Source organism: Pleurodeles waltl, chromosome 12 (assembly GCF_031143425.1).
Source record: "Pleurodeles waltl isolate 20211129_DDA chromosome 12, aPleWal1.hap1.20221129, whole genome shotgun sequence".
In the NCBI taxonomy this organism is placed as follows: Eukaryota; Metazoa; Chordata; class Amphibia; order Caudata; family Salamandridae; genus Pleurodeles; species Pleurodeles waltl.
This window is the reverse complement of record NC_090451.1, coordinates 105853180-105924497: the sequence shown is the minus strand read 5'-3', so window position 1 is coordinate 105924497 and position 71318 is coordinate 105853180. Positions and strand designations below refer to the sequence as shown.

Genomic DNA, 71318 nt, shown 5'->3' with positions numbered 1-71318 from the left:
TGACAGAGATACACTTGAGCAGTACCCAAGGAGGTAGAAGAGCCAGGGGTTCAGAAGAGGAAACCATGACATCTCTGGCCAATAAGGACCCACAAGAATAAAGTTCCCTCCCCCCTGCTGAGACTTGAAGAGAACCATCTGGATCAATAAAAAGTGGGGGAATGTATAAAGGAGACTTCTCAGCCACTTTATCACCAATACGTCCACTACCTAGGCTCCTTCTCCGGAAGCCTGGATCAGAATCGACAAAGATGAGCATTGTCCTTGTTTGAAAAGAGATCCAGAAAGGGTTTCACAAACTCTCGGCATATCTCTCAAAACAACGACCTGGATAACGTCAACTCCAGCAAATTTGGAAACCTCCAGCTGTCTGCCATCACATTGTCGGTGCCCTTGATGTGTACTGCCGACGTGTGCAACAGGTTGATCTCTGCCCAATAACCCAATTGTTCTGCTATTGCATTGAGGGATTTTGAATGCATGCTTCACTGTTGGTTAATGTAAAAGACAGCTACCTTATTCTCTGTCTTTACTAGCACATTTTTTTGAGACAGATGATGATGGGTAAACTTCAAAGCCCTGTAGATTACCATCAACTCCATCTATTTCCATGACCTCCGACTCTCTAGGAAAGACCACTTGAATCGACAGGATCAGTCCAACACAGTAGGTCTCCAGCCAGGTTTGCTGGCATCTGTTGCGAGGATTCAGGAGCATCCAGGAATATTAGTGTCCACTTAGACCAGTGGTCTTCAAACTCTTTAATGCCGCATCCACCCAATGGGAAAAAAAAAACATTGGTGCCTCCCCTCTGAATTGTCCACAATTCTTCTATTAAATTGACACTGTTTAAATATGTCTAGACCTATTTAAACATTGCAGTTAAGTTCTGTTACTGTTTTAAAAATGCAATCAAATACATGACCCCAAATATACTATTCTGGTCAGGCCTGCCCTACTAACCAATTGCAGCGTCATGCTCTGCTGAGTAAACTGATCTCACGACAGTGAGGAATGCACAGGCCGGGTGGTGCCCGGCGCACAAAAGCGCGCCTTCTTGTGTTGTACGTCTCTTATCGCAAATGCAAACTCAGATTTCCTGCACTGTGGTCGGCAGGAGAGACATGGGAAGGCGCAGTAGGGAAGGCTTGAGGAACGAACCATTGGCTATGTTTTGTTGTTACTTTGTTGACATGAGCTCAAGTAATTTGAAGCAGAAGGAACGGCCAGACCTAAAAAAAAACTCTCTTACCTCCAACGCCGAATAACCACTATAATTATAATATCTCAAAAGCAGCTGGCCTTGTAAACTTAATGACCAAGCAAGCCGATGCATTTTGGGTTTTGTTGTAAAAGAATAAAAATACTATCCATCCTTTCCTTTTTTTCCGGCAACAAGCGATGTTACAAAGATATCACAGCACACAGTTAGATTGAGTGAAAGAAGAAGCACTGAGGCTGGCGTGCAGCACTCCACAGCTCTTGTTATTGTAATCCAGACAGGGGGCGGAAGGAGAAAAGTATGAAGGAATTGCGATAGTGAGACCAACTCTTCTATCTATCTGCATTACATTGAAAAAGGATATCTTTAGTACTCATGGCCGGTTAGCTCAGTTGGTTAGAGCGTGGTGCTAATAACGCCAAGGTCGCGGGTTCGATTCCCGTACGGACCAGGTTCCATTTTTTCTCTCAACTAAACTCTTTTTTTCTCATTTAATCAAGCTCTTATAAATCCATACACTCTGTTGCTCCAGTATACGTTCACTTTCCATTAGTCCTTCTTTTGCCACTGCTGACCAAAGCTCAAGCCGGCAGCGCCAGTAGAACAACACAAGTGCAAGGGATTGTCTCTCCAAGATGGAGACACTGCCTCAGACTATGTCTCGTGAGAGGTGGAGGGAGACCAAGAGCTGATTATTAGATGCGTGGGGATAAGAGGAACATAACTCAGGTGAACAGATTCTGGATAGTGATGCTATAGCTAGGATCAGCAACGTTACAGGGGAAAGGATAGGAAAATAATTAGGTGACAGAAGTATAGAAGTGGCTACAAGGGGGTGTGTCTCTTAAGAGGGCCGAAAGATACACTGAAGGCGAAGGTGAAGTGAAAGAAGAAAGACAGATCAAAGGAAGTCGACAGTGATTGAGAGAAAACTCACAAAGGCAAATTGAGCAAAAGACAAGGCCTGGGGAGTTAGACTACTTCAATGCAAATTTAAGCCGCAGATGAGCATGACAACTGACCCTTGTACAGTGGTGCTGAAACAATTTTCAGTGTGGGGTGCTGCCATCAAAGGGCTTCTGAAAATCCAGGAATTATACAAAGAACTAGTCCTGCGGAATGAGCCACGCACATTCAGAAAGAGTGGTGATGCGTTGGTTACTTATTGGTAATCTTCATTAGCCTTAGTCCATTGCGTCCTTGTGACAGTCATTACAAAGTAAGGTGATGTCACCTTTCAACAGGAAGAAATAACAGGAGGATCCTTAAATGCTAGCCCCATGCACCCAACCTGGGTGCCAAGCCCTTGCCAAAGGACTGATGGGAAGGTGGGTAGGATGTAATGTTTGTGACAAAGACAAGATGGACTAAGGGTAATGCAGAGTTCAAAACATTGGTACTCAAATGCAAAACAGAAAAATTATTAAGCCATAATGCTTGACAAATGTATGCTCTGAGGACCAAGTAGCCACCCTAGGAATTTCCTAGATTGTTACTCACTGGAATTCAACCCAGGAGGTGGCCATTCCTCTCGTAGACCATCCCTGAACTGGAAGATATTCTAAAAAGCCTTGCAAAGCCAGTAAAATTGACAACTTAATCCACCTACTCAGAGTCATAAAAGTCACCTTCTTGTCTTTTCCAGGCTGTCCAAAAGTCACAAACAAGGAGTCGGTTTTCCTGAACTGCAGAGGCCTGGTGACATAAATGAAAAGAGCTCTTTAAACATCAAGTGTATTCAGAAAATGTTCCTCCGGAGAGGAAGGAGAGGGAATGAAAGAAGGAAGAATTATTTCCTAAGATCTATCAAAAATAGACTTAACCTTTGCAGCAAAGGTAAGGCTAGGCCTTAAAGTTACCCCATCTTCCAAAGTATCAAATGAAGAGAGGACAGCATTTTAAGGCTCCCAGCTCCCCAATTGTTCTCAGCAAGGTGATAGGAAATAGGAAAATAACTTTATAGGAAACAATCTTTATGTCTACAGTATACAGATCCTCATAGGGATAAAATTGTAAAGCCTATAAAAGAGTAGGAAGATTCTGAGTTGGAGAAAAGGGATTTTTCAACTGGTCTTACAATTGACAAAAGATCAGAACAGTCTAGACACCAAAGATTGTAACATCTTCGAAGGTACAGAAAAGTCCCTAAAAACCTTGATCGCAAAGCAATGAGCTTTCAGAGTGGAAAGAGATTCAAGTGAAACCCATTCAGGAGAAAATGCAAAATAGCAGACAAGCTACAGGTAGGTGCCAAAAGATCATGAGCAGAACATCACGTCTCAAAAGACTTCCAGTTCTTTGAGTAAGACTTCGAAGCAGAAGGCCTGCTGGAGTGCTTAATTAACTCCACTAAGGAAGAGGAAAGACCCTTTGCTAGCAGTCCAGACTTCTCAACCTCCAAAGCGATAGAGTTAGTTGGAGCAAGAAGGTCAGGGACGACGTTCTGAGAGAGACACACTTGAGCAGTACCCAATGAGGTAGAAGAGCCAGGGTTCAGAAGAGGAAACCATGACATCTCTGGCCAATAAAGGCCCACAAGAATAAAGTTCCCTCACCCCTGCTGAGACTTGAAGAGAACCATCTGGATCAATAAAAAGTGGGGGAATGTATAAAGGAGACTTCTCAGCCACTTTATCACCAATACGTCCACTACCTAGGCTCCTTGTTCCGGAAGCCTGGATCAGAATCGACAAAGATGAGCATTGTCCTTGTTTGAAAAGAGATCCAGAAAGGGTTTCACAAACTCTTGGCATATCTCTCAAAACAACGACCTGGATAACGTCAACTCCAGCAAATTTGGAAACCTCCAGCTGTCTGCCATCACATTGTCGGTGCCCTTGATGTGTACTGCCGACGTGTGCAACAGGTTGATCTCTGCCCAATAACCCAATTGTTCTGCTATTGCATTGAGGGATTTTGAATGCATGCTTCACTGTTGGTTAATGTAAAAGACAGCTACCTTATTCTCTGTCTTTACTGGCACATTTGTTTGAGACAGATGATGATGGGTAAACTTCAAAGCCCTGTAGATTACCATCAACTCCATCTATTTCCATGACCTCCGACTCTCTAGGAAAGACCACTTGAATCGAGAGGATCAGTCCAACACAGTAGCTCTCCAGCCAGGTTTGCTGGCATCTGTTGCGAGGATTCAGGAGCATCCAGGTATATTAGTGTCCACTTAGACCAGTGGTCTTCAAACTCTTTAATGCCGCATCCACCCAATGGGAAAAAAAAACATTGGTGCCTCCCCTCTGAATTGTCCACAATTCTTCTATTAAATTGACACTGTTTAAATATGTCTAGACCTATTTAAACATTGCAGTTAAGTTCTGTTACTGTTTTAAAAATGCAATCAAATACATGACCCCAAATATACTATTCTGGTCAGGCCTGCCCTACTAACCAATTGCAGCGTCATGCTCTGCTGAGTAAACTGATCTCACGACAGTGAGGAATGCACAGGCCGGGTGGTGCCCGGCGCACGAAAGCGCGCCTTCTTGTGTTGTACGTCTCTTCGCGCAAATGCAAACTCAGATTTCCTGCACTGTGGTCAGCAGGAGAGACATGGGAAGGCGCAGTAGGAAAGGCTTGAGCAACGAACCGTTGGCTATGTTTTGTTGTTACTTTGTTGACAAGAGCTCAAGTAATTTGAAGCAGAAGCAACGGCCAGACCTAAAAAAAACTCTCTTTCCTCCAACGCCGAATAACTACTATAATTATAATATCTCAAAAGCAGCAGGCCTTGTAAACTTAATGAGCAAGCAAGCCGATGCATTTTGGGTTTTGTTGTAAAAGAATAAAAATACTATCCATCCTTTCCTTTTTTTCCGGCAACAAGCGATGTTACAAAGATATCACAGCACACAGTGAGATTGAGTGAAAGAAGAGGCACTGAGGCTGGCGTGCAGCACTCCACAGCTCTTTTTATTGTAATCCAGACAGGGGGCGGAAGGAGAAAAGTATGAAGTAATTGCGATAGTAAGACCAACTCTTCTATCTATCTGCATTTCATGGAAAAAGGATATCTGTAGTACTCATGGCCGGTTAGCTCAGTTGGTTAGAGTGTGGTGCTAATAATGCCAATGTCAAGGGTTCGATCTCGTACAGACCAGGTTGCATTTTTTCTCTCAACTAAACTCTTTTTTTCTCATTTAATCAAGCTCTTATAAATCCATACACTCTGTTGCTCCAGTATACGTTCACTTTCCATTAGTCCTTCTTTTGCCACTGCTGACCAAAGCTCAAGCCGGCAGCGCCAGTAGAACAACACAAGTGCAAGGGATTGTCTCTCCAAGATGGAGACACTGCCTCAGACTATGTCTCGTGAGAGGTGGAGGGAGACCAAGAGCTGATTATTAGATGCGTGGGGATAAGAGGAACATAACTCAGGTGAACAGATTCTGGATAGTGATGCTATAGCTAGGATCAGCAACGTTACAGGGGAAAGGATAGGAAAATAATTAGGTGACAGAAGTATAGAAGTGGCTACAAGGGGGTGTGTCTCTTAAGAGGGCCGAAAGATACACTGAAGGCGAAGGTGAAGTGAAAGAAGAAAGAAAGATCAAAGGAAGTCGACAGTGATTGAGAGAAAACTCACAAAGGCAAATTGAGCAAAAGACAAGGCCTGGGGAGTTAGACTACTTCAATGCAAATTTAAGCCGCAGATGAGCATGACAACTGACCCTTGTACAGTGGTGCTGAAACAATTTTCAGTGTGGGGTGCTGCCATCAAAGGGCTTCTGAAAATCCAGGAATTATACAAAGAACTAGTCCTGCGGAATGAGCCACGCACATTCAGAAAGAGTGGTGATGCGTTGGTTACTTATTGGTAATCTTCATTAGCCTTAGTCCATTGCGTCCTTGTGACAGTCATTACAAAGTAAGGTGATGTCACCTTCCAACAGGAAGAAATAACAGGAGGATCCTTAAATGCTAGCCCCATGCACCCAACCTGGGTGCCAAGCCCTTGCCAAAGGACTGATGGGAAGGTGGGAAGGATGTAATGTTTGTGACAAAGACAAGATGGACTAAGGGTAATGCAGAGTTCAAAACATTGGTACTCAAATGCAAAACAGAAAAATTATTAAGCCATAATGCTTGACAAATGTATGCTCTGAGGACCAAGTAGCCACCCTAGGAATTTCCTAGATTGTTACTCACTGGAATTCAACCCAGGAGGTGGCCATTCCTCTCGTAGACCATCCCTGAACTGGAAGATATTCTTAAAAGCCTTGCAAAGCCAGAAAAATTGACAACTTAATCAACCTACTCAGAGTCATAAAAGTCACCTTCTTGTCTTTTCCAGGCTGTCCAAAAGTCACAAACAAGGAGTCGGTTTTCCTGAACTGCAGAGGCCTGGTGACATAAATGAAAAGAGCTCTTTAAACATCAAGTGTATTCAGAAAATGTTCCTCCGGAGAGGAAGGAGAGGGAATGAAAGAAGGAAGAATTATTTCCTAAGATCTATCAAAAATAGACTTAACCTTTGCAGCAAAGGTAAGGCTTGGCCTTAAAGTTACCCCATCTTCCAAAGTATCAAATGAAGAGAGGACAGCATTTTAAGGCTCCCAGCTCCCCAATTGTTCTCAGCAAGGTGATAGGAAATAGGAAAATAACTTTATAGGAAATAATCTTTATGTCTACAGTATCCAGATCCTCAAAGAGATAAAATTTCAAAGCCTATAAAAGAGTAGGAAGATTCTGAGTTGGAGAAAAGGGATTTTTCAACTGGTCTTACAATTGACAAAAGATCAGAACAGTGTAGACACCAAAGATTGTAACATCTTCGAAGGTACAGAAAAGTCCCTAAAAACCTTTATCGCAAAGCAATGAGCTTTCAGAGTGGAAAGAGATTCAAGTGAAACCCATTCAGAAGAAAATGCAAAATAGCAGACAAACTACAGGTAAGTGCCAAAAGATCATGAGCAGAACATCACGTCTCAAAAGACTTCCAGTTCTTTGAGTAAGACTTCGAAGTAAAAGGCCTGCTGGAGTGCTGAATTAACTCTACTAAGGAAGAGGAAAGACCCTTTGCTAGCAGTCCAGACTTCTCAACCTCCAAAGCGATAGAGTGAGTTGGAGCAAGAAGGTCAGGGACGACGTTCTGAGAGAGACACACTTGAGCAGTACCCAATGAGGTAGAAGAGCCAGGGTTCAGAAGAGGAAACCATGACATCTCTTGCCAATAAGGGCCCACAAGAATAAAGTTCCCTCGCCCCTGCTGAGACTTGAAGAGAACCATCTGGATCAATAAATAGTGGGGGAATGTATAAAGGAGACTTCTCAGCCACTTTATCACCAATACGTCCACTACTTAGGCTCCTTGTTCCGGAAGCCTGGATCAGAATCGACAAAGATGAGCATTGTCCTTGTTTGAAAAGAGATCCAGAAAGGGTTTCACAAACTCTCGGCATATCTCTCAAAACAACGACCTGGATAACGTCAACTCCAGCAAATTTGGAAACCTCCAGCTGTCTGCCATCACATTGTCGGTGCCCTTGATGTGTACTGCCGACGTGTGCAACAGGTTGATCTCTGCCCAATAACCCAATTGTTCTGCTATTGCATTGAGGGATTTTGAATGCATGCTTCACTGTTGGTTAATGTAAAAGACAGCTACCTTATTCTCTGTCTTTACTAGCACATTTTTTTGAGACAGATGATGATGGGAAAACTTCAAAGCCCTGAAGATTACCATCAACTCCATCTATTTCCATGACCTCCGACTCTCTAGGAAAGACCACTTGAATCGAGAGGATCAGTCCAACACAGTAGCTCTCCAGCCAGGTTTGCTGGCATCTGTTGCGAGGATTCAGGAGCATCCAGGTGTATTAGTGTCCACTTAGACCAGTGGTCTTCAAACTCTTTAATGCCGCATCCACCCAATGGGAAAAAAAAACATTGGTGCCTCCCCTCTGAATTGTCCACAATTCTTCTATTAAATTGACACTGTTTAAATATGTCTAGACCTATTTAAACATTGCAGTTAAGTTCTGTTACTGTTTTAAAAATGCAATCAAATACATGACCCCAAATATACTATTCTGGTCAGGCCTGCCCTACTAACCAATTGCAGCGTCATGCTCTGCTGAGTAAACTGATCTCACGACAGTGAGGAATGCACAGGCCGGGTGGTGCCCGGCGCACGAAAGCGCGCCTTCTTGTGTTGTACGTCTCTTCGCGCAAATGCAAACTCAGATTTCCTGCACTGTGGTCAGCAGGAGAGACATGGGAAGGCGCAGTAGGAAAGGCTTGAGCAACGAACCGTTGGCTATGTTTTGTTGTTACTTTGTTGACAAGAGCTCAAGTAATTTGAAGCAGAAGCAACGGCCAGACCTAAAAAAAACTCTCTTACCTCCAACGCCGAATAACTACTATAATTATAATATCTCAAAAGCAGCAGGCCTTGTAAACTTAATGAGCAAGCAAGCCGATGCATTTTGGGTTTTGTTGTAAAAGAATAAAAATACTATCCATCCTTTCCTTTTTTTCCGGCAACAAGCGATGTTACAAAGATATCACAGCACACAGTGAGATTGAGTGAAAGAAGAGGCACTGAGGCTGGCGTGCAGCACTCCACAGCTCTTTTTATTGTAATCCAGACAGGGGGCGGAAGGAGAAAAGTATGAAGGAATTGCGATAGTAAGACCAACTCTTCTATCTATCTGCATTTCATGGAAAAAGGATATCTGTAGTACTCATGGCTGGTTAGCTCAGTTGGTTAGAGTGTGGTGCTAATAATGCCAATGTCACGGGTTCGATCTCGTACAGACCAGGTTGCATTTTTTCTCTCAACTAAACTCTTTTTTTCTCATTTAATCAAGCTCTTATAAATCCATACACTCTGTTGCTCCAGTATACGTTCACTTTCCATTAGTCCTTCTTTTGCCACTGCTGACCAAAGCTCAAGCCGGCAGCGCCAGTAGAACAACACAAGTGCAAGGGATTGTCTCTCCAAGATGGAGACACTGCCTCAGACTATGTCTCGTGAGAGGTGGAGGGAGACCAAGAGCTGATTATTAGATGCGTGGGGATAAGAGGAACATAACTCAGGTGAACAGATTCTGGATAGTGATGCTATAGCTAGGATCAGCAACGTTACAGGGCAAAGGATAGGAAAATAATTAGGTGACAGAAGTATAGAAGTGGCTACAAGGGGGTGTGTCTCTTAAGAGGGCCGAAAGATATACTGAAGGCGAAGGTGAAGTGAAAGAAGAAAGAAAGATCAAAGGAAGTCGACAGTGATTGAGAGAAAACTCACAAAGGCAAATTGAGTAAAAGACAAGGCCTGGGGAGTTAGACTACTTCAATGCAAATTTAAGCCGCAGATGAGCATGACAACTGACCCTTGTACAGTGGTGCTGAAACAATTTTCAGTGTGGGGTGCTGCCATCAAAGGGCTTCTGAAAATCCAGGAATTATACAAAGAACTAGTCCTGCGGAATGAGCCATGCACATTCAGAAAGAGTGGTGATGCGTTGGTTACTTATTGGTAATCTTCATTAGCCTTAGTCCATTGCGTCCTTGTGACAGTCATTACAAAGTAAGGTGATGTCACCTTCCAACAGGAAGAAATAACAGGAGGATCCTTAAATGCTAGCCCCATGCACCCAACCTGGGTGCCAAGCCCTTGCCAAAGGACTGATGGGAAGGTGGGCAGGATGTAATGTTTGTGACAAAGACAAGATGGACTAAGGGTAATGCAGAGTTCAAAACATTGGTACTCAAATGCAAAACAGAAAAATTATTAAGCCATAATGCTTGACAAATGTATGCTCTGAGGACCAAGTAGCCACCCTAGGAATTTCCTAGATTGTTACTCACTGGAATTCAACCCAGGAGGTGGCCATTCCTCTTGTAGACCATCCCTGAACTGGAAGATATTCTTAAAAGCCTTGCAAAGCCAGAAAAATTGACAACTTAATCCACCTACTCAGAGTCATAAAAGTCACCTTCTTGTCTTTTCCAGGCTGTCCAAAAGTCACAAACAAGGAGTCGGTTTTCCTGAACTGCAGAGGCCTGGTGACATAAATGAAAAGAGCTCTTTAAACATCAAGTGTATTCAGAAAATGTTCCTCCGGAGAGGAAGGAGAGGGAATGAAAGAAGGAAGAATTATTTCCTAAGATCTATCAAAAATAGACTTAACCTTTGCAGCAAAGGTAAGGCTTGGCCTTAAAGTTACCCCATCTTCCAAAGTATCAAATGAAGAGAGGACAGCATTTTAAGGCTCCCAGCTCCCCAATTGTTCTCAGCAAGGTGATAGGAAATAGGAAAATAACTTTATAGGAAATAATCTTTATGTCTACAGTATCCAGATCCTCAAAGAGATAAAATTTCAAAGCCTATAAAAGAGTAGGAAGATTCTGAGTTGGAGAAAAGGGATTTTTCAACTGGTCTTACAATTGACAAAAGATCAGAACAGTGTAGACACCAAAGATTGTAACATCTTCGAAGGTACAGAAAAGTCCCTAAAAACCTTTATCGCAAAGCAATGAGCTTTCAGAGTGGAAAGAGATTCAAGTGAAACCCATTCAGAAGAAAATGCAAAATAGCAGACAAACTCCAGGTAGGTGCCAAAAGATCATGAGCAGAACATCACGTCTCAAAAGACTTCCAGTTCTTTGAGTAAGACTTCGAAGTAAAAGGCCTGCTGGAGTGCTGAATTAACTCTACTAAGGAAGAGGAAAGACCCTTTGCTAGCAGTCCAGACTTCTCAACCTCCAAAGCGATAGAGTGAGTTGGAGCAAGAAGGTCAGGGACGACGTTCTGAGAGAGACACACTTGAGCAGTACCCAATGAGGAAGAAGAGCCAGGGTTCAGAAGAGGAAACCATGACATCTCTGGTCAATAAGGGCCCACAAGAATAAAGTTCCCTCGCCCCTGCTGAGACTTGAAGAGAACCATCTGGATCAATAAATAGTGGGGGAATGTATAAAGGAGACTTCTCAGCCACTTTATCACCAATACGTCCACTACTTAGGCTCCTTGTTCCGGAAGCCTGGATCAGAATCGACAAAGATGAGCATTGTCCTTGTTTGAAAAGAGATCCAGAAAGGGTTTCACAAACTCTCGGCATATCTCTCAAAACAACGACCTGGATAACGTCAACTCCAGCAAATTTGGAAACCTCCAGCTGTCTGCCATCACATTGTCGGTGCCCTTGATGTGTACTGCCGACGTGTGCAACAGGTTGATCTCTGCCCAATAACCCAATTGTTCTGCTATTGCATTGAGGGATTTTGAATGCATGCTTCACTGTTGGTTAATGTAAAAGACAGCTACCTTATTCTCTGTCTTTACTAGCACATTTTTTTGAGACAGATGATGATGGGAAAACTTCAAAGCCCTGAAGATTACCATCAACTCCATCTATTTCCATGACCTCCGACTCTCTAGGAAAGACCACTTGAATCGACAGGATCAGTGCAACACAGTAGCTCTCCAGCCAGGTTTGCTGGCATCTGTTGCGAGGAATTCAGGAGCATCCAGGTGTATTAGTGTCCACTTAGACCAGTGGTCTTCAAACTCTTTAATGCCGCATCCACCCAATGGGAAAAAAAAACATTGGTGCCTCCCCTCTGAATTGTCCACAATTCTTCTATTAAATTGACAATGTTTAAATATGTCTAGACCTATTTAAACATTGCAGTTAAGTTCTGTTACTGTTTTAAAAATGCAATCAAATACATGACCCCAAATATACTATTCTGGTCAGGCCTGTCCTACTAACCAATTGCAGCGTCATGCTCTGCTGAGTAAACTGATCTCACGACAGTGAGGAATGCACAGGCCGGGTGGTGCCCGGCGCACGAAAGCGCGCCTTCTTGTGTTGTACGTCTCTTCGCGCAAATGCAAACTCAGATTTCCTGCACTGTGGTCGGCAGGAGAGACATGGGAAGGTGCAGTAGGGAAGGCTTGAGCAACGAACCGTTGGCTATGTTTTGTTGTTACTTTGTTGACATGAGCTCAAGTAATTTGAAGCAGAAGAAACGGCCAGACCTAAAAAAAACTCTCTTACCTCCAACGCCGAATAACCACTACAATTATAATATCTCAAAAGCAGCTGGCCTTGTAAACTTAATGAGCAAGCAAGCCGATGCATTTTGGGTTTTGTTGTAAAAGAATAAAAATACTATCCATCCTTTCCTTTTTTTCCGGCAACAAGCGATGTTACAAAGATATCACAGCACACAGTGAGATTGAGTGAAAGAAGAGGCACTGAGGCTGGCGTGCAGCACTCCACAGCTCTTGTTATTGTAATCCAGACAGGGGGCGGAAGGAGAAAAGTATGAAGGAATTGCGATTGTGAGACCAACTCTTCTATCTATCTGCATTTCATGGAAAAAGGAGATCTATAGCACTCATGGGAGGTTACCTCAGTTAGTTAGAGCGTGGTGCTAATAATGCCAAGGTCGCGGGTTCGATCCCCGTACGGGCCAAGTTGCATTTTTTCTCTCAACTAAACTCTTTTTTTCTCATTTAATCAAGCTCTTATAAATCCATACACTCTGTTGCTCCAGTATACGTTCACTTTCCATTAGTCCTTCTTTTGCCACTGCTGACCAAAGCTCAAGCCGGCAGCGCCAGTAGAACAACACAAGTGCAAGGGATTGTCTCTCCAAGATGGAGACACTGCCTCAGACTGTGTCTCGTGAGAGGTGGAGGGAGACCAAGAGCTGATTATTAGATGCGTGGGGATAAGAGGAACATAACTCAGGTGAACAGATTCTGGATAGTGATGCTATAGCTAGGATCAGCAACGTTACAGGGCAAAGGATAGGAAAATAATTAGGTCACAGAAGTATAGAAGTGGCTACAAGGGGGTGTGTCTCTTAAGAGGGCCAAAAGATACACTGAAGGCGAAGGTGAAGTGAAAGAAGAAAGAAAGATCAAAGGAAGTCGACAGTGATTGAGAGAAAACTCACAAAGGCAAATTGAGCAAAAGACAAGGCCTGGGGAGTTAGACTACTTCAATGAAAATTTACGCCGCAGATGAGCATGACAACTGACCCTTGTACAGTGGTGCTGAAACAATTTTCAGTGTGGGGGTGCTGCCATCAAAGGGCTTCTGAAAATCCAGGAATTATACAAAGAACTAGTCCTGCGGAATGAGCCACGCACATTCAGAAAGAGTGGTGATGCGTTGGTTACTTATTGGTAATCTTCATTAGCCTTAGTCCATTGCGTCCTTGTGACAGTCATTACATAGTAAGGTTATGTCACCTTCCAACAGGAAGAAAGAACAGGAGGATCCTTAAATGCTAGCCCCATGCACCCAACCTGGGTGCCAAGCCCTTGCCAAAGGACTGATGGGAAGGTGGGCAGGATGTAATGTTTGTGACAAAGACAAGATGGACTAAGGGTAATGCAGAGTTCAAAACATTCGTACTCAAATGCAAAACAGAAAAATTATTAAGCCATAATGCTTGACAAATGTATGCTCTGAGGACCAAGTAGCCACCCTAGGAATTTCCTAGATTGTTACTCACTGGAATTCAACCCAGGAGGTGGCCATTCCTCTCGTAGACCATCCCTGAACTGGAAGATATTCTAAAAAGCCTTGCAAAGCCAGAAAAATTGACAACTTAATCCACCTACTCAGAGTCATAAAAGTCACCTTCTTGTCTTTTCCAGGCTGTCCAAAAGTCACAAACAAGGATTCGGTTTTCCTGAACTGCAGAGGCCTGGTGACATAAATGAAAAGAGCTCTTTAAACATCAAGTGTATTCAGAAAATGTTCCTCCGGAGAGGAAGGAGAGGGAATGAAAGAAGGAAGAATTATTTCCTAAGATCTATCAAAAATAGACTTAACCTTTGCAGCAAAGGTAAGGCTAGGCCTTAAAGTTACCCCATCTTCCAAAGTATCAAATGAAGAGAGGACAGCATTTTAAGGCTCCCAGCTCCCCAATTGTTCTCAGCAAGGTGATAGGAAATAGGAAAATAACTTTATAGGAAACAATCTTTATGTCTACAGTATCCAGATCCTCAAAGAGATAAAATTGCAAAGCCTATAAAAGAGTAGGAAGATTCTGAGTTGGAGAAAAGGGATTTTTCAACTGGTCTTACAATTGACAAAAGATCAGAACAGTCTAGACACCAAATACTGTAACATCGACGAAGGTACAGAAAAGTCCCTAAAAACCTTTATCGCAAAGCAATGAGCTTTCAGAGTGGAAAGAGATTCAAGTGAAACCCATTCAGAAGAAAATGCAAAATAGCAGACAAACTACAGGTAGGTGCCAAAAGATCATGAGCAGAACATCACGTCTCAAAAGACTTCCAGTTCTTTGAGTAAGACTTCAAAGTAGAAGGCCTGCTGGAGTGCTGAATTAACTCCACTAAGGAAGAGGAAAGACCCTTTGCTAGCAGTCCAGACTTCTCAACCTCCAAAGCGATAGAGTGAGTTGGAGCAAGAAGGTCAGGGACGACGTTCTGAGAGAGACACACTTGAGCAGTACCCAATGAGGTAGAAGAGCCAGGGTTCAGAAGAGGAAACCATGACATCTCTGGCCAATAAGGGCCCACAAGAATAAAGTTCCCTCGCCCCTGCTGAGACTTGAAGAGAACCATCTGGATCAATAAAAAGTGGGGGAATGTATAAAGGAGACTTCTCAGCCACTTTATCACCAATACGTCCACTACCTAGGCTCCTTGTTCCGGAAGACTGGATCAGAATCGACAAAGATGAGCATTGTCCTTGTTTGAAAAGAGATCCAGAAAGAGTTTCACAAACTCTCGGCATATCTCTCAAAACAACGACCTGGATAACCTCAACTCCAGCAAATTTGGAAACCTCCAGCTGTCTGCCATCACATTGTCGGTGCCCTTGATGTGTACTGCCGACGTGTGCAACAGGTTGATCTCTGCCCAATAACCCAATTGTTCTGCTATTGCATTGAGGGATTTTGAATGCATGCTTCACTGTTGGTTAATGTAAAAGACAGCTACCTTATTCTCTGTCTTTACTAGCACATTTTTTTGAGACAGATGATGATGGGAAAACTTCAAAGCCCTGAAGATTACCATCAACTCCATCTATTTCCATGACCTCCGACTCTCTAGGAAAGACCACTTGAATCGACAGGATCAGTGCAACACAGTAGCTCTCCAGCCAGGTTTGCTGGCATCTGTTGCGAGGAATTCAGGAGCATCCATTTGCATTAGTGTCCACTTAGACCAGTGGTCTTCAAACTCTTTAATGCCGCATCCACCCAATGGGAAATAAAAACATTGGGGCCTCCCCTCTGAATTGTCCACAATTCTTCTATTAAATTGACACTGTTTAAATATGTCTAGACCTATTTAAACATTGCAGTTAAGTTCTGTTACTGTTTTAAAAATGCAATCAAATACATGACCCCAAATATACTATTCTGGTCAGGCCTGCCCTACTAACCAATTGCAGCGTCATGCTCTGCTGAGTAAACTGATCTCACGACAGTGAGGAATGCACAGGCCGGGTGGTGCCCGGCGCTCGAAAGCGCGCCTTCTTGTGTTGTACGTCTCTTCGCGCAAATGCAAACTCAGATTTCCTGCACTGTGGTCGGCAGGAGAGACATGGGAAGGCGCAGTAGGGAAGGCTTGAGCAAAGAACCGTTGGCTATGTTTTGTTGTTACTTTGTTGACATGAGCTCAAGTAATTTGAAGCAGAAGGAACGGCCAGACCTAAAAAAAACTCTCTTACCTCCAACGCCGAATAACCACTGTAATTATAATATCTCAAAAGCAGCTGGCCTTGTAAACTTAATGAGCAAGCAAGAGGATGCATTTTGGGTTTTGTTGTAAAAGAATAAAAATACTATCCCTCCTTTCCTTTTTTTCCGGCAACAAGCGATGTTACAAAGATATCACAGCACACAGTTTGATTGAGTGAAAGAAGAGGCACTGAGGCTGGCGTGCAGCACTCCACAGCTCTTGTTATTGTAATCCAGACAGGGGGCGGAAGGAGAAAAGTATGAAGGAATTGCGATAGTAAGACCAACTCTTCTATCTATCTGCATTTCATGGAAAAAGGATATCTGTAGTACTCATGGCTGGTTAGCTCAGTTGGTTAGAGTGTGGTGCTAATAACGCCAAGGTAGCGGGTTCGATCCCCGTACAGGCCAGGTTGCATTTTTTCCCTCAACTAAACTCTTTTTTTCTCATTTAATCAAGCTCTTATAAATCCATACACTCTGTTGCTCCAGTATACGTTCACTTTCCATTAGTCCTTCTTTTGCCACTACTGACCAAAGCTCAAGCCGGCAGCGCCAGTAGAACAACACAAGTACAAGGGATTGTCTCTCCAAGATGGAGACACTGCCTCAGACTATGTCTCGTGAGAGGTGGAGGGAGACCAAGAGCTGATTATTAGATGCGTGGGGATAAGAGGAACATAACTCAGGTGAACAGATTCTGGATAGTGATGCTATAGCTAGGATCAGCAACGTTACAGGGGAAAGGATAGGAAAATAATTAGGTGACAGAAGTATAGAAGTGGCTACAAGGGGGTGTGTCTCTTAAGAGGGCCGAAAGATACACTGAAGGCGAAGGTGAAGTAAAAGAAGAAAGAAAGTTCAAAGGAAGTCGACAGTGATTGAGAGAAAACTCACAAAGGCAAATTGAGCAAAAGACAAGGCCTGGGGAGTTAGACTACTTCAATGCAAATTTACGCCGCATATGAGCATGACAACTGACCCTTGTACAGTGGTGCTGAAACAATTTTCAGTGTGGGGGTGCTGCCATCAAAGGGCTTCTGAAAATCCAGGAATTATACAAAGAACAAGTCCTGCGGAATGAGCCACGCACATTCAGAAAGAGTGGTGATGCGTTGGTTACTTATTGGTAATCTTCATTAGCCTTAGTCCATTGCGTCCTTGTGACAGTCATTACAAAGTAAGGTGATGTCACCTTCCAACAGGAAGAAAGAACAGGAGGATCCTTAAATGCTAGCCCCATGCACCCAACCTGGGTGCCAAGCCCTTGCCAAAGGACTGATGGGAAGGTGGGCAGGATGTAATGTTTGTGACAAAGACAAGATGGACTAAGGGTAATGCAGAGTTCAAAACATTGGTACTCTAATGCAAAACAGAAAAATTATTAAGCCCTAATGGTTCACAAATGAATGATCTGAGGACAAAGTAGCCACCCTAGGAATTTCCTAGATTGTTACTCACTGGAATTCAACCCAGGAGGTGGCCATTCCTCTCGTAGACCAACCCTGAACTGGAAGATATTCTAAAAAGCCTTGCAAAGCCAGAAAAATTGACAACTTAATCCACCTACTCAGAGTCATAAAAGTCACCTTCTTGTCTTTTCCAGGCTGTCCAAAAGTCACAAACAAGGAGTCGGTTTTCCTGAACTGCAGAGGCCTGGTGACATAAATGAAAAGAGCTCTTTAAACATCAAGTGTATTCAGAAAATGTTCCTCCGGAGAGGAAGGAGAGGGAATGAAAGAAGGAAGAATTATTTGATAAGATCTATCAAAAATAGACTTAACCTTTGCAGCAAAGGTAAGGCTAGGCCTTAAAGTTACCCCATCTTCCAAAGTATCAAATGAAGAGAGGACAGCATTTTAAGGCTCCCAGCTCCCCAATTGTTCTCAGCAAGGTGATAGGAAATAGGAAAATAACTTTATAGGAAACAATCTTTATGTCTACAGTATCCAGATCCTCAGAGAGATAAAATTGTAAAGCCTATAAATGAGTAGGAAGATTCTGAGTTGGAGAAAAGGGATTTTTCAACTGGTCTTACAATTGACAAAAGATTAGAACAGTCTAGACACAAAAGATTGTAACATCTTCGAAGGTACAGAAAAGTCCCTAAAAACCTTTATCGCAAAGCAATGAGCTTTCAGAGTGGAAAGAGATTCAAGTGAAACCCATTCAGAAGAAAATGCAAAATAGCAGACAAACTACAGGTAGGTGCCAAAAGATCATGAGCAGAACATCACGTCTCAAAAGACTTCCAGTTCTTTGAGTAAGACTTCGAAGTAGAAGGCCTGCTGGAGTGCTGAATTAACTCCACTAAGGAAGAGGAAAGACCCTTTGCTAGCAGTCCAGACTTCTCAACCTCCAAAGCGATAGAGTGAGTTGGAGCAAGAAGGTCAGGGACGACGTTCTGAGAGAGACACACTTGAGCAGTACCCAAGGAGGTAGAAGAGCCAGGGGTTCAGAAGAGGAAACCATGACATCTCTGGCCAATAAGGGCCCAGAAGAATAAAGTTCCCTCACCCCTGCTGAGACTTGAAGAGAACCATCTGGATCAATAAAAAGTGGGGGAATGTATAAAGGAGACTTCTCAGCCACTTTATCACCAATACGTCCACTACCTAGGCTCCTTGTTCCGGAAGCCTGGATCAGAATCGACAAAGATGAGCATTGTCCTTGTTTGAAAAGAGATCCAGAAAGGGTTTCACAAACTCTCGGCATATCTCTCAAAACAACGACCTGGATAACGTCAACTCCAGCAAATTTGGAAACCTCCAGCTGTCTGCCATCACATTGTCGGTGCCCTTGATGTGTACTGCCGACGTGTGCAACAGGTTGATCTCTGCCCAATAACCCAATTGTTCAGCTATTGCATTGAGGGATTTTGAATGCATGCTTCACTGTTGGTTAATGTAAAAGACAGCTACCTTATTCTCTGTCTTTACTAGCACATTTTTTTGTGACAGATGATGATGGGAAAACTTCAAAGCCCTGAAGATTACCATCAACTCCATCTATTTCCATGACCTCCGACTCTCTAGGAAAGACCACTTGAATCAACAGGATCAGTCCAACACAGTAGCTCTACAGCAAGGTTTGCTGGCATCTGTTGCGAGGAATTCAGGAGCATCCAGGTGTATTAGTGTCCACTTAGATCAGTGGTCTTCAAACTCTTTAATGCCGCATCCACCCAATGGGAAAAAAAACATTGGTGCCTCCCCTCTGAATTGTCCACAATTCTTCTATTAAATTGACACTGTTTAAATATGTCTAGACCTATTTAAACATTGCAGTTAAGTTCTGTTACTGTTTTAAAAATGCAATCAAATACATGACCCCAAATATACTATTCTGGTCAGGCCTGCCCTACTAACCAATTGCAGCGTTATGCTCTGCTGAGTAAACTGATCTCACGACAGTGAGGAATGCACAGGCCGGGTGGTGCCCGGCGCACAAAAGCGCGCCTTCTTGTGTTGTACGTCTCTTCGCGCAAATGCAAACTCAGATTTCCTGCACTGTGGTCGGCAGGAGAGACATGGGAAGGCGCAGTAGCGAAGGCTTGAGCAACGAGCCGTTGGCTATGTTTTGTTGTTACTTTGTTGATATGAGCTCAAGTAATTTGAAGCAGAAGGAACGGCCAGACCTAAAAAAAACACTCTTACCTCCAACGCCGAATAACCACTATAATTATAATATCTCAAAAGCAGCTGGCCTTGTAAACTTAATGAGCAAGCAAGCCGATGCATTTTGGGTTTTGTTGTAAAAGAATAAAAATACTATCCATCCTTTCCTTTTTTTCCGGCAACAAGCGATTTCACAAAGATATCACAGCACACAGTGAGATTGAGTGAAAGAAGAGGCACTGAGGCTGGCGTGCAGCACTCCACAGCTCTTGTTATTGTAATCCAGACAGGGGGCGGAAGGAGAAAAGTATGAAGGAATTGCGATCGTGAGACCAACTCTTCTATCTATCTGCATTACATAGAAAAAGGATATATTTAGTACGCATGGCCGGTTAGCTCAGTTGGTTAGAGCGTGGTGCTAATAACACCAAGGTCGTGGGTTCGATTCCCGTACAGGCCAGGTTGCATTTTTTCTCTCAACTAAACTCTTTTTTTCTCATTTAATCAAGCTCTTAGAAATCCATACACTCTGTTGCTCCAGTATACGTTCACTTTCCATTAGTCCTTCTTTTGCCACTGCTGACCAAAGCTCAAGCAGGCAGCGCCAGTAGAACAACACAAGTGCAAGGGATTGTCTCTCCAAGATGGAGACACTGCCTCAGACTATGTCTCGTGAGAGGTGGAGGGAGACCAAGAGCTGATTATTAGATGCGTGGGGATAAGAGGAACATAACTCAGGTGAACAGATTCTGGATAGTGATGCTATAGCTAGGATCGGCAACGTTACAGGGGAAAGGATAGGAAAATAATTAGGTGACAGAAGTATAGAAGTGGCTACAAGGGGGTGTGTCTCTTAAGAGGGCCAAAAGATACACTGAAGGCGAAGGTGAAGTAAAAGAAGAAAGAAAGATCAAAGGAAGTCGACAGTGATTGAGAGAAAACTCACAAAGGCAAATTGAGCAAAAGACAAGGCCTGGGGAGTTAGACTACTTCAATGCAAATTTACGTCGCAGATGAGCATGACAACTGACCCTTGTACAGTGGTGCTGAAACAATTTTCAGTGTGGGGGTGCTGCCATCAAAGGGCTTCTGAAAATCCAGGAATCATACAAAGAACAAGTCCTGCGGAATGAGCCACGCACATTCAGAAAGAATGGTGATGCGTTGGTTACTTATTGGTAATCTTCATTAGCCTTAGTCCATTGCGTCCTTGTGACAGTCATTACAAAGTAAGGTGATGTCACCTTCCAACAGGAAGAAAGAACAGGAGGCTCCTTAAATGCTAGCCCCATGCACCCAACCTGGGTGCCAAGCCCTTGCCAAAGGACTGATGAGAAGGTGGGCAGGATGTAATGTTTGTGACAAAGACAAGATGGACTAAGGGTAATGCAGAGTTCAAAACATTGGTAATCAAATGCAAAACAGAAAAATTATTAAGCCCTAATGCTTGACAAATGTATGATCTGAGGACCAAGTAGCCACCCTAGGAATTTCCTAGATTGTTACTCACTGGAATTCAACCCAGGAGGTGGCCATTCCTCTCGTAGACCATCCCTGAACTGGAAGATATTCTAAAAAGCCTTGCAAAGCCAGAAAAATTGACAACTTAATCCACCTACTCAGAGTCATAAAAGTCACCTTCTTGTCTTTTCCAGGCTGTCCAAAAGTCACTAACAAGGAGTCGGTTTTCCTGAACTGCAGAGGCCTAGTGACATAAATGAAAAGAGCTCTTTAAACATCAAGTGTATTCAGAAAATGTTCCTCCGGAAAGGAAGGAGAGGGAATGAAAGAAGGAAGAATTATTTCCTAAGATCTATCAAAAATAGACTTAACATTTGCAGCAAAGGTAAGGCTAGGCCTTAAAGTTACCCCATCTTCCAAAGTATCAAATGAAGAGAGGACAGCATTTTAAGGCTCCCAGCTCCCCAATTGTTCTCAGCAAGGTGATAGGAAATAGGAAAATAACTTTATAGGAAACAATCTTTAGGTCTACAGTATCCAGATCCTCAAAGAGATACAATTGCAAAGCCTATAAAAGAGTAGGAAGATTCTGAGTTGGAGAAAAGGATTTTTCAACTGGTCTTACAATTGACAAAAGATCTGAACAGTCTAGACACCAAAGACTGTAACATCGACGAAGGTACAGAAAAGTCCCTAAAAACCTTTATCGCAAAGCAATGAGCTTTCAGATTGGAAAGAGATTCAAGTGAAACCCATTCAGAAGAAAATGCAAAATAGCAGACAAACTACAGGTAGGTGCCAAAAGATCATGAGCAGAACATCACGTCTCAAAAGACTTCCAGTTCTTTGAGTAAGACTTCGAAGTAGAAGGCCTGCTGGAGTGCTGAATTAACTCCACTAAGGAAGAGGAAAGACCCTTTGCTAGCAGTCCAGACTTCTCAACCTCCAAAGCGATAGAGTGAGTTGGAGCAAGAAGGTCAGGGACGACGTTCTGAGAGAGACACACTTGAGCAGTACCCAAGGAGGTAGAAGAGCCAGGGGTTCAGAAGAGGAAACCATGACATCTCTGGCCAATAAGGGCCCACAAGAATAAAGTTCCCTCCCCCTGCTGAGACTTGAAGAGAACCATCTGGATCAATAAAAAGTGGGGGAATGTATAAAGGAGACTTCTCAGCCACTTTATCACCAATACGTCCACTACCTAGGCTCCTTGTTCCGGAAGCCTGGATCAGAATCGACAAAGATGAGCATTGTCCTTGTTTGAAAAGAGATCCAGAAAGGGTTTCACAAACTCTCGGCATATCTCTCAAAACAACGACCTGGATAACGTCAACTCCAGCAAATTTGGAAACCTCCAGCTGTCTGCCATCACATTGTCGGTGCCCTTGATGTGTACTGCCGACGTGTGCAACAGGTTGATCTCTGCCCAATAACCCAATTGTTCAGCTATTGCATTGAGGGATTTTGAATGCATGCTTCACTGTTGGTTAATGTAAAAGACAGCTACCTTATTCTCTGTCTTTACTAGCACATTTTTTTGTGACAGATGATGATGGGAAAACTTCAAAGCCCTGAAGATTACCATCAACTCCATCTATTTCCATGACCTCCGACTCTCTAGGAAAGACCACTTGAATCGACAGGATCAGTCCAACACAGTAGCTCTCCAGCAAGGTTTGCTGGCATCTGTTGCGAGGAATTCAGGAGCATCCAGGTGTATTAGTGTCCACTTAGATCAGTGGTCTTCAAACTCTTTAATGCCGCATCCACCCAATGGGAAAAAAAACATTGGTGCCTCCCCTCTGAATTGTCCACAATTCTTCTATTAAATTGACACTGTTTAAATATGTCTAGACCTATTTAAACATTGCAGTTAAGTTCTGTTACTGTTTTAAAAATGCAATCAAATACATGACCCCAAATATACTATTCTGGTCAGGCCTGCCCTACTAACCAATTGCAGCGTTATGCTCTGCTGAGTAAACTGATCTCACGACAGTGAGGAATGCACAGGCCGGGTGGTGCCCGGCGCACAAAAGCGCGCCTTCTTGTGTTGTACGTCTCTTCGCGCAAATGCAAACTCAGATTTCCTGCACTGTGGTCGGCAGGAGAGACATGGGAAGGCGCAGTAGCGAAGGCTTGAGCAACGAGCCGTTGGCTATGTTTTGTTGTTACTTTGTTGATATGAGCTCAAGTAATTTGAAGCAGAAGGAACGGCCAGACCTAAAAAAAACACTCTTACCTCCAACGCCGAATAACCACTATAATTATAATATCTCAAAAGCAGCTGGCCTTGTAAACTTAATGAGCAAGCAAGCCGATGCATTTTGGGTTTTGTTGTAAAAGAATAAAAATACTATCCATCCTTTCCTTTTTTTCCGGCAACAAGCGATTTCACAAAGATATCACAGCACAGTGAGATTGAGTGAAAGAAGAGGCACTGAGGCTGGCGTGCAGCACTCCACAGCTCTTGTTATTGTAATCCAGACAGGGGGCGGAAGGAGAAAAGTATGAAGGAATTGCGATCGTGAGACCAACTCTTCTATCTATCTGCATTACATAGAAAAAGGATATATTTAGTACTCATGGCCGGTTAGCTCAGTTGGTTAGAGCGTGGTGCTAATAACGCCAAGGTCGCGGGTTCGATCCCCTTATGGGCCAGGTTGCATTTTTTCTCTCAACTAAACTCTTTTTTTATCATTTAATCAAGCTCTTATAAATCCATACACTCTGTTGCTCCAGTATACGTTCACTTTCCATTAGTCCTTCTTTTGCCACTGCTGACCAAAGCTCAAGCCGGCAGTGCCAGTAGAACAACACAAGTGCAAGGGATTGTCTCTCCAAGATGGAAACACTGCCTCAGACTATGTCTCGTGAGAGGTGGAGGGAGACCAAGAGCTGATTATTAGATGCGTGGGGATAAGAGGAACATAACTCAGGTGAACAGATTCTGGATAGTGATGCTATAGCTAGGATCAGCAACGTTACAGGGCAAAGAATAGGAAAATAATTAGGTGACAGAAGTATAGAAGTGGCTACAAGGGGGTGTGTCTCTTAAGAGGGCCGAAAGATACACTGAAGGCGAAGGTGAAGTGAAAGAAGAAGGAAAGATCAAAGGAAGTAGACAGTGATTGAGAGAAAACTCACAAAGGCAAATTGAGCAAAAGACAAGGCCTGGGGAGTTAGACTACTTCAATGCAAATTTACGCCGCAGATGAGCATGACAACTGACCCTTGTACAGTGGTGCTGAAACAATTTTCAGTGTGGGGGTGCTGCCATCAAAGGGCTTCTGAAAATCCAGGAATTATACAAAGAACAAGTCCTGCGGAATGAGCCACGCACATTCAGAAAGAGTGGTGATGCGTTGGTTACTTATTGGTAATCTTCATTAGCCTTAGTCCATTGCGTCCTTGTGACAGTCATTACAAAGTAAGGTGATGTCACCTTCCAACAGGAAGAAAGAACAGGAAGATCCTTAAATGCTAGCCCCATGCACCCAACCTGGGTGCCAAGCCCTTGCCAAAGGACTGATGTGAAGGTGGGCAGGATGTAATGTTTGTGACAAAGACAAGATGGACTAAGGGTAATGCAGAGTTCAAAACATTGGTACTCAAATGCAAAACAGAAAAATTATTAAGCCATAATGCTTGACAAATGTATGCTCTGAGGACCAAGTAGCCACCCTAGGAATTTCCTAGATTGTTACTCACTGGAATTCAACCCAGGAGGTGGCCATTCCTCTCGTAGACCATCCCTGAACTGGAAGATATTCTAAAAAGCCTTGCAAAGCCAGAAAAATTGACAACTTAATCCACCTACTCAGAGTCATAAAAGTCACCTTCTTGTCTTTTCCAGGCTGTCCAAAAGTCACAAACAAGGAGTCGGTTTTCCTGAACTGCAGAGGGCTGGTGACATAAATGAAAAGAGCTCTTTAAACATCAAGGGTACTAAGCAAATGTTCCTCCGGAGAGGAAGGAGAGGGAATGAAAGAAGGAAGAATTATTTCCTAAGATCTATCAAAAATAGACTTAACCTTTGCAGCAAAGGTAAGGCTAGGCCTTAAAGTTACCCCATCTTCCAAAGTATCAAATGAAGAGAGGACAGCATTTTAAGGCTCCCAGCTCCCCAATTGTTCTCAGCAAGGTGATAGGAAATAGGAAAATAACTTTATAGGAAACAATCTTTATGTCTACAGTATCCAGATCCTCAAAGAGATAAAATTACAAAGCCTATAAAAGAGTAGGAAGATTCTGAGTTGGAGAAAAGGGATTTTTCAACTGGTCTTACAATTGACAAAAGATCAGAACAGTCTAGACACCAAAGATTGTAACATCTTCGAAGGTACAGAAAAGTCCCTAAAAACCTTTATCGCAAAGCAATGAGCTTTCAGAGTGGAACGAGATTCAAGTGAAACCCATTCAGAAGAAAATGCAAAATAGCAGACAAACTACAGGTAGGTGCCAAAAGATCATGAGCAGAACATCACGTCTCAAAAGACTTCCAGTTCTTTGAGTAAGACTTCGAAGTAGAAGGCCTGCTGGAGTGCTGAATTAACTCCACTAAGGAAGAGGAAAGACCCTTTGCTAGCAGTCCAGACTTCTCAACCTCCAAAGCGATAGAGTGAGTTGGAGCAAGAAGGTCAGGGACGACGTTCTGAGAGAGACACACTTGAGCAGTACCCAATGAGGTAGAAGAGCCAGGGTTCAGAAGAGGAAACCATGACATCTCTGGCCAATAAGGGCCCAGAAGAATAAAGTTCACTCGCCCCTGCTGAGACTTGAAGAGAACCATCTGGATCAATAAAAAGTGGGGGAATGTATAAAGGAGACTTCTCAGCCACTTTATCACCAATACGTCCACTGCCTAGGCTCCTTGTTCCGGAAGCCTGGATCAGAATCGACAAAGATGAGCATTGTCCTTGTTTGAAAAGAGATCCAGAAAGGGTTTCACAAACTCTCGGCATATCTCTCAAAACAACGACCTGGATAACGTCAACTCCAGCAAATTTGGAAACCTCCAGCTGTCTGCCATCACATTGTCGGTGCCCTTGATATGTACTGCCGACGTGTGCAACAGGTTGATCTCTGCCCAATAACCCAATTGTTCTCCTATTGCATTGAGGGATTTTGAATGCATGCTTCACTGTTTGTTAATGTAAAAGACAGCTACCTTATTCTCTGTCTTTACTAGCACATTTTTTTGAGACAGATGATGATGGGAAAACTTCAAAGCCCTGAAGATTACCATCAACTCCATCTATTTCCATGACCTCCGACTCTCTAGGAAAGACCACTTGAATCGACAGGATCAGTCCAACACAGTAGCTCTCCAGCCAGGTTTGCTGGCATCTGTTGCGAGGAATTCAGGAGCATCCAGGTGTATTAGTGTCCACTTAGACCAGTGGTCTTCAAACTCTTTAATGCCGCATCCACCCAATGGGAAAAAAAACATTGGTGCCTCCCCTCTGAATTGTCCACAATTCTTCTATTAAATTGACACTGTTTAAATATGTCTAGACCTATTTAAACATTGCAGTTAAGTTCTGTTACTGTTTTAAAAATGCAATCAAATACATGACCCCAAATATACTATTCTGGTCAGGCCTGCCCTACTAACCAATTGCAGCGTCATGCTCTGCTGAGTAAACTGATCTCACGACAGTGAGGAATGCACAGGCCGGGTGGTGCCCGGCGCACGAAAGCGCGCCTTCTTGTGTTGTACGTCTCTTCGCGCAAATGCAAACTCAGATTTCCTGCACTGTGGTCGGCAGGAGAGACATGGGAAGGCGCAGTAGGAAAGGCTTGAGCAACGAACCGTTGGCTATGTTTTGTTGTTACTTTGTTGACAAGAGCTCAAGTAATTTGAAGCAGAAGCAACGGCCAGACCTAAAAAAAACTCTCTTACCTCCAACGCCGAATAACCACTATAATTATAATATCTCAAAAGCAGCAGGCCTTGTAAACTTAATGAGCAAGCAAGCCGATGCATTTTGGGTTTTGTTGTAAAAGAATAAAAATACTATCCATCCTTTCCTTTTTTTCCGGCAACAAGCGATGTTACAAAGATATCACAGCACACAGTGAGATTGAGTGAAAGAAGAGGCACTGAGGCTGGCGTGCAGCACTCCACAGCTCTTGTTATTGTAATAAAGACAGGGGGCGGAAGGAGAAAAGTATGAAGGAATTGCGATAGTAAGACCACCTCTTCTATCTATCTGCATTTCATGGAAAAAGGATACCAGTAGTACTCATGGCCGGTTAGCTCAGTTGGTTAGAGCGTGGTGCTAATAATGCCAAGGTCGCGGGTTCGATCCCCGTAAGGGCCAGGTTGCATTTTTTCTCTCAACTAAACTCTTTTTTTATCATTTAATCAAGCTCTTATAAATCCATACACTCTGTTGCTCCAGTATACGTTCACTTTCCATTAGTCCTTCTTTTGCCACTGCTGACCAAAGCTCAAGCCGGCAGCGCCAGTAGAACAACACAAGTGCAAGGGATTGTCTCTCCAAGATGGAGACACTGCCTCAGACTATGTCTCGTGAGAGGTGGAGGGAGACCAAGAGCTGATTATTAGATGCGTGGGGATAAGAGGAACATAACTCAGGTGAACAGATTCTGGATAGTGATGCTATAGCTAGGATCGGCAACGTTACAGGGGAAAGGATAGGAAAATAATTAGGTGACAGAAGTATAGAAGTGGCTACAAGGGGGTGTGTCTCTTAAGAGGGCCGAAAGATACACTGAAGGCGAAGGTGAAGTGAAAGAAGAAAGAAAGATCAAAGGAAGTCGACAGTGATTGAGAGAAAACTCACAAAGGCAAATTGAGCAAAAGACAAGGCCTGGGGAGTTAGACTACTTCAATGCAAATTTACACCGCAGATGAGCATGACAACTGACCCTTGTACAGTGGTGCTGAAACAATTTTCAGTGTGGGGTGCTGCCATCAAAGGGCTTCTGAAAATCCAGGAATCATACAAAGAACTAGTCCTGCGGAATGAGCCACGCACATTCAGAAAGAGTGGTGATGCGTTGGTTACTTATTGGTAATCTTCATTAGCCTTAGTCCATTGCGTCCTTGTGACAGTCATTACAAAGTAAGGTGATGTCACCTTCCAACAGGAAGAAAGAACAGGAGGATCCTTAAATGCTAGCCCCATGCACCCAACCTGGGTGCCAAGCCCTTGCCAAAGGACTGATGGGAAGGTGGGCAGGATGTAATGTTTGTGACAAAGACAAGATGGACTAAGGGTAAGGCAGAGTTCAAAACATTGGTACTCAAATGCAAAACAGAAAAATTATTAAGCCATAATGCTTGACAAATGTATGCTCTGAGGACCAAGTAGCCACCCTAGGAATTTCCTAGATTGTTACTCACTGGAATTCAACCCAGGAGGTGGCCATTCCTCTCGTAGACCATCCCTGAACTGGAAGATATTCTAAAAAGCTTTGCAAAGCCAGAAAAATTGACAACTTAATCCACCTACTCAGAGTCATAAAAGTGACCTTCTTGTCTTTTCCAGGCTGTCCAAAAGTCACAAACAAGGAGTCGGTTTTCCTGAACTGCAGAGGCCTGGTGACATAAATGAAAAGAGATCTTTAAACATCAAGTGTATTCAGAAAATATTCCTCCGGAGAGGAAGGAGAGGGAATGAAAGAAGGAAGAATTATTTCCTAAGATCTATCAAAAATAGACTTAACCTTTGCAGCAAAGGTAAGGCTAGGCCTTAAAGTTACCCCATCTTCCAAAGTATCAAATGAAGAGAGGACAGCATTTTAAGGCTCCCAGCTCCCCAATTGTTCTCAGCAAGGTGATAGGAAATAGGAAAATAACTTTATAGGAAACAATCTTTATGTCTACAGTATCCAGATCCTCAAAGAGATAAAATTGCAAAGCCTATAAAAGAGTAGGAAGATTCTGAGTTGGAGAAAAGGGATTTTTCAACTGGTCTTACAATTGACAAAAGATCAGAACAGTCTAGACACCAAAGATTGTAACATCTTCGAAGGTACAGAAAAGTCCCTAAAAACCTTTATCGCAAAGCAATGAGCTTTCAGTGTGGAAAGAGATTCAAGTGAAACCCATTCAGAAGAAAATGCAAAATAGCAGACAAACTACAGGTAGGTGCCAAAAGATCATGAGCAGAACATCACGTCTCAAAAGACTTCCAGTTCTTTGAGTAAGACTTCGAAGTAGAAGGCCTGCTGGAGTGCTGAATTAACTCCACTAAGGAAGAGGAAAGACCCTTTGCTAGCAGTCCAGACTTCTCAACCTCCAAAGCGATAGAGTGAGTTGGAGCAAGAAGGTCAGGGATGACGTTCTGAGAGAGACACACTTGAGCAGTACCCAAGGAGGTAGAAGAGCCAGGGGTTCAGAAGAGGAAACCATGACATCTCTGGCCAATAAGGGCCCACAAGAATAAAGTTCCCTCCCCCTGCTGAGACCTGAAGAGAACCATCTGGATCAATAAAAAGTGGGGGAATGTATAAAGGAGACTTCTCAGCCACTTTATCACCAATACGTCCACTACCTAGGCTCCTTGTTCCGGAAGCCTGGATCAGAATCGACAAAGATGAGCATTGTCCTTGTTTGAAAAGAGATCCAGAAAGGGTTTCACAAACTCTCGGCATATCTCTCAAAACAACGACCTGGATAACGTCAACTCCAGCAAATTTGGAAACCTCCAGCTGTCTGCCATCACATTGTCGGTGCCCTTGATGTGTACTGCCGACGTGTGCAACAGGTTGATCTCTGCCCAATAACCCAATTGTTCTGCTATTGCATTGAGGGATTTTGAATGCATGCTTCACTGTTGGTTAATGTAAAAGACAGCTACCTTATTCTCTGTCTTTACTAGCACATTTTTTTGAGACAGATGATGATGGGAAACCTTCAAAGCCCTGAAGATTACCATCAACTCCATCTATTTCCATGACCTCTGACTCTCTAGGAAAGACCACTTGAATCGACAGGATCAGTCCAACACAGTAGCTCTCCAGCCAGGTTTGCTGGCATCTGTTGCGAGGAATTCAGGAGCATCCAGGTGTATTAGTGTCCACTTAGACCAGTGGTCTTCAAACTCTTTAATGCCGCATCCACCCAATGGGAAAAAAAAACATTGGTGCCTCCCCTCTGAATTGTCCACAATTCTTCTATTAAATTGACACTGTTTAAATATGTCTAGACCTATTTAAACATTGCAGTTAAGTTCTGTTACTGTTTTAAAAATGCAATCAAATACATGACCCCAAATATACTATTCTGGTCAGGCCTGCCCAACTAACCAATTGCAGCGTCATGCTCTGCTGAGTAAACTGATCTCACGACAGTGAGGAATGCACAGGCCGGGTGGTGTCCAGCGCACGAAAGCGCGCCTTCTTGTGTTGTACGTCTCTTCGCGCAAATGCAAACTCAGATTTCCTGCACTGTGGTCGGCAGGAGAGACATGGGAAGGTGCAGTAGGGAAGCCTTGAGCAACGAACCGTTGGCTATGTTTTGTTGTTACTTTGTTGACATGAGCTCAAGTAATTTGAAGCAGAAGGAACGGCCAGACCTAAAAAAAACTCTCTTACCTCCAACGCCGAATAACCACTATAATTATAATATCTCAAAAGCAGCTGGCCTTGTAAACTTAATGACCAAGCAAGCCGATGCATTTTGGGTTTTGTTGTAAAAGAATAAAAATACTATCCCTCCTTTCCTTTTTTTCCGGCAACAAGCGATGTTACAAAGATATCACAGCACACAGTGAGATTGAGTGAAAGAAGAGGCACTGAGGCTGGCGTGCAGCACTCCACAGCTCTTGTTATTGTAATCCAGACAGGGGGCGGAAGGAGAAAAGTATGAAGGAATTGCGATAGTGAGACCAACTCTTCTATCTATCTGCATTACATGGAAAAAGGATATCTTTAGTACTCATGGCTGGTTAGCTTAGTTGGTTAGAGTGTGGTGCTAATAACGCCAAGGTCGTGGGTTCGATCCCCGTACAGGCCAGGTTGCATTTTTTCTCTCAACTAAACTCTTTTTTTCTCATTTAATCAAGCTCTTATAAATCCATACACTCTGTTGCTCCAGTATACGTTCACTTTCCATTAGTCCTTCTTTTGCCACTGCTGACCAAAGCTCAAGCCGCAGCGCCAGTAGAACAACACAAGTGCAAGGGATTGTCTCTCCAAGATGGAGACACTGCCTCAGACTATGTCTCGTGAGAGGTGGAGGGAGACCAAGAGCTGATTATTAGATGCGTGGGGATAAGAGGAACATAACTCAGGTGAACAGATTCTGGATAGTGATGCTATAGCTAGGATCAGCAACGTTTCAGGGGAAAGGATAGGAAAATAATTCGGTGACAGAAGTATAGAAGTGGCTACAAGGGGGTGTGTCTCTTAAGAGGGACGAAAGATACACTGAAGGCGAAGGTGAAGTGAAAGAAGAAAGAAAGATCAAAGGAAGTCGACAGTGATTGAGAGAAAACTCACAAAGGCAAATTGAGCAAAAGACAAGGCCTGGGAAGTTAGACTACTTCAATGCAAATTTACGCCGCAGATGAGCATGACAACTGACCCTTGTACAGTGGTGCTGAAACAATTTTCAGTGTGGGGGTGCTGCCATCAAAGGGCTTCTGAAAATCCAGGAATCATACAAAGAACTAGTCCTGCGGAATGAGCCACGCACATTCAGAAAGAGTGGTGATGCGTTGGTTACTTATTGGTAATCTTCATTAGCCTTAGTCCATTGCGTCCTTGTGACAGTCATTACAAAGTAAGGTGATGTCACCTTCCAACAGGAAGAAAGGACAGGAGGATCCTTAAATGCTAGCCCCATGCACCCAACCTGGGTGCCAAGCCCTTGCCAAAGGACTGATGGGAAGGTGGGCAGGATGTAATGTTTGTGACAAAGACAAGATGGACTAAGGGTAATGCAGAGTTCAAAACATTGGTACTCAAATGCAAAACAGAAAATGTATTAAGCGATAATGCTTGACAAATGTATGCCCTGAGGCCCAAGTAACCACCCGAGGAATTTCCTAGAATGTTACTCACTGGAATTCAACCCAGGAGGTGGCCATTCCTCTCGTAGACCATCCCTGACCTGGAAGATTTTCTAAAAAGCCTTGCAAAGCCAGAAAAATTGACAACTTAATCCACCTACTCAGAGTCATAAAAGTCACCTTCTTGTCTTTTCCAGGCTGTCCAAAAGTCACAAACAAGGAGTCGGTTTTCCTGAACTACAGAGGCCTGGTGACATGAATGAAAAGAGCTCTTTAAACATCAAGTGTATTCAGCAAATGTTCCTCCGGAGAGGAAGGAGAGGGAATGAAAGAAGGAAGAATTATTTCCTAAGATCTATCAAAAATAGACTTAACCTTTGCAGCAAAGGTAAGGCTAGGCCTTAAAGTTACCCCATCTTCCAAAGTATCAAATGAAGAGAGGACAGCATTTTAAGGCTCCCAGCTCCCCAATTGTTCTCAGCAAGGTGATAGGAAATAGGAAAATAACTTTATAGGAAACAATCTTTATGTCTACAGTATCCAGATCCTCAAAGGGATAAAATTGCAAAGCCTATAAAAGAGTAGGAAGATTCTGAGTTGGAGAAAAGGGATTTTTCAACTGGTCTTACAATTGACAAAAGATCAGAACAGTCTAGACACCAAAGATTGTAACATCGACGAAGGTACAGAAAAGTCCCTAAAAACCTTTATCGCAAAGCAATGAGCTTTCAGAGTGGAAAGAGATTCAAGTGAAACCCATTCAGAAGAAAATGCAAAATAGCAGACAAACTACAGGTAGGTGCCAAAAGATCATGAGCAGAACATCACGTCTCAAAAGACTTCCAGTTCTTTGAGTAAGACTTCGAAGTAGAAGGCCTGCTGGAGTGCTGAATTAACTCCACTAAGGAAGAGGAAAGACCCTTTGCTAGCAGTCCAGACTTCTCAACCTCCAAAGCGATAGAGTGAGTTGGAGCAAGAAGGTCAGGGATGACGTTCTGACAGAGACACACTTGAGCAGTACTCAAGGAGGTAGAACAGCCAGGGGTTCAGAAGAGGAAACCATGACATCTCTGGCCAATAAGGGCCCACAAGAATAAAGTTCCCTCCCCCCTGCTGAGACTTGAAGAGAACCATCTGGATCAATAAAAAGTGGGGGAATGTATAAAGGAGACTTCTCAGCCACTTTATCACCAATACGTCCACTACCTAGGCTCCTTGTTCCGGAAGCCTGGATCAGAATCGACAAAGATGAGCATTGTCCTTGTTTGAAAAGAGATCCAGAAAGGGTTTCACAAACTCTCGGCATATCTCTCAAAACAACGACCTGGATAACGTCAACTCCAGCAAATTTGGAAACCTCCAGCTGTCTGCCATCACATTGTCGGTGCCCTTGATGTGTACTGCCGACGTGTGCAACAGGTTGATTTCAGCCCAATAACCCAATTGTTCTGCTATTGCATTGAGGGATTTTGAATGCATGCTTCACTGTTGGTTAATGTAAAAGACAGCTACCTTATTCTCTGTCTTTACTAGCACATTTTTTTGAGACAGATGATGATGGGAAAACTTCAAAGCCCTGTAGATTACCATCAACTCCATCTATTTCCATGACCTCCGACTCTCTAGGAGAGACCACTTGAATCAACAGGATCAGTCCAACACAGTAGCTCTCCAGCCAGGTTTGCTGGCATCTGTTGCGAGGATTCAGGAGCATCCAGGTATATTAGTGTCCACTTAGACCAGTGGTCTTCAAACTCTTTAATGCCGCATCCACCCAATGGGAAAAAAAAACATTGGTGCCTCCCCTCTGAATGGTCCACAATTCTTCTATTAAATTGACACTGTTTAAATATGTCTAGACCTATTTAAACATTGCGGTTAAGTTCTGTTACTGTTTTAAAAATGCAATCAAATACATGACCCCAAATATACTATTCTGGTCAGGCCTGCCCTACTAACCAATTGCAGCGTCATGCTCTGCTGAGCAAACTGATCTCACGACAGTGAGGAATGCACAGGCCGCGTGGTCCCCGGCACACAAAAGCGCGCCTTCTTGTGTTGTACGTCTCTTCGCGCAAATGCAAACTCAGATTTCCTGCACTGTGGTCGGCAGGAGAGACATGGGAAGGCGCAGTAGGGAAGGCTTGAGCAACGAACCGTTGGCTATGTTTTGTTGTTACTTTGTTGACATGAGCTCAAGTAATTTGAAGCAGAAGGAACGGCCAGACCTAAAAAAAACTCTCTTACCTCCAACGCCGAATAACCACTATAATTATAATATCTCAAAAGCAGCTGGCCTTGTAAACTTAATGAGCAAGCAAGCCGATGCATTTTGGGTTTTGTTGTAAAAGAATAAAAATACTATCCCTCCTTTCCTTTTTTTCCGGCAACAAGCGATGTTACAAAGATATCACAGCACACAGTGAGATTGAGTGAAAGAAGAGGCACAGAGGCTGGCGTGCAGCACTCCACAGCTCTTGTTATTGTAATCCAGACAGGGGGCGGAAGGAGAAAAGTATGAAGGAATTGCGATAGTGAGACCAACTCTTCTATCTATCTGCAGTACATGGAAAAAGGATATCTTTAGTACTCATGGCCAGTTAGCTCAGTTGGTTAGAGCATGGTGCTGATAACGCCAAGGTCGTGGGTTTGATCCCCGTACGGGCCAGGTTGCATTTTTTCTCTCAACTAAACTCTTTTTTTCTCATTTAATCAAGCTCTTATAAATCCATACACTCTGTTGCTCTAGTATACGTTCACTTTCCATTAGTCCTTCTTTTGCCACTGCTGACCAAAGCTCAAGCCGGCAGCGCCAGTAGAACAACACAAGTGCAAGGGATTGTCTCTCCAAGATGGAGACACTGCCTCAGACTATGTCTCGTGAGAGGTGGAGGGAGACCAAGAGCTGATTATTAGATGCGTGGGGATAAGAGGAACATAACTCAGGTGAACAGATTCTGGATAGTGATGCTATAGCTAGGATCAGCAACGTTACAGGGGAAAGGATAGGAAAATAATTAGGTGACAGAAGTATAGAAGTGGCCACAAGGGGGTGTGTCTCTTAAGAGGGCCGAAAGATACACTGAAGGCAAAGGTGAAGTGAAAGAAGAAAGAAAGATCAAAGGAAGTCAACAGTGATTGAGAGAAAACTCACAAAGGCAAATTGAGCAAAAGACAAGGCCTGGGGAGTTAGACTACTTCAATGCAAATTTACGCCGCAGATGAGCATGACAACTGACCCTTGTACAGTGGTGCTGAAACAATTTTCAGTGTGGGGGTGCTGCCATCAAAGGGCTTCTGAAAATCCAGGAATCATACAAAGAACTAGTCCTGCGGAATGAGCCACGCACATTCAGAAAGAGTGGTGATGCGTTGGTTACTTATTGGTAATCTTCATTAGCCTTAGTCCATTGCGTCCTTGTGACAGTCATTACAAAGTAAGGTGATGTCACCTTCCAACAGGAAGAAAGAAGAGGAGGATCCTTAAATGCTAGCCCCATGCACCCAACCTGGGTGCCAAGCCCTTGACAAAGGACTGATGGGAAGGTGGGCAGGATGTAATGTTTGTGACAAAGACAAGATGGACTAAGGGTAATGCAGAGTTCAAAACATTGGTACTCAAATGCAAAACCGAAAAATTATTAAGCCATAATGCTTGACAAATGTATGCTCTGAGGACCAAGTAGCCACCCTAGGAATTTCCTAGATTGTTACTCACTGGAATTCAACCCAGGAGGTGGCCATTCCTCTCGTAGACCATCCCTGAACTGGAAGATATTCTAAAAAGCCTTGCAAAGCCAGACAAATTGACAACTTAATCCACCTACTCAGAGTCATAAAAGTCACCTTCTTGTCTTTTCCAGGCTGTCCAAAAGTCACAAACAAGGAGTCGGTTTTCCTGAACTGCAGAGGCCTGGTGACATGAATGAAAAGAGCTCTTTAAACATCAAGTGTATTCAGCAAATGTTCCTCCGGAGAGGAAGGAGAGGGAATGAAAGAAGGAAGAATTAATTCCTAAGATCTATCAAAAATAGACTTAACCTTTGCAGCAAAGGTAAGGCTAGGCCCTAAAGTTACCCCATCTTCCAAAGTATCAAATGAAGAGAGGACAGCATTTTAAGGCTCCCAGCTCCCCAATTGTTCTCAGCAAGGTGATAGGAAATAGGAAAATAACTTTATAGGAAACAATCTTTATGTCTACAGTATCCAGATCCTCAAAGAGATAAAATTGCAAAGCCTATAAAAGAGTAGGAAGATTCTGAGTTGGAGAAAAGGGATTTTTCAACTGGTCTTACAATTGACAAAAGATCAGAACAGTCTAGACACCAAAGATTGTAACATCGACGAAGGTACAGAAAAGTCCCTAAAAACCTTTATCGCAAAGCAATGAGCTTTCAGAGTGGAAAGAGATTCAAGTAAAACCCATTCAGAAGAAAATGCAAAATTGCAGACAAACTACAGGTAGGTGCCAAAAGATCATGAGCAGAACATCACGTCTCAAAAGACTTCCAGTTCTTTGAGTAAGACTTCGAAGTAGAAGGCCTGCTGGAGTGCTGAATTAACTCCACTAAGGAAGAGGAAAGACCCTTTGCTAGCAGTCCAGACTTCTCAACCTCCAAAGCGATAGAGTGAGTTGGAGCAAGAAGGTCAGGGACGACATTCTGACAGAGACACACTTGAGCAGTACTCAAGGAGGTAGAAGAGCCAGGGGTTCAGAAGAGGAAACCATGACATCTCTGGCCAATAAGGGCCCACAAGAATAAAGTTCCCTCCCCCCTGCTGAGACTTGAAGAGAACCATCTGGATCAATAAAAAGTGGGGGAATGTATAAAGGAGACTTCTCAGCCACTTTATCACCAATACGTCCACTACCTAGGCTCCTTGTTCCGGAAGCCTGGATCAGAATCGACAAAGATGAGCATTGTCCTTGTTTGAAAAGAGATCCAGAAAGGGTTTCACAAACTCTCGGCATATCTCTCAAAACAACGACCTGGATAACGTCAACTCCAGCAAATTTGGAAACCTCCAGCTGTCTGCCATCACATTGTCGGTGCCCTTGATGTGTACTGCCGACGTGTGCAACAGGTTGATCTCTGCCCAATAACCCAATTGTTCTGCTATTGCATTGAAGGATTTTGAATGCATGCTTCACTGTTGGTTAATGTAAAAGACAGCTACCTTATTCTCTGTCTTTACTAGCACATTTTTTTGAGACAGATGATGATGGGAAAACTTCAAAGCCCTGTAGATTACCATCAACTCCATCTATTTCCATGACCTCCGACTCTCTAGGAAAGACCACTTGAATTGACAGGATCAGTCCAACACAGTAGCTCTCCAGCCAGGTTTGCTGGCATCTGTTGCTAGGATTCAGGAGCATCCAGGTATATTAGTGTCCACTTAGACCAGTGGTCTTCAAACTCTTTAATGCCGCATCCACCCAATGGGAAAAAAAAACATTGGTGCCTCCCCTCTGAATTGTCCACAATTCTTCTATTAAATTGACACTGTTTAAATATGTCTAGACCTATTTAAACATTGCAGTTAAGTTCTGTTACTGTTTTAAAAATGCAATCAAATACATGACCCCAAATATACTATTCTGGTCAGGCCTGCCCTACTAACCAATTGCAGCGTCATGCTCTGCTGAGTAAACTGATCTCAGGAGAGTGAGGAATGCACAGGCCGGGTGGTGCCCGGCGCACAAAAGCGCGCCTTCTTGTGTTGTACGTCTCTTCGCGCAAATGCAAACTCAGATTTCCTGCACTGTGGTCGGCAGGAGAGACATGGGAAGGCGCAGTAGGGAAGGCTTGAGCAACGAACCGTTGGCTACGTTTTGTTGTTACTTTGTTGACATGAGCTCAAGTAATTTGAAGCAGAAGGAACGGCCAGACCTAAAAAAAACTCTCTTACCTCCAACGCCGAATAACCACTATAATTATAATATCTCAAAAGCAGCTGGCCTTGTAAACTTAATGACCAAGCAAGCCGATGCATTTTGGGTTTTGTTGTAAAAGAATAAAAATACTATCCCTCCTTTCCTTTTTTTCCGGCAACAAGCGATGTTACAAAGATATCACAGCAGACAGTGAGATTGAGTGAAAGAAGAGGCACTGAGGCTGGCGTGCAACACTCCATAGCTCTTGTTATTGTAATCCAGACAGGGGGCGGAAGGAGAAAAGTATGAAGGAATTGCGATAGTGAGACCAACTCTTCTATCTATCTGCATTACATGGAAAAAGGATCTTTAGTACTCATGGCTGGTTAGCTCAGTTGGTTAGAGTGTGGTGCTAATAACGCCAAGGTCGTGGGTTCGATCCCCGTACGGGCCACGTTGCATTATTTCTCTCAACTAAACTCTTTTTTTCTCATTTAATCAAGCTCTTATAAATCCATACACTCTGTTGCTCCAGTATACGTTCACTTTCCATTAGTCCTTCTTTTGCCACTGCTGACCAAACCTCAAGCCGGCAGCGCCAGTAGAACAACACAAGTGCAAGGGATTGTCTCTCCAAGATGGAGACACTGCCTCAGACTATGTCTCGTGAGAGGTGGAGGGAGACCAAGAGCTGATTATTAGATGCGTGGGGATAAGAGGAACAGAACTTAGGTGAACAGATTCTGGATAGTGATGCTATAGCTAGGATCAGCAACGTTACAGGGGAAAGGATAGGAAAATAATTAGGTGACAGAAGTATAGAAGTGGCTACAAGGGGGTGTGTCTCTTAAGAGGGCCGAAAGATACACTGAAGCCGAAGGTGAAGTGAAAGAAGAAAGAAAGATCAAAGGAAGTCGACAGTGATTGAGAGAAAACTAACAAAGGCAAATTGAGCAAAAGACAAGGCCTGGGGAGTTAGACTACTTCAATGCAAATTTACGCCGCAGATGAGCATGACAACTGACCCTTGTACAGTGGTGCTGAAACAATTTTCAGTGTGGGGGTGCTGCCATCAAAGGGCTTCTGAAAATCCAGGAATCATACAAAGAACTAGTCCTGCGGAATGAGCCACGCACATTCAGAAAGAGTGGTGATGCGTTGGTTACTTATTGGTAATCTTCATTAGCCTTAGTCCATTGCGTCCTTGTGACAGTCATTACAAAGTAAGGTGATGTCACCTTCCAACAGGAAGAAAGAACAGGAGGATCCTTAAATGCTAGCCCCATGCACCCAACCTGGGTGCCAAGCCCTTGCCAAAGGACTGATGGGAAGGTGGGCAGGATGTAATGTTTGTGACAAAGACAAGATGGACTAAGGGTAATGCAGAGTTCAAAACATTGGTACTCAAATGCAAAACCGAAAAATTATTAAGCCATAATGCTTGACAAATGTATGCTCTGAGGACCAAGTAGCCACCCTAGGAATTTCCTAGATTGTTACTCACTGGAATTCAACCCAGGAGGTGGCCATTCCTCTCGTAGACCATCCCTGAACTGGAAGATATTCTAAAAAGCCTTGCAAAGCCAGAAAAATTGACAACTTAATCCACCTACTCAGAGTCATAAAAGTCACCTTCTTGTCTTTTCCAGGCTGTCCAAAAGTCACAAACAAGGAGTCGGTTTTCCTGAACTGCAGAGGCCTGGTGACATAAATGAAAAGAGCTCTTTAAACATCAAGTGTATTCAGAAAATATTCCTCCGGAGAGGAAGGAGAGAGAATGAAAGAAGGAAGAATTATTTCCTAAGATCTATCAAAAATAGACTTAACCTTTGCAGCAAAGGTAAGGCTAGGCCTTAAAGTTACCCCATCTTCCAAAGTATCAAATGAAGAGAGGACAGCATTTTAAGGCTCCCAGCTCCCCAATTGTTCTCAGCAAGGTGATATGAAATAGGAAAATAACTTTATAGGAAACAATCTTTATGTCTACAGTATCCAGATCCTCAAAGAGATAAAATTGCAAAGCCTATAAAAGAGTAGGAAGATTCTGAGTTGGAGAAAAGGGATGTTTCAACTGTTCTTACAATTGACAAAAGATCAGAACAGTCTACACACCAAAGATTGTAACATCTTCGAAGGTACAGAAAAGTCCCTAAAAACCTTTATCGCAAAGCAATGAGCTTTCAGTGTGGAAAGAGATTCAAGTGAAACCCATTCAGAAGAAAATGCAAAATAGCAGACAAACTACAGGTAGGTGCCAAAAGATCATGAGCAGAACATCACGTCTCAAAAGACTTCCAGTTCTTTGAGTAAGACTTCGAAGTAGAGGGACTGCTGTAGTGCTGAATTAACTCCACTAAGGAAGAGGAAAGACCCTTTGCTAGCAGTCCAGACTTCTCAACCTCCAAAGCGATAGAGTGAGTTGGAGCAAGAAGGTCAGGGATGACGTTCTGAGAGAGACACACTTGAGCAGTACCCAAGGAGGTAGAAGAGCCAGGGGTTCAGAAGAGGAAACCATGACATCTCTGGCCAATAAGGGCCCACAGGAATAAAGTTCCCTCGCCCCTGCTGAGACTTGAAGAGAACCATCTGGATCAATAAAAAGTGGGGGAATGTATAAAGGAGACTTCTCAGCCACTTTATCACCAATACGTCCACTACCTAGGCTCCTTGTTCCGGAAGCCTGGATCAGAATCGCCAAAGATGAGCATTGTCCTTGTTTGAAAAGAGATCCAGAAAGGGTTTCACAAACTCTCGGCATATCTCTCAAAACAACGACCTGGATAACGTCAACTCCAGCAAATTTGGAAACCTCCAGCTGTCTGCCATCACATTGTCGGTGCCCTTGATGTGTACTGCCGACGTGTGCAACAGGTTGATCTCTGCCCAATAACCCAATTGTTCTGCTATTGCATTGAGGGATTTTGAATGCATGCTTCACTGTTGGTTAATGTAAAAGACAGCTACCTTATTCTCTGTCTTTACTAGCACATTTTTTTGAGACAGATGATGATGGGAAACCTTCAAAGCCCTGAAGATTACCATCAACTCCATCTATTTCCATGACCTCTGACTCTCTAGGAAAGACCACTTGAATCGACAGGATCAGTCCAACACAGTAGCTCTCCAGCCAGGTTTGCTGGCATCTGTTGCGAGGAATTCAGGAGCATCCAGGTGTATTAGTGTCCACTTAGACCAGTGGTCTTCAAACTCTTTAATGCCGCATCCACCCAATGGGAAAAAAAAACATTGGTGCCTCCCCTCTGAATTGTCCACAATTCTTCTATTAAATTGACACTGTTTAAATATGTCTAGACCTATTTAAACATTGCAGTTAAGTTCTGTTACTGTTTTAAAAATGCAATCAAATACATGACCCCAAATATACTATTCTGGTCAGGCCTGCCCAACTAACCAATTGCAGCGTCATGCTCTGCTGAGTAAACTGATCTCACGACAGTGAGGAATGCACAGGCCGGGTGGTGTCCAGCGCACGAAAGCGCGCCTTCTTGTGTTGTACGTCTCTTCGCGCAAATGCAAACTCAGATTTCCTGCACTGTGGTCGGCAGGAGAGACATGGGAAGGTGCAGTAGGGAAGCCTTGAGCAACGAACCGTTGGCTATGTTTTGTTGTTACTTTGTTGACATGAGCTCAAGTAATTTGAAGCAGAAGGAACGGCCAGACCTAAAAAAAACTCTCTTACCTCCAACGCCGAATAACCACTATAATTATAATATCTCAAAAGCAGCTGGCCTTGTAAACTTAATGACCAAGCAAGCCGATGCATTTTGGGTTTTGTTGTAAAAGAATAAAAATACTATCCCTCCTTTCCTTTTTTTCCGGCAACAAGCGATGTTACAAAGATATCACAGCACACAGTGAGATTGAGTGAAAGAAGAGGCACTGAGGCTGGCGTGCAGCACTCCACAGCTCTTGTTATTGTAATCCAGACAGGGGGCGGAAGGAGAAAAGTATGAAGGAATTGCGATAGTGAGACCAACTCTTCTATCTATCTGCATTACATGGAAAAAGGATATCTTTAGTACTCATGGCTGGTTAGCTTAGTTAGTTAGAGTGTGGTGCTAATAACGCCAAGGTCGTGGGTTCGATCCCCGTACAGGCCAGGTTGCATTTTTTCTCTCAACTAAACTCTTTTTTTCTCATTTAATCAAGCTCTTATAAATCCATACACTCTGTTGCTCCAGTATACGTTCACTTTCCATTAGTCCTTCTTTTGCCACTGCTGACCAAAGCTCAAGCCGCAGCGCCAGTAGAACAACACAAGTGCAAGGGATTGTCTCTCCAAGATGGAGACACTGCCTCAGACTATGTCTCGTGAGAGGTGGAGGGAGACCAAGAGCTGATTATTAGATGCGTGGGGATAAGAGGAACATAACTCAGGTGAACAGATTCTGGATAGTGATGCTATAGCTAGGATCAGCAACGTTTCAGGGGAAAGGATAGGAAAATAATTCGGTGACAGAAGTATAGAAGTGGCTACAAGGGGGTGTGTCTCTTAAGAGGGACGAAAGATACACTGAAGGCGAAGGTGAAGTGAAAGAAGAAAGAAAGATCAAAGGAAGTCGACAGTGATTGAGAGAAAACTCACAAAGGCAAATTGAGCAAAAGACAAGGCCTGGGAAGTTAGACTACTTCAATGCAAATTTACGCCGCAGATGAGCATGACAACTGACCCTTGTACAGTGGTGCTGAAACAATTTTCAGTGTGGGGGTGCTGCCATCAAAGGGCTTCTGAAAATCCAGGAATCATACAAAGAACTAGTCCTGCGGAATGAGCCACGCACATTCAGAAAGAGTGGTGATGCGTTGGTTACTTATTGGTAATCTTCATTAGCCTTAGTCCATTGCGTCCTTGTGACAGTCATTACAAAGTAAGGTGATGTCACCTTCCAACAGGAAGAAAGGACAGGAGGATCCTTAAATGCTAGCCCCATGCACCCAACCTGGGTGCCAAGCCCTTGCCAAAGGACTGATGGGAAGGTGGGCAGGATGTAATGTTTGTGACAAAGACAAGATGGACTAAGGGTAATGCAGAGTTCAAAACATTGGTACTCAAATGCAAAACAGAAAATGTATTAAGCGATAATGCTTGACAAATGTATGCCCTGAGGCCCAAGTAACCACCCGAGGAATTTCCTAGAATGTTACTCACTGGAATTCAACCCAGGAGGTGGCCATTCCTCTCGTAGACCATCCCTGACCTGGAAGATTTTCTAAAAAGCCTTGCAAAGCCAGAAAAATTGACAACTTAATCCACCTACTCAGAGTCATAAAAGTCACCTTCTTGTCTTTTCCAGGCTGTCCAAAAGTCACAAACAAGGAGTCGGTTTTCCTGAACTACAGAGGCCTGGTGACATGAATGAAAAGAGCTCTTTAAACATCAAGTGTATTCAGCAAATGTTCCTCCGGAGAGGAAGGAGAGGGAATGAAAGAAGGAAGAATTATTTCCTAAGATCTATCAAAAATAGACTTAACCTTTGCAGCAAAGGTAAGGCTAGGCCTTAAAGTTACCCCATCTTCCAAAGTATCAAATGAAGAGAGGACAGCATTTTAAGGCTCCCAGCTCCCCAATTGTTCTCAGCAAGGTGATAGGAAATAGGAAAATAACTTTATAGGAAACAATCTTTATGTCTACAGTATCCAGATCCTCAAAGGGATAAAATTGCAAAGCCTATAAAAGAGTAGGAAGATTCTGAGTTGGAGAAAAGGGATTTTTCAACTGGTCTTACAATTGACAAAAGATCAGAACAGTCTAGACACCAAAGATTGTAACATCGACGAAGGTACAGAAAAGTCCCTAAAAACCTTTATCGCAAAGCAATGAGCTTTCAGAGTGGAAAGAGATTCAAGTGAAACCCATTCAGAAGAAAATGCAAAATAGCAGACAAACTACAGGTAGGTGCCAAAAGATCATGAGCAGAACATCACGTCTCAAAAGACTTCCAGTTCTTTGAGTAAGACTTCGAAGTAGAAGGCCTGCTGGAGTGCTGAATTAACTCCACTAAGGAAGAGGAAAGACCCTTTGCTAGCAGTCCAGACTTCTCAACCTCCAAAGCGATAGAGTGAGTTGGAGCAAGAAGGTCAGGGATGACGTTCTGACAGAGACACACTTGAGCAGTACTCAAGGAGGTAGAACAGCCAGGGGTTCAGAAGAGGAAACCATGACATCTCTGGCCAATAAGGGCCCACAAGAATAAAGTTCCCTCCCCCCTGCTGAGACTTGAAGAGAACCATCTGGATCAATAAAAAGTGGGGGAATGTATAAAGGAGACTTCTCAGCCACTTTATCACCAATACGTCCACTACCTAGGCTCCTTGTTCCGGAAGCCTGGATCAGAATCGACAAAGATGAGCATTGTCCTTGTTTGAAAAGAGATCCAGAAAGGGTTTCACAAACTCTCGGCATATCTCTCAAAACAACGACCTGGATAACGTCAACTCCAGCAAATTTGGAAACCTCCAGCTGTCTGCCATCACATTGTCGGTGCCCTTGATGTGTACTGCCGACGTGTGCAACAGGTTGATTTCAGCCCAATAACCCAATTGTTCTGCTATTGCATTGAGGGATTTTGAATGCATGCTTCACTGTTGGTTAATGTAAAAGACAGCTACCTTATTCTCTGTCTTTACTAGCACATTTTTTTGAGACAGATGATGATGGGAAAACTTCAAAGCCCTGTAGATTACCATCAACTCCATCTATTTCCATGACCTCCGACTCTCTAGGAGAGACCACTTGAATCAACAGGATCAGTCCAACACAGTAGCTCTCCAGCCAGGTTTGCTGGCATCTGTTGCGAGGATTCAGGAGCATCCAGGTATATTAGTGTCCACTTAGACCAGTGGTCTTCAAACTCTTTAATGCCGCATCCACCCAATGGGAAAAAAAAACATTGGTGCCTCCCCTCTGAATGGTCCACAATTCTTCTATTAAATTGACACTGTTTAAATATGTCTAGACCTATTTAAACATTGCGGTTAAGTTCTGTTACTGTTTTAAAAATGCAATCAAATACATGACCCCAAATATACTATTCTGGTCAGGCCTGCCCTACTAACCAATTGCAGCGTCATGCTCTGCTGAGCAAACTGATCTCACGACAGTGAGGAATGCACAGGCCGCGTGGTCCCCGGCACACAAAAGCGCGCCTTCTTGTGTTGTACGTCTCTTCGCGCAAATGCAAACTCAGATTTCCTGCACTGTGGTCGGCAGGAGAGACATGGGAAGGCGCAGTAGGGAAGGCTTGAGCAACGAACCGTTGGCTATGTTTTGTTGTTACTTTGTTGACATGAGCTCAAGTAATTTGAAGCAGAAGGAACGGCCAGACCTAAAAAAAACTCTCTTACCTCCAACGCCGAATAACCACTATAATTATAATATCTCAAAAGCAGCTGGCCTTGTAAACTTAATGAGCAAGCAAGCCGATGCATTTTGGGTTTTGTTGTAAAAGAATAAAAATACTATCCCTCCTTTCCTTTTTTTCCGGCAACAAGCGATGTTACAAAGATATCACAGCACACAGTGAGATTGAGTGAAAGAAGAGGCACAGAGGCTGGCGTGCAGCACTCCACAGCTCTTGTTATTGTAATCCAGACAGGGGGCGGAAGGAGAAAAGTATGAAGGAATTGCGATAGTGAGACCAACTCTTCTATCTATCTGCAGTACATGGAAAAAGGATATCTTTAGTACTCATGGCCAGTTAGCTCAGTTGGTTAGAGCATGGTGCTGATAACGCCAAGGTCGTGGGTTTGATCCCCGTACGGGCCAGGTTGCATTTTTTCTCTCAACTAAACTCTTTTTTTCTCATTTAATCAAGCTCTTATAAATCCATACACTCTGTTGCTCTAGTATACGTTCACTTTCCATTAGTCCTTCTTTTGCCACTGCTGACCAAAGCTCAAGCCGGCAGCGCCAGTAGAACAACACAAGTGCAAGGGATTGTCTCTCCAAGATGGAGACACTGCCTCAGACTATGTCTCGTGAGAGGTGGAGGGAGACCAAGAGCTGATTATTAGATGCGTGGGGATAAGAGGAACATAACTCAGGTGAACAGATTCTGGATAGTGATGCTATAGCTAGGATCAGCAACGTTACAGGGGAAAGGATAGGAAAATAATTAGGTGACAGAAGTATAGAAGTGGCCACAAGGGGGTGTGTCTCTTAAGAGGGCCGAAAGATACACTGAAGGCAAAGGTGAAGTGAAAGAAGAAAGAAAGATCAAAGGAAGTCAACAGTGATTGAGAGAAAACTCACAAAGGCAAATTGAGCAAAAGACAAGGCCTGGGGAGTTAGACTACTTCAATGCAAATTTACGCCGCAGATGAGCATGACAACTGACCCTTGTACAGTGGTGCTGAAACAATTTTCAGTGTGGGGGTGCTGCCATCAAAGGGCTTCTGAAAATCCAGGAATCATACAAAGAACTAGTCCTGCGGAATGAGCCACGCACATTCAGAAAGAGTGGTGATGCGTTGGTTACTTATTGGTAATCTTCATTAGCCTTAGTCCATTGCGTCCTTGTGACAGTCATTACAAAGTAAGGTGATGTCACCTTCCAACAGGAAGAAAGAAGAGGAGGATCCTTAAATGCTAGCCCCATGCACCCAACCTGGGTGCCAAGCCCTTGACAAAGGACTGATGGGAAGGTGGGCAGGATGTAATGTTTGTGACAAAGACAAGATGGACTAAGGGTAATGCAGAGTTCAAAACATTGGTACTCAAATGCAAAACCGAAAAATTATTAAGCCATAATGCTTGACAAATGTATGCTCTGAGGACCAAGTAGCCACCCTAGGAATTTCCTAGATTGTTACTCACTGGAATTCAACCCAGGAGGTGGCCATTCCTCTCGTAGACCATCCCTGAACTGGAAGATATTCTAAAAAGCCTTGCAAAGCCAGAAAAATTGACAACTTAATCCACCTACTCAGAGTCATAAAAGTCACCTTCTTGTCTTTTCCAGGCTGTCCAAAAGTCACAAACAAGGAGTCGGTTTTCCTGAACTGCAGAGGCCTGGTGACATGAATGAAAAGAGCTCTTTAAACATCAAGTGTATTCAGCAAATGTTCCTCCGGAGAGGAAGGAGAGGGAATGAAAGAAGGAAGAATTAATTCCTAAGATCTATCAAAAATAGACTTAACCTTTGCAGCAAAGGTAAGGCTAGGCCCTAAAGTTACCCCATCTTCCAAAGTATCAAATGAAGAGAGGACAGCATTTTAAGGCTCCCAGCTCCCCAATTGTTCTCAGCAAGGTGATAGGAAATAGGAAAATAACTTTATAGGAAACAATCTTTATGTCTACAGTATCCAGATCCTCAAAGAGATAAAATTGCAAAGCCTATAAAAGAGTAGGAAGATTCTGAGTTGGAGAAAAGGGATTTTTCAACTGGTCTTACAATTGACAAAAGATCAGAACAGTCTAGACACCAAAGATTGTAACATCGACGAAGGTACAGAAAAGTCCCTAAAAACCTTTATCGCAAAGCAATGAGCTTTCAGAGTGGAAAGAGATTCAAGTGAAACCCATTCAGAAGAAAATGCAAAATAGCAGACAAACTACAGGTAGGTGCCAAAAGATCATGAGCAGAACATCACGTCTCAAAAGACTTCCAGTTCTTTGAGTAAGACTTCGAAGTAGAAGGCCTGCTGGAGTGCTGAATTAACTCCACTAAGGAAGAGGAAAGACCCTTTGCTAGCAGTCCAGACTTCTCAACCTCCAAAGCGATAGAGTGAGTTGGAGCAAGAAGGTCAGGGACGACATTCTGACAGAGACACACTTGAGCAGTACTCAAGGAGGTAGAAGAGCCAGGGGTTCAGAAGAGGAAACCATGACATCTCTGGCCAATAAGGGCCCACAAGAATAAAGTTCCCTCCCCCCTGCTGAGACTTGAAGAGAACCATCTGGATCAATAAAAAGTGGGGGAATGTATAAAGGAGACTTCTCAGCCACTTTATCACCAATACGTCCACTACCTAGGCTCCTTGTTCCGGAAGCCTGGATCAGAATCGACAAAGATGAGCATTGTCCTTGTTTGAAAAGAGATCCAGAAAGGGTTTCACAAACTCTCGGCATATCTCTCAAAACAACGACCTGGATAACGTCAACTCCAGCAAATTTGGAAACCTCCAGCTGTCTGCCATCACATTGTCGGTGCCCTTGATGTGTACTGCCGACGTGTGCAACAGGTTGATCTCTGCCCAATAACCCAATTGTTCTGCTATTGCATTGAAGGATTTTGAATGCATGCTTCACTGTTGGTTAATGTAAAAGACAGCTACCTTATTCTCTGTCTTTACTAGCACATTTTTTTGAGACAGATGATGATGGGAAAACTTCAAAGCCCTGTAGATTACCATCAACTCCATCTATTTCCATGACCTCCGACTCTCTAGGAAAGACCACTTGAATTGACAGGATCAGTCCAACACAGTAGCTCTCCAGCCAGGTTTGCTGGCATCTGTTGCTAGGATTCAGGAGCATCCAGGTATATTAGTGTCCACTTAGACCAGTGGTCTTCAAACTCTTTAATGCCGCATCCACCCAATGGGAAAAAAAAACATTGGTGCCTCCCCTCTGAATTGTCCACAATTCTTCTATTAAATTGACACTGTTTAAATATGTCTAGACCTATTTAAACATTGCAGTTAAGTTCTGTTACTGTTTTAAAAATGCAATCAAATACATGACCCCAAATATACTATTCTGGTCAGGCCTGCCCTACTAACCAATTGCAGCGTCATGCTCTGCTGAGTAAACTGATCTCAGGAGAGTGAGGAATGCACAGGCCGGGTGGTGCCCGGCGCACAAAAGCGCGCCTTCTTGTGTTGTACGTCTCTTCGCGCAAATGCAAACTCAGATTTCCTGCACTGTGGTCGGCAGGAGAGACATGGGAAGGCGCAGTAGGGAAGGCTTGAGCAACGAACCGTTGGCTACGTTTTGTTGTTACTTTGTTGACATGAGCTCAAGTAATTTGAAGCAGAAGGAACGGCCAGACCTAAAAAAAACTCTCTTACCTCCAACGCCGAATAACCACTATAATTATAATATCTCAAAAGCAGCTGGCCTTGTAAACTTAATGACCAAGCAAGCCGATGCATTTTGGGTTTTGTTGTAAAAGAATAAAAATACTATCCCTCCTTTCCTTTTTTTCCGGCAACAAGCGATGTTACAAAGATATCACAGCAGACAGTGAGATTGAGTGAAAGAAGAGGCACTGAGGCTGGCGTGCAACACTCCATAGCTCTTGTTATTGTAATCCAGACAGGGGGCGGAAGGAGAAAAGTATGAAGGAATTGCGATAGTGAGACCAACTCTTCTATCTATCTGCATTACATGGAAAAAGGATCTTTAGTACTCATGGCTGGTTAGCTCAGTTGGTTAGAGTGTGGTGCTAATAACGCCAAGGTCGTGGGTTCGATCCCCGTACGGGCCACGTTGCATTATTTCTCTCAACTAAACTCTTTTTTTCTCATTTAATCAAGCTCTTATAAATCCATACACTCTGTTGCTCCAGTATACGTTCACTTTCCATTAGTCCTTCTTTTGCCACTGCTGACCAAACCTCAAGCCGGCAGCGCCAGTAGAACAACACAAGTGCAAGGGATTGTCTCTCCAAGATGGAGACACTGCCTCAGACTATGTCTCGTGAGAGGTGGAGGGAGACCAAGAGCTGATTATTAGATGCGTGGGGATAAGAGGAACAGAACTTAGGTGAACAGATTCTGGATAGTGATGCTATAGCTAGGATCAGCAACGTTACAGGGGAAAGGATAGGAAAATAATTAGGTGACAGAAGTATAGAAGTGGCTACAAGGGGGTGTGTCTCTTAAGAGGGCCGAAAGATACACTGAAGCCGAAGGTGAAGTGAAAGAAGAAAGAAAGATCAAAGGAAGTCGACAGTGATTGAGAGAAAACTAACAAAGGCAAATTGAGCAAAAGACAAGGCCTGGGGAGTTAGACTACTTCAATGCAAATTTACGCCGCAGATGAGCATGACAACTGACCCTTGTACAGTGGTGCTGAAACAATTTTCAGTGTGGGGGTGCTGCCATCAAAGGGCTTCTGAAAATCCAGGAATCATACAAAGAACTAGTCCTGCGGAATGAGCCACGCACATTCAGAAAGAGTGGTGATGCGTTGGTTACTTATTGGTAATCTTCATTAGCCTTAGTCCATTGCGTCCTTGTGACAGTCATTACAAAGTAAGGTGATGTCACCTTCCAACAGGAAGAAAGAACAGGAGGATCCTTAAATGCTAGCCCCATGCACCCAACCTGGGTGCCAAGCCCTTGCCAAAGGACTGATGGGAAGGTGGGCAGGATGTAATGTTTGTGACAAAGACAAGATGGACTAAGGGTAATGCAGAGTTCAAAACATTGGTACTCAAATGCAAAACCGAAAAATTATTAAGCCATAATGCTTGACAAATGTATGCTCTGAGGACCAAGTAGCCACCCTAGGAATTTCCTAGATTGTTACTCACTGGAATTCAACCCAGGAGGTGGCCATTCCTCTCGTAGACCATCCCTGAACTGGAAGATATTCTAAAAAGCCTTGCAAAGCCAGAAAAATTGACAACTTAATCCACCTACTCAGAGTCATAAAAGTCACCTTCTTGTCTTTTCCAGGCTGTCCAAAAGTCACAAACAAGGAGTCGGTTTTCCTGAACTGCAGAGGCCTGGTGACATAAATGAAAAGAGCTCTTTAAACATCAAGTGTATTCAGAAAATATTCCTCCGGAGAGGAAGGAGAGAGAATGAAAGAAGGAAGAATTATTTCCTAAGATCTATCAAAAATAGACTTAACCTTTGCAGCAAAGGTAAGGCTAGGCCTTAAAGTTACCCCATCTTCCAAAGTATCAAATGAAGAGAGGACAGCATTTTAAGGCTCCCAGCTCCCCAATTGTTCTCAGCAAGGTGATATGAAATAGGAAAATAACTTTATAGGAAACAATCTTTATGTCTACAGTATCCAGATCCTCAAAGAGATAAAATTGCAAAGCCTATAAAAGAGTAGGAAGATTCTGAGTTGGAGAAAAGGGATGTTTCAACTGTTCTTACAATTGACAAAAGATCAGAACAGTCTACACACCAAAGATTGTAACATCTTCGAAGGTACAGAAAAGTCCCTAAAAACCTTTATCGCAAAGCAATGAGCTTTCAGTGTGGAAAGAGATTCAAGTGAAACCCATTCAGAAGAAAATGCAAAATAGCAGACAAACTACAGGTAGGTGCCAAAAGATCATGAGCAGAACATCACGTCTCAAAAGACTTCCAGTTCTTTGAGTAAGACTTCGAAGTAGAGGGACTGCTGTAGTGCTGAATTAACTCCACTAAGGAAGAGGAAAGACCCTTTGCTAGCAGTCCAGACTTCTCAACCTCCAAAGCGATAGAGTGAGTTGGAGCAAGAAGGTCAGGGATGACGTTCTGAGAGAGACACACTTGAGCAGTACCCAAGGAGGTAGAAGAGCCAGGGGTTCAGAAGAGGAAACCATGACATCTCTGGCCAATAAGGGCCCACAGGAATAAAGTTCCCTCGCCCCTGCTGAGACTTGAAGAGAACCATCTGGATCAATAAAAAGTGGGGGAATGTATAAAGGAGACTTCTCAGCCACTTTATCACCAATACGTCCACTACCTAGGCTCCTTGTTCCGGAAGCCTGGATCAGAATCGCCAAAGATGAGCATTGTCCTTGTTTGAAAAGAGATCCAGAAAGGGTTTCACAAACTCTCGGCATATCTCTCAAAACAACGACCTGGATAACGTCAACTCCAGCAAATTTGGAAACCTCCAGCTGTCTGCCATCACATTGTCGGTGCCCTTGATGTGTACTGCCGACGTGTGCAACAGGTTGATCTCTGCCCAATAACCCAATTGTTCTGCTATTGCATTGAGGGATTTTGAATGCATGCTTCACTGTTGGTTAATGTAAAAGACAGCTACCTTATTCTCTGTCTTTACTAGCACATTTTTTTGAGACAGATGATGATGGGAAAACTTCAAAGCCCTGAAGATTACCATCAACTCCATCTATTTCCATGACCTCTGACTCTCTAGGAAAGACCACTTGAATCGACAGGATCAGTCCAACACAGTAGCTCTCCAGCCAGGTTTGCTGGCATCTGTTGCGAGGAATTCAGGAGCATCCAGGTGTATTAGTGTCCACTTAGACCAGTGGTCTTCAAACTCTTTAATGCCGCATCCACCCAATGGGAAAAAAAAACAGTGGTGCCTCCCCTCTGAATTGTCCACAATTCTTCTATTAAATTGACACTGTTTAAATATGTCTAGACCTATTTAAACATTGCAGTTAAGTTCTGTTACTGTTTTAAAAATGCAATCAAATACATGACCCCAAATATACTATTCTGGTCAGGCCTGCCCTACTAACCAATTGCAGCGTCATGCTCTGCTGAGTAAACTGATCTCACGACAGTGAGGAATGCACAGGCCGGGTGGTGCCCGGCGCACAAAAGCGCGCCTCCTTGTGTTGTACGTCTCTTCGCGCAAATGCAAACTCAGATTTCCTGCACTGTGGTTGGCAGGAGAGACATGGGAAGGCGCAGTAGGGAAGGCTTGAGCAACGAACCGTTGCCTATGTTTTGTTGTTACTTTGTTGACATGAGCTCAAGTAATTTGAAGCAGAAGGAACGGCCAGACCTAAAAAAAACTCTCTTACCTCCAAAGCCGAATAACCACTATAATTATAATATCTCAAAAGCAGCTGGCCTTGTAAACTTAATGAGCAAGCAAGCCAATGCATTTTGGGTTTTGTTGTAAAAGAATAAAAATACTATCCCTCCTTTCCTTTTTTTCCGGCAACAAGCGATGTTACAAAGATATCACAGCACACAGTGAGATTGAGTGAAAGAAGAGGCACTGAGGCTGGCGTGCAGCACTCCACAGCTCTTGTTATTGTAATCCAGACAGGGGGCGGAAGGAGAAAAGTATGAAGGAATTGCGATAGTGAGACCAACTCTTCTATCTATCTGCATTACATGGACAAAGGATATCTTGAGTACTCATGGCTGGTTAGCTCAGTTGGTTAGAGGGTGGTGCTAATAACGCCAAGGTCGTGGGTTTGATCCCTGTACGGGCCAGGTTGCATTTTTTCTCTCAACTAAACTCTTTTTTTCTCATTTAATCAAGCTCTTATAAATCCATACACTCTGTTGCTCCAGTATACGTTCACTTTCCATTAGTCCTTCTTTTGCCACTGCTGACCAAAGCTCAAGCCGGCAGCGCCAGTAGAACAACACAAGTGCAAGGGATTGTCTCTCCAAGATGGAGACACTGCCTCAGACTATGTCTCGTGAGAGGTGGAGGGAGACCAAGAGCTGATTATTAGATGCGTGGGGATAAGAGGAACATAACTCAGGTGAACAGATTCTGGATAGTGATGCTATAGCTAGGATCAGCAACGTTACAGGGGAAAGGATAGGAAAATAATTAGGTGACAGAAGTATAGAAGTGGCTACAAGGGGGTGTGTCTCTTAAGAGGGCCGAAAGATACACTGAAGGCGAAGGTGAAGTGAAAGAAGAAAGAAAGATCAAAGGAAGTCGACAGTGATTGAGAGAAAACTCACAAAGGCAAATTGAGCAAAAGACAAGGCCTGGGGAGTTAGACTACTTCAATGCAAATTTACGCCGCAGATGAGCATGACAACTGACCCTTGTACAGTGGTGCTGAAACAATTTTCAGTGTGGGGGTGCTGCCATCAAAGGGCTTCTGAAAATCCAGGAATCATACAAAGAACTAGTCCTGCTGAATGAGCCACGCACATTCAGAAAGAGTGGTGATGCGTTGGTTACTTATTGGTAATCTTCATTAGCCTTAGTCCATTGCGTCCTTGTGACAGTCATTACAAAGTAAGGTGATGTCACCTTCCAACAGGAAGAAAGAACAGGAGGATCCTTAAATGCTAGCCCCATGCACCCAACCTGGGTGCCAAGCCCTTGCCAAAGGACTGATGGGAAGGTGGGCAGGATGTAATGTTTGTGACAAAGACAAGATGGACTAAGGGTAATGCAGAGTTCAAAACATTGGTACTCAAATGCAAAACCGAAAAATTATTAAGCCATAATGCTTGACAAATGTATGCTCTGAGGACCAAGTAGCCACCCTAGGAATTTCCTAGATTGTTACTCACTGGAATTCAACCCAGGAGGTGGCCATTCCTCTCATAGACCATCCCTGAACTGGAAGATATTCTAAAAAGCCTTGCAAAGCCAGAAAAATTGACAACTTAATCCACCTACTCAGAGTCATAAAAGTCACCTTCTTGTCTTTTCCAGGCTGTCCAAAAGTCACAAACAAGGAGTCGGTTTTCCTGAACTTCAGAGGCCTGGTGACATGAATGAAAAGAGCTCTTTAAACATCAAGTGTATTCAGCAAATGTTCCTCCCGAGAGGAAGGAGAGGGAATGAAAGAAGGAAGAATTATTTCCTAAGATCTATCAAAAATAGACTTAACCTTTGCAGCAAAGGTAAGGCTAGGCCTTAAAGTTACCCCATCTTCCAAAGTATCAAATGAAGAGAGGACAGCATTTTAAGGCTCCCAGCTCCCCAATTGTTCTCAGCAAGGTGATAGGAAATAGGAAAATAACTTTATAGGAAACAATCTTTATGTCTACAGTATCCAGATCCTCAAAGAGATAAAATTGCAAAGCCTATAAAAGAGTAGGAAGATTCTGAGTTGGAGAAAAGGGATTTTTCAACTGGTCTTACAATTGACAAAAGATCAGAACAGTCTAGACACCAAAGATTGTAACATCGACGAAGGTACAGAAAAGTCCGTAAAAACCTTTATCGCAAAGCAATGAGCTTTCAGAGTGGAAAGAGATTCAAGTGAAACCCATTCAGAAGAAAATGCAAAATAGCAGACAAACTACAGGTAGGTGCCAAAAGATCATGAGCAGAACATCACGTCTCAAAAGACTTCCAGTTCTTTGAGTAAGACTTCGAAGTAGAAGGCCTGCTGGAGTGCTGAATTAACTCCACTAAGGAAGAGGAAAGACCCTTTGCTAGCAGTCCAGACTTCTCAACCTCCAAAGCGATAGAGTGAGTTGGAGCAAGAAGGTCAGGGACGACGTTCTGACAGAGACACACTTGAGCAGTATTCAAGGAGGTAGAAGAGCCAGGGTTTCAGAAGAGGAAACCATGACATCTCTGGGCAATAAGGGCCCACAAGAATAAAGTTCCCTCAGCGACCCTTGACCCAAGGGTAGGTCGCTCCCCCTGCCGCTGCAGCTCCTCCAAGTTCCCGAGTTCCTGTGTTCCTGAGACCCACCTAACTGTAAGTACCCCCCTCCTCCCAGCCCCTCGCCCTGCCCCGCGCCACTCACCTTCTCTTCTGCTCCTGCTTCTTTTCCTCCTCTCTGTCTCTTCCTCCTCGCTCCCCCTCTGCAATCTTCTTCTGTGTTCTTCTGTTCTTCCCTTCTGTTCTTCTGTTCTTCCCTTCTGTTCTTCTGTGTTCTTCCGGTCTTCTGTGTTCTTCTTCTCTGTTCCTCTCTGTGCTTCTGTGTTCTTCTTCTCGGTTCTTCTGTGTTCTTCTGTGTTCTTCTCTGTTCTTCTGTGTTCTTCTGTGTTCTTCTGTGATCTTCTCTGTTCTTCTGTGTTCTTCTCTGTTCTTCTCTGTTCTTCTCTGTTCTTCTCTGTTCTTCTGTTCTTCTGCTCTTCCGGTCTTCTGCTCTTCCGGTCTTCTGTTCTTCTGTCTTCTGTTCTTCTGTCTTCTGTTCTCCTGTCTTCTGTTCTCCTGTCTTCGGCTCTTCTACATCCTCCGTCTTCTTCCCCCGAGCCTGCCCTCCTGCTCCTTCCTCATCCCCCTCCCTCACTCGCCTCCCCCTCTCTCACCCCTAGCTAACCCGTTCGCTATCTACCTCCCTCACTCCTCCTATCTTCCTATCTCTCTAGCTCCCTATCTCACTATCTAACTCCCCCACTCTCCACCTCCTCCTACCTACCTATCTGTCTATCTATCTATTTCCCTATCTATCGACTTCTCTATCTATTTTCTCTATCTATTTCTCTATCTCTCCCCCCCTCCCGCCACCCCCTCTACTACCTATCTCCCTATCCTCTCACTCTACCTCTCTCCCTCACCCACCTCTACAACCCCCCCTCCCCTATCTTCACAACCCTACTCCTATCTCTCTCCCTAATCTCCAAACCTCCTAACACTCACCCTCCTCCACCCTAAACCCCCTCCCCCAGCTCCTCTCACTCTACCTGTCCCCCCCCCCCCCTCGCGCTTTCCCGCCGCGACCTCCTGCACGCCCCCGCCCCCCAGCTCCCATTCGCCCCCAGCTGACCCCTCCCCCCCCCCCTCCTACCTCTTATGGCGGCCGCTGCGCGACAGTGGTAGCGACCCTTGACCCAAGGGTAGGTCGCTCCCCCTGCCGCTGCAGCTCCTCCAAGTTCCCGAGTTCCTGTGTTCCTGAGACCCACCTAACTGTAAGTACCCCCCTCCTCCCAGCCCCTCGCCCTGCCCCGCGCCACTCACCTTCTCTTCTGCTCCTGCTTCTTTTCCTCCTCTCTGTCTCTTCCTCCTCGCTCCCCCTCTGCAATCTTCTTCTGTGTTCTTCTGTTCTTCCCTTCTGTTCTTCTGTTCTTCCCTTCTGTTCTTCTGTGTTCTTCCGGTCTTCTGTGTTCTTCTTCTCTGTTCTTCTCTGTGCTTCTGTGTTCTTCTTCTCGGTTCCTCTGTGTTCTTCTGTGTTCTTCTGTGTTCTTCTGTGTTCTTCTCTGTTCTTCTCTGTTCTTCTCTGCTCTTCTGCTCTTCCGATCTTCTGTCTTCCGATCTTCTGTCTTCTGTTCTTCTGTCTTCTGTTCTTCTGTCTTCTGTTCTTCTGTCTTCTGCTCTTCCGGTCTTCTGTTCTTCTGTCTTCTGTTCTTCTGTCTTCTGTTCTCCTGTCTTCGGCTCTTCTACATCCTCCGTCTTCTTCCCCCGAGCCTGCCCTCCTGCTCCTTCCTCATCCCCCTCCCTCACTCGCCTCCCCCTCTCTCACCCCTAGCTAACCCGTTCGCTATCTACCTCCCTCACTCCTCCTATCTTCCTATCTCTCTAGCTCCCTATCTCACTAACTAACTCCCCCACTCTCCACCTCCTCCTACCTACCTATCTGTCTATCTATCTATTTCCCTATCTATCGACTTCTCTATCTATTTTCTCTATCTATTTCTCTATCTCTCCCCCCCTCCCGCCACCCCCTCTACTACCTATCTCCCTATCCTCTCACTCTACCTCTCTCCCTCACCCACCTCTACAACCCCCCCTCCCCTATCTTCACAACCCTACTCCTATCTCTCTCCCTAATCTCCAAACCTCCTAACACTCACCCTCCTCCACCCTAAACCCCCTCCCCCAGCTCCTCCCACTCTACCTGTCCCCCCCCCTACCTCGCGCTTTCCCGCCGCGACCTCCTGCACGCCCCCGCCCCCCAGCTCCCATTCGCCCCCAGCTGACCCCTCCCCCCCCCTCCTACCTCTTATGGCGGCCGCTGCGCGACAGTGGTAGCGACCCTTGACCCAAGGGTAGGTCGCTCCCCCTGCCGCTGCAGCTCCTCCAAGTTCCTGAGTTCCTGTGTTCCTGAGACCCACCTAACTGTAAGTACCCCCCTCCTCCCAGCCCCTCGCCCTGCCCCGCGCCACTCACCTTCTCTTCTGCTCCTGCTTCTTTTCCTCCTCTCTGTCTCTTCCTCCTCGCTCCCCCTCTGCAATCTTCTTCTGTGTTCTTCTGTTCTTCCCTTCTGTTCTTCTGTTCTTCCCTTCTGTTCTTCTGTGTTCTTCCGGTCTTCTGTGTTCTTCTTCTCTGTTCTTCTCTGTGCTTCTGTGTTCTTCTTCTCGGTTCTTCTGTGTTCTTCTGTGTTCTTCTGTGTTCTTCTGTGTTCTTCTCTGTTCTTCTCTGTTCTTCTCTGTTCTTCTGCTCTTCCGATCTTCTGTTCTTCTGTCTTCTGTTCTTCTGTCTTCTGCTCTTCCGGTCTTCTGTTCTTCTGTCTTCTGTTCTTCTGTCTTCTGTTCTCCTGTCTTCGGCTCTTCTACATCCTCCGTCTTCTTCCCCCGAGCCTGCCCTCCTGCTCCTTCCTCATCCCCCTCCCTCACTCGCCTCCCCCTCTCTCACCCCTAGCTAACCCGTTCGCTATCTACCTCCCTCACTCCTCCTATCTTCCTATCTCTCTAGCTCCCTATCTCACTATCTAACTCCCCCACTCTCCACCTCCTCCTACCTACCTATCTGTCTATCTATCTATTTCCCTATCTATCGACTTCTCTATCTATTTTCTCTATCTATTTCTCTATCTCTCCCCCCCTCCCGCCACCCCCTCTACTACCTATCTCCCTATCCTCTCACTCTACCTCTCTCCCTCACCCACCTCTACAACCCCCCCTCCCCTATCTTCACAACCCTACTCCTATCTCTCTCCCTAATCTCCAAACCTCCTAACACTCACCCTCCTCCACCCTAAACCCCCTCCCCCAGCTCCTCCCACTCTACCTGTCCCCCCCCCTCCCTCGCGCTTTCCCGCCGCGACCTCCTGCACGCCCCCGCCCCCCAGCTCCCATTCGCCCCCAGCTGACCCCTCCCCCCCCCTCCTACCTCTTATGGCGGCCGCTGCGCGACAGTGGTAGCGACCCTTGACCCAAGGGTAGGTCGCTCCCCCTGCCGCTGCAGCTCCTCCAAGTTCCCGAGTTCCTGTGTTCCTGAGACCCACCTAACTGTAAGTACCCCCCTCCTCCCAGCCCCTCGCCCTGCCCCGCGCCACTCACCTTCTCTTCTGCTCCTGCTTCTTTTCCTCCTCTCTGTCTCTTCCTCCTCGCTCCCCCTCTGCAATCTTCTTCTGTGTTCTTCTGTTCTTCCCTTCTGTTCTTCTGTTCTTCCCTTCTGTTCTTCTGTGTTCTTCCGGTCTTCTGTGTTCTTCTTCTCTGTTCTTCTCTGTGCTTCTGTGTTCTTCTTCTCGGTTCTTCTGTGTTCTTCTGTGTTCTTCTGTGTTCTTCTGTGTTCTTCTGTGTTCTTCTCTGTTCTTCTCTGTTCTTCTCTGTTCTTCTGCTCTTCCGATCTTCTGTTCTTCTGTCTTCTGTTCTTCTGTCTTCTGCTCTTCCGGTCTTCTGTTCTTCTGTCTTCTGTTCTCCTGTCTTCTGTTCTCCTGTCTTCTGTTCTCCTGTCTTCGGCTCTTCTACATCCTCCGTCTTCTTCCCCCGAGCCTGCCCTCCTGCTCCTTCCTCATCCCCCTCCCTCACTCGCCTCCCCCTCTCTCACCCCTAGCTAACCCGTTCGCTATCTACCTCCCTCACTCCTCCTATCTTCCTATCTCTCTAGCTCCCTATCTCACTATCTAACTCCCCCACTCTCCACCTCCTCCTACCTACCTATCTGTCTATCTATCTATTTCCCTATCTATCGACTTCTCTATCTATTTTCTCTATCTATTTCTCTATCTCTCCCCCCCTCCCGCCACCCCCTCTACTACCTATCTCCCTATCCTCTCACTCTACCTCTCTCCCTCACCCACCTCTACAACCCCCCCTCCCCTATCTTCACAACCCTACTCCTATCTCTCTCCCTAATCTCCAAACCTCCTAACACTCACCCTCCTCCACCCTAAACCCCCTCCCCCAGCTCCTCCCACTCTACCTGTCCCCCCCCCTCCCTCGCGCTTTCCCGCCGCGACCTCCTGCACGCCCCCGCCCCCCAGCTCCCATTCGCCCCCAGCTGACCCCTCCCCCCCCCTCCTACCTCTTATGGCGGCCGCTGCGCGACAGTGGTAGCGACCCTTGACCCAAGGGTAGGTCGCTCCCCCTGCCGCTGCAGCTCCTCCAAGTTCCCGAGTTCCTGTGTTCCTGAGACCCACCTAACTGTAAGTACCCCCCTCCTCCCAGCCCCTCGCCCTGCCCCGCGCCACTCACCTTCTCTTCTGCTCCTGCTTCTTTTCCTCCTCTCTGTCTCTTCCTCCTCGCTCCCCCTCTGCAATCTTCTTCTGTGTTCTTCTGTTCTTCCCTTCTGTTCTTCTGTTCTTCCCTTCTGTTCTTCTGTGTTCTTCCGGTCTTCTGTGTTCTTCTTCTCTGTTCTTCTCTGTGCTTCTGTGTTCTTCTTCTCGGTTCTTCTGTGTTCTTCTGTGTTCTTCTGTGTTCTTCTGTGTTCTTCTCTGTTCTTCTCTGTTCTTCTCTGTTCTTCTCTGTTCTTCTGCTCTTCCGATCTTCTGTTCTTCTGTCTTCTGTTCTTCTGTCTTCTGCTCTTCCGGTCTTCTGTTCTTCTGTCTTCTGTTCTCCTGTCTTCTGTTCTCCTGTCTTCTGTTCTCCTGTCTTCGGCTCTTCTACATCCTCCGTCTTCTTCCCCCGAGCCTGCCCTCCTGCTCCTTCCTCATCCCCCTCCCTCACTCGCCTCCCCCTCTCTCACCCCTAGCTAACCCGTTCGCTATCTACCTCCCTCACTCCTCCTATCTTCCTATCTCTCTAGCTCCCTATCTCACTATCTAACTCCCCCACTCTCCACCTCCTCCTACCTACCTATCTGTCTATCTATCTATTTCCCTATCTATCGACTTCTCTATCTATTTTCTCTATCTATTTCTCTATCTCTCCCCCCCTCCCGCCACCCCCTCTACTACCTATCTCCCTATCCTCTCACTCTACCTCTCTCCCTCACCCACCTCTACAACCCCCCCTCCCCTATCTTCACAACCCTACTCCTATCTCTCGCCCTAATCTCCAAACCTCCTAACACTCACCCTCCTCCACCCTAAACCCCCTCCCCCAGCTCCTCCCACTCTACCTGTCCCCCCCCCTCCCTCGCGCTTTCCCGCCGCGACCTCCTGCACGCCCCCGCCCCCCAGCTCCCATTCGCCCCCAGCTGACCCCTCCCCCCCCCCTCCTACCTCTTATGGCGCCCGTCCGCGCCTGGCCCGCGCCCAGCGCCACGACCCCTGGTCCCCAGCTCCCCCAAGCCCCGCTGATCCGCTACGACCCCACCACCCTCCACGCCCTCAACCCAGGGCGCTCCAAAACCTGCTTCCTAGCTCACCCCAAACGCACCCATGGACCCTTCGCCTGCAACTCCTGCAAACGCATCTTCCACGCAACTACCACGACCACAAGCCCACGCGCCATCAACCACCTCAAGTGCATCCTGGTCAACGCTCGTTCCGTCCACAAGCACGCCGTTGAACTTTGGGACCTCCTGGACTCCACAGCCCCGGACGTCGCCTTCATCACGGAGACATGGATGAACGCCTCCTCTGCTCCAGACATCGCTACCGCCATCCCCGAAGGCTACAAGATCTCCAGAAAAGACCGCACCAACCAAGTAGGAGGAGGTGTCGCCATCATCTTCAAAGACTCCATCAGCGTCACCACCTCCACCGAAGACCCCCCCCTCGCCGCTGAACACCTGCATTTTCAGATTCGCACCGACCCAAGGACCACCCTCAGAGGATCCCTCGTCTACCGTCCTCCCGGACCTCGCGCCTCTTTCAGCGACGCCATCGCCGACTTCATCTCCCCGCACGCCCTCGCCTCACCGGACTACATCCTCCTAGGCGACCTCAACTTCCATCTGGAACAAAACAACGACCCCAACACCACCACCCTGCTCGACAACCTCGCCAACCTCGGCCTCAAACAACTGGTGAACACCGCCACCCACATCGCCGGACACACGCTCGACCCTATCTTCTCCGCCAGCAAACACGTCTTCTTCAGCCACACCTCTGCCCTGCACTGGACCGACCACAGCTGCGTCCACTTCACATTCCGACGCGAGACCTCCCACCTCCGCACTCAACCCATCCCTCGTCGACAGTGGAACAAGATCCCTGAAGAGCAACTCTTCTCCGCTCTCGCCGCCAACCAACCCACCCTCACCACCGACCCCAACGACGCAGCTCTCAACCTCACAAACTGGATCTCCAACTGCGCTGACAACCTTGCTCCCCTCAAACGCACGCATCGACAGACCAACACCAAAAAACCTCTCTGGTTCTCTGACACCCTCAAAGAATCAAAGAAAACTTGTCGTGCCCTTGAGAAGGCCTGGCGCAAGGACCACACCGCTGCCAACATGACCGCCCTCAAGAACGCTACACGCGAACACCACCACCTGATCCGCACTGCCAAAAGGAACTTTTTCACCGACAGACTAGACAAAAACAGCCACAACAGCAGAGAACTCTTCAGCATCGTCAAAGAGTTCTCCAACCCCAGCGCCAGCGCCAACGCCGTCACGCCCTCACAGGATTTGTGCGAATCCCTCGCCACTTTCTTCCATCGCAAGATCAGCGACCTCCACGACAGCTTCGGACACCAGACCCAACCATACACCACTGAACCCGCTTCCCCGGACATCACCCTCAACAACTGGACCCACATCAACACGGAAGAAACCAAATCCATCATGAACTCTATCCACTCCGGCGCCCCTTCGGACCCCTGCCCGCACTTCATCTTTAACAAAGCCGACGACATCATCGCCCCGCACCTCCAGACCGTCATCAACTCTTCTTTTTCTTCTGCTACCTTCCCCGAATGCTGGAAGCACGCTGAAGTCAACGCCCTACTAAAGAAACCTACGGCTGACCCAAGCGACCTGAAAAACTTCCGCCCCATCTCTCTTCTACCTTTCCCAGCCAAGGTAATAGAAAAGACCGTCAACAAACAGCTGACCACCTTCCTGGAAGACAACAACCTGCTCGACCCTTCACAAACCGGATTCCGAACCAACCACAGCACGGAAACCGCCCTCATCTCAGTCACAGACGACATCAGAACCCTGATGGACAACGGTGAAACAGTCGCCCTCATTCTCCTCGACCTCTCGGCTGCCTTTGACACCGTCTGTCACCGCACCCTAATCACCCGCCTACGCTCCACCGGGATCCAAGGCCAGGCCCTGGACTGGATCGCCTCCTTCCTCGCTAACCGCTCCCAAAGAGTTTACCTCCCTCCGTTTCGCTCAGAACCCACCAAGATCATCTGCGGCGTACCTCAAGGCTCATCGCTCAGCCCGACACTCTTCAATGTCTACATGAGCCCCCTCGCCGACATCGTACGCAAGCACGACATCATCATCACCTCCTACGCCGACGACACCCAACTTGTACTCTCCCTCACCAAGGACCCCGCCAGCGCCAAGACCAACCTACAAGAGGGTATGAAGGACGTCGCAGATTGGATGAGGCTCAGCCGCCTAAAGCTGAACTCTGAAAAAACGGAAGTCCTCATCCTCGGCAACACCCCGTCCGCCTGGGACGACTCCTGGTGGCCCACGGCCCTCGGCACCGCACCGACCCCCGCAGACCACGCCCGCAACCTCGGCTTCATCTTGGACCCTCTTCTCACCATGACCAAGCAAGTCAACGCCGTGTCCTCCGCCTGCTTCCTCACTCTCCGCATGCTCCGCAAGATCTTCCGCTGGATCCCCGCCGACACCAGAAAAACCGTGACCCACGCCCTTGTCACGAGTCGCCTGGACTACGGCAACACCCTCTACGCCGGGACCACCGCCAAACTCCAAAACCGCCTGCAACGCATCCAAAACGCCTCGGCCCGCCTCATCCTCGACGTACCCCGCAACAGCCACATCTCCGCACACCTGAGACACCTGCATTGGCTCCCAGTCAGCAAAAGGATCACCTTCCGTCTTCTCACCCACGCACACAAAGCCCTCCACAACAAGGGACCGGAATACCTCAACAGACGCCTCAGCTTCTACGTCCCCACCCGCCCCCTCCGCTCCGCTGGCCTCGCACTTGCTGCCGTCCCTCGCACCCGCCGCTCCACGGCGGGTGGGAGATCTTTCTCCTTCCTGGCGGCCAAGACCTGGAACTCCCTCCCCACCAGCCTCAGGACCACCCAGGACCACTCCGCTTTCCGGAGACTCCTAAAGACTTGGCTGTTCGAGCAGCGATAACCCCCCCTTTCCCCCCTAGCGCCTTGAGACCCGCACGGGTGAGTAGCGCGCTTTACAAATGCTAATGATTTGATTTGATTTGATCCCCCCTGCTGAGACTTGAAGAGAACCATCTGGATCAATAAAAAGTGGGGGAATGTATAAAGGAGACTTCTCAGCCACTTTATCACCAATACGTCCACTACCTAGGCTCCTTGTTCCGGAAGCCTGGATCAGAATCGCCAAAGATGAGCATTGTCCTTGTTTGAAAAGAGATCCAGAAAGGGTTTCACAAACTCTCGGCATATCTCTCAAAACAACGACCTGGATAACGTCAACTCCAGCAAATTTGGAAACCTCCAGCTGTCTGCCATCACATTGTCGGTGCCCTTGATGTATACTGCCGACGTGTGCAACAGGTTGATCTCTGCCCAATAACCCAATTGTTCTGCTATTGCATTGAAGGATTTTGAATGCATGCTTCACTGTTGGTTAATGTAAAAGACAGCTACCTTATTCTCTGTCTTTACTAGCACATTTTTTTGAGACAGATGATGATGGGAAAACTTCAAAGCCCTGTAGATTACCATCAACTCCATCTATTTCCATGACCTCCGACTCTCTAGGAAAGACCACTTGAATTGACAGGATCAGTCCAACACAGTAGCTCTCCAGCCAGGTTTGCTGGCATCTGTTGCTAGGATTCAGGAGCATCCAGGTATATTAGTGTCCACTTAGACCAGTGGTCTTCAAACTCTTTAATGCCGCATCAACCCAATGGGAAGAAAAAACATTGGTGCCTCCCCTCTGAATTGTCCACAATTCTTCTATTAAATTTACACTGTTTAAATATGTCTAGACCTATTTAAACATTGCTGTTAAGTTCTGTTACTGTTTTAAAAATGCAATCAAATACATGACCCCAAATATACTATTCTGGTCAGGCCTGCCCTACTAACCAATTGCAGCGTCATGCTCTGCTGAGTCAACTGATCTCACGACAGTGAGGAATGCACAGGCCGGGTGGTGCCCGGCGCACAAAAGCGCGCCTTCTTGTGTTGTACGTCTCTTCGCGCAAATGCAAACTCAGATTTCCTGCACTGTGGTCGGCAGGAGAGACATGGGAAGGCGCAGTAGGGAAGGCTTGAGCAACGAACCGTTGGCTATGTTTTGTTGTTACTTTGTTGACATGAGCTCAAGTAATTTGAAGCAGAAGGAACGGCCAGACCTAAAAAAAACTCTCTTACCTCCAACGCCGAATAACCACTATAATTATAATATCTCAAAAGCAGCTGGCCTTGTAAACTTAATGACCAAGCAAGCCGATGCATTTTGGGTTTTGTTGTAAAAGAATAAAAATACTATCCCTCCTTTCCTTTTTTTCCGGCAACAAGCGATGTTACAAAGATATCACAGCACACAGTGAGATTGAGTGAAAGAAGAGGCACTGAGGCTGGCGTGCAGCACTCCACAGCTCTTGTTATTGTAATCCAGACAGGGGGCGGAAGGAGAAAAGTATGAAGGAATTGCGATAGTGAGACCAACTCTTCTATCTATCTGCATTACATGGAAAAAGGATAACTTTAGTACTCATTGCTGGTTAGCTCAGTTGGTTAGAGCGTGGTGCTAATAACGCCAAGGTTGTGGGTTTGTTCCCCGTACGGGCCAGGTTGCATTTTTTCTCTCAACTAAACTCTTTTTTTATCATTTAATCAAGCTCTTATAAATCCATACACTCTGTTGCTCCAGTATACGTTCACTTTCCATTAGTCCTTCTTTTGCCACTGCTGACCAAAGCTCAAGCCGGCAGCGCCAGTAGAACAACACAAGTGCAAGGGATTGTCTCTCCAAGATGGAGACACTGCCTCAGACTATGTCTCGTGAGAGGTGGAGGGAGACCAAGAGCTGATTATGAGATGAGTGGGGATAAGAGGAACAGAACTCAGGTGAACAGATTCTGGATAGTGATGCTATAGCTAGGATCAGCAACGTTACAGGGGAAAGGATAGGAAAATAATTAGGTGACAGAAGTATAGAAGTGGCTACAAGGGGGTGTGTCTCTTAAGAGGGCCGAAAGATACACTGAAGGCGAAGGTGAAGTGAAAGAAGAAAGAAAGATCAAAGGAAGTCGACAGTGATTGAGAGAAAACTCACAAAGGCAAATTGAGCAAAAGACAAGGCCTGGGGAGTTAGACTACTTCAATGCAAATTTACGCCGCAGATGAGCATGACAACTGACCCTTGTACAGTGGTGCTGAAACAATTTTCAGTGTAGGGGTGCTGCCATCAAAGGGCTTCTGAAAATCCAGGAATCATACAAAGAACTAGTCCTGCGGAATGCGCCACGCACATTCAGAAAGAGTAGTGATGCGTTGGTTACTTATTGGTAATCTTCATTAGCCTTAGTCCATTGCGTCCTTGTGACAGTCATTACAAAGTAAGGTGATGTCACCTTCCAACAGGAAGAAAGAACAGGAGGATCCTTAAATGCTAGCCCCATGCACCCAACCTGGGTGCCAAGCCCTTGCCAAAGGACTGATGGGAAGGTGGGCAGGATGTAATTTTTGTGACAAAGACAATATGGACTAAGGGTAATGCAGAGTTCAAAACATTGGTACTCAAATGCAAAACAGAAAAATTATTAAGCCATAATGCTTGACAAATGTATGCTCTGAGGACCAAGTAGCCACCCTAGGAATTTCCTAGATTGTTACTCACTGGAATTCAACCCAGGAGGTGCCCATTCCTCTCGTAGACCATCCCTGAACTGGAAGATATTCTAAAAAGCCTTGCAAAGCCAGAAAAATTGACAACTTAATCCACCTACTCAGAGTCATAAAAGTCACCTTCTTGTCTTTTCCAGGCTGTCCAAAAGTCACAAACAAGGAGTCGGTTTTCCTGAACTGCAGAGGCCTGGTGACATAAATGAAAAGAGCTCTTTAAACCTCAAGTGTATTCAGAAAATATTCCTCCGGAGAGGAAGGAGAGGGAATGAAAGAAGGAAGAATTATTTCCTAAGATCTATCAAAAATAGACTTAACCTTTGCAGCAAAGGTAAGGCTAGGCCTTAAAGTTACCCCATCTTCCAAAGTATCAAATGAAGAGAGGACAGCATTTTAAGGCTCCCAGCTCCCCAATTGTTCTCAGCAACGTGATAGGAAATAGGAAAATAACTTTATAGGAAACAATCTTTATGTCTACAGTATCCAGATCCTCAAAGAGATAAAATTGCAAAGCCTATAAAAGAGTAGGAAGATTCTGAGTTGGAGAAAAGGGATTTTTCAACTGGTCTTAAAATTGACAAAAGATCAGAACAGTCTAGACACCAAAGATTGTAACATCTTCGAAGGTACAGAAAAGTCCCTAAAAACCTTTATCGCAAAGCAATGAGCTTTCAGTGTGGAAAGAGATTCAAGTGAAACCCATTCAGAAGAAAATGCAAAATAGCAGACAAACTACAGGTAGGTGCCAAAAGATCATGAGCAGAACATCACGTCTCAAAAGACTTCCAGTTCTTTGAGTAAGACTTCGAAGTAGAAGGCCTGCTGGAGTGCTGAATTAACTCCACTAAGGAAGAGGAAAGACCCTTTGCTAGCAGTCCAGACTTCTCAACCTCCAAAGCGATAGAGTGAGTTGGAGCAAGAAGGTCAGGGATGACGTTCTGAGAGAGACACACTTGAGCAGTACCCAAGGAGGTAGAAGAGCCAGGGGTTCAGAAGAGGAAACCATGACATCTCTGGCCAATAAGGGCCCACAAGAATAAAATTCCCTCCCCCCTGCTGAGACTTGAAGAGAACCATCTGGATCAATAAAAAGTGGGGGAATGTATAAAGGAGACTTCTCAGCCACTTTATCACCAATACGTCCACTACCTAGGCTCCTTGTTCCGGAAGCCTGGATCAGAATCGACAAAGATGAGCATTGTCCTTGTTTGAAAAGAGATCCAGAAAGGGTTTCACAAACTCTCGGCATATCTCTCAAAACAACGACCTGGATAACGTCAACTCCAGCAAATTTGGAAACCTCCAGCTGTCTGCCATCACATTGTCGGTGCCCTTGATGTATACTGCCGACGTGTGCAACAGGTTGATCTCTGCCCAATAACCCAATTGTTCTGCTATTGCATTGAAGGATTTTGAATGCATGCTTCACTGTTGGTTAATGTAAAAGACAGCTACCTTATTCTCTGTCTTTACTAGCACATTTTTTTGAGACAGATGATGATGGGAAAACTTCAAAGCCCTGTAGATTACCATCAACTCCATCTATTTCCATGACCTCCGACTCTCTAGGAAAGACCACTTGAATTGACAGGATCAGTCCAACACAGTAGCTCTCCAGCCAGGTTTGCTGGCATCTGTTGCGAGGAATTCAGGAGCATCCAGGTGTATTAGTGTCCACTTAGACCAGTGGTCTTCAAACTCTTTAATGCTGCATGCACCCAATGGGAAAAAAAAACAGTGGTGCCTCCCCTCTGAATTGTCCACAATTCTTCTATTAAATTGACACTGTTTAAATATTTCTAGACCTATTTAAACATTGCAGTTAAGTTCTGTTACTGTTTTAAAAATGCAATCAAATACATGACCCCTATTATACTATTCTGGTCAGGCCTGCCCTACTAACCAATTGCAGCGTCATGCTCTGCTGAGTAAACTGATCTCACGACAGTGAGGAATGCACAGGCCGGGTGGTGCCCGGCGCACAAAAGCGCGCCTTCTTGTGTTGTACGTCTCTTCGCGCAAATGCAAACTCAGATTTCCTGCACTGTGGTCGGCAGGAGAGACATGGGAAGGCGCAGTTGGGAAGGCTTGAGCAACGAACCGTTGGCTATGTTTTGTTGGTACTTTGTTGACATGAGCTCAAGTAATTTGAAGCAGAAGGAACGGCCAGACCTAAAAAAAACTCTCTTACCTCCAACGCCGAATAACCACTATAATTATAATATCTCAAAAGCAGCTGGCCTTGTAAACTTAATGAGCAAGCAAGCCAATGCATTTTGGGTTTTGTTGTAAAAGAATAAAAATACTATCCCTCCTTTCCTTTTTTTCCGGCAACAAGCGATGTTACAAAGATATCACAGCACACAGTGAGATTGAGTGAAAGAAGAGGCACTGAGGCTGGCGTGCAGCACTCCACAGCTCTTGTTATTGTAATCCAGACAGGGGGCGGAAGGAGAAAAGTATGAAGGAATTGCGATAGTGAGACCAACTCTTCTATCTATCTGCATTACATGGAAAAAGGATAACTTTAGTACTCATTGCTGGTTAGCTCAGTTGGTTAGAGCGTGGTGCTAATAACGCCAAGGTCGTGGGTTCGATCCCCGTACGGGCCAGATTGCATTTTTTCTCTCAACTAAACTCTTTTTTTATCATTTCATCAAGCTCTTATAAATCCATACACTCTGTTGCTCCAGTATACGTTCACTTTCCATTAGTCCTTCTTTTGCCACTGCTGACCAAAGCTCAAGCCGGCAGCGCCAGTAGAACAACACAAGTGCAAGGGATTGTCTCTCCAAGATGGAGACACTGCCTCAGACTATGTCTCGTGAGAGGTGGAGGGAGACCAAGAGCTGATTATTAGATGAGTGGGGATAAGAGGAACAGAACTCAGGTGAACAGATTCTGGATAGTGATGCTATAGCTAGGATCAGCAACGTTACAGGGGAAAGGATATTAAAATAATTAGGTGACAGAAGTATAGAAGTGGCTACAAGGGGGTGTGTCTCTTAAGAGGGCCGAAAGATACACTGAAGGCGAAGGTGAAGTGAAAGAAGAAAGAAAGATCAAAGGAAGTCGACAGTGATTGAGAGAAAACTCACAAAGGCAAATTGAGCAAAAGACAAGGCCTGGGGAGTTAGACTACTTCAATGCAAATTTACGCCGCAGATGAGCATGACAACTGACCCTTGTACAGTGGTGCTGAAATAATTTTCAGTGTGGGGGTGCTGCCATCAAAGGGCTTCTGAAAATCCAGGAATCATACAAAGAACTAGTCCTGCGGAATGAGCCACGCACATTCAGAAAGAGTGGTGATGCGTTGGTTACTTATTGGTAATCTTCATTAGCCTTAGTCCATTGCGTCCTTGTGACAGTCATTACAAAGTAAGGTGATGTCACCTTCCAACAGGAAGAAAGAACAGGAGGATCCTTAAATGCTAGCCCCATGCACCCAACCTGGGTGCCAAGCCCTTGCCAAAGGACTGATGGGAAGGTGGGCAGGATGTAATGTTTGTGACAAAGACAAGATGGACTAAGGGTAATGCAGAGTTCAAAACATTGGTACTCAAATGCAAAACAGAAAAATTATTAAGCCATAATGCTTGACAAATGTATGCTCTGAGGACCAAGTAGCCACCGTAGGAATTTCCTAGATTGTTACTCACTGGAATTCAACCCAGGAGGTGGCCATTCCTCTCGTAGACCATCCCTGAACTGGAAGATATTCTAAAAAGCCTTGCAAAGCCAGAAAAATTGACAACTTAATCCACCTACTCAGAGTCATAAAAGTCACCTTCTTGTCTTTTCCAGGCTGTCCAAAAGTCACAAACAAGGAGTCGGTTTTCCTGAACTGCAGAGGCCTGGTGACATAAATGAAAAGAGCTCTTTAAACATCAAGTGTATTCACAAAATATTCCTCCGGAGAGGAAGGAGAGGGAATGAAAGAAGGAAGAATTATTTCCTAAGATCTATCAAAAATAGACTTAACCTTTGCAGCAAAGGTAAGGCTAGGCCTTAAAGTTACCCCATCTTCCAAAGTATCAAATGAAGAGAGGACAGCATTTTAAGGCTCCCAGCTCCCCAATTGTTCTCAGCAAGGTGATAGGAAATAGGAAAATAACTTTATAGGAAACAATCTTTATGTCTACAGTATCCAGATCCTCAAAGAGATAAAATTGCAAAGCCTATAAAAGAGTAGGAAGATTCTGAGTTGGAGAAAAGGGATTTTTCAACTGGTCTTACAATTGACAAAAGATCAGAACAGTCTAGACACCAAAGATTGTAACATCGACGAAGGTACAGAAAAGTCCCTAAAAACCTTTATCGCAAAGCAATGAGCTTTCAGTGTGGAAAGAGATTCAAGTGAAACCCATTCAGAAGAAAATGCAAAATAGCAGACAAACTACAGGTAGGTGCCAAAAGATCATGAGCAGAACATCACGTCTCAAAAGACTTCCAGTTCTCTGAGTAAGACTTCGAAGTAGAAGGCCTGCTGGAGTGCTGAATTAACTCCACTAAGGAAGAGGAAAGACCCTTTGCTAGCAGTCCAGACTTCTCAACCTCCAAAGCGATAGAGTGAGTTGGAGCAAGAAGGTCAGGGATGACGTTCTGAGAGAGACACACTTGAGCAGTACCCAAGGAGGTAGAAGAGCCAGGGGTTCAGAAGAGGAAACCATGACATCTCTGGCCAATAAGGGCCCACAAGAATAAAGTTCCCTCGCCCCTGCTGAGACTTGAAGAGAACCATCTGGATCAATAAAAAGTGGGGGAACGTATAAAGGAGACTTCTCAGCCACTTTATCACCAATACGTCCACTACCTAGGCTCCTTGTTCGCGAAGCCT

At 45.0% G+C, this 71318-nt stretch overlaps 9 non-coding genes across 9 annotated transcripts; all 9 read left to right on the top strand.

Moving 5' to 3' along the window:
* The first annotated feature begins 1599 nt into the window (after positions 1-1599).
* TRNAI-AAU (transfer RNA isoleucine (anticodon AAU)) lies at positions 1600-1673 on the top strand. The gene has a single exon. It is a non-coding gene; the product is annotated as a tRNA-Ile (tRNA).
* A 14583-nt stretch (positions 1674-16256) lies between these two features.
* On the top strand, positions 16257-16330 carry TRNAI-AAU (transfer RNA isoleucine (anticodon AAU)). Its single transcript has one exon. It is a non-coding gene; the product is annotated as a tRNA-Ile (tRNA).
* A 3592-nt stretch (positions 16331-19922) lies between these two features.
* On the top strand, positions 19923-19996 carry TRNAI-AAU (transfer RNA isoleucine (anticodon AAU)). Its single transcript has one exon. It is a non-coding gene; the product is annotated as a tRNA-Ile (tRNA).
* A 3588-nt stretch (positions 19997-23584) lies between these two features.
* TRNAI-AAU (transfer RNA isoleucine (anticodon AAU)) lies at positions 23585-23658 on the top strand. Its single transcript has one exon. It is a non-coding gene; the product is annotated as a tRNA-Ile (tRNA).
* Positions 23659-30914: 7256 nt separating this feature from the next.
* TRNAI-AAU (transfer RNA isoleucine (anticodon AAU)) lies at positions 30915-30988 on the top strand. Its single transcript has one exon. It is a non-coding gene; the product is annotated as a tRNA-Ile (tRNA).
* A 3591-nt stretch (positions 30989-34579) lies between these two features.
* On the top strand, positions 34580-34653 carry TRNAI-GAU (transfer RNA isoleucine (anticodon GAU)). The gene has a single exon. It is a non-coding gene; the product is annotated as a tRNA-Ile (tRNA).
* Positions 34654-38243: 3590 nt separating this feature from the next.
* Positions 38244-38317, top strand: TRNAI-AAU (transfer RNA isoleucine (anticodon AAU)). The gene has a single exon. It is a non-coding gene; the product is annotated as a tRNA-Ile (tRNA).
* A 7258-nt stretch (positions 38318-45575) lies between these two features.
* Positions 45576-45649, top strand: TRNAI-GAU (transfer RNA isoleucine (anticodon GAU)). Its single transcript has one exon. It is a non-coding gene; the product is annotated as a tRNA-Ile (tRNA).
* Positions 45650-49239: 3590 nt separating this feature from the next.
* Positions 49240-49313, top strand: TRNAI-AAU (transfer RNA isoleucine (anticodon AAU)). The gene has a single exon. It is a non-coding gene; the product is annotated as a tRNA-Ile (tRNA).
* Positions 49314-71318: the final 22005 nt, after the last annotated feature.